At 33.4% G+C, this 72,089-nt stretch overlaps 1 protein-coding gene and 1 long non-coding RNA gene across 2 annotated transcripts; one reads left to right on the top strand and one right to left on the bottom strand.

Annotated features, from left to right (window-relative positions):
• Window positions 1-23,224: 23,224 nt before the first annotated feature.
• Window positions 23,225-29,845, bottom strand: LOC133203971 (FMRFamide receptor-like). The gene is made up of 2 exons (XM_061339790.1): window positions 29,687-29,845; window positions 23,225-24,788 (listed from the first exon to the last, which is right to left on the bottom strand). Exons 1-2 carry the CDS (start codon window positions 29,778-29,780, stop codon window positions 23,695-23,697), a joined length of 1,188 nt encoding a protein of 395 aa, XP_061195774.1. The 5' UTR covers window positions 29,781-29,845; the 3' UTR covers window positions 23,225-23,694.
• Window positions 29,846-58,831: 28,986 nt separating this feature from the next.
• On the top strand, window positions 58,832-60,112 carry LOC133203902 (uncharacterized). The gene is made up of 3 exons (XR_009723505.1): window positions 58,832-59,083; window positions 59,363-59,425; window positions 59,831-60,112. It is a non-coding gene; the product is annotated as an uncharacterized LOC133203902 (long non-coding RNA).
• The last annotated feature ends 11,977 nt before the right edge of the window (window positions 60,113-72,089 follow it).

Raw genomic sequence — 72,089 nt, 5'->3', positions numbered from 1 at the left:
GTGTTTTCTTCTTTTCACGTATAAGATTTTGGACAAATTCTGCTTCATATGAATGCAAAAAAGGTCTGCTAATAACGGGGCGCAATTGGTACCCATGGGAATTCCAATAGATTGTTGGAAGACCTGGTCTCCAAAAACCACATAGATACTGTCAATCAGAAACTCAAGCATCTTTTTAATGTCAATAAAGGCTGCGAAAGATGCGCGATGGAAGCATAGGAGATTTTGATTTTCACTTTGGAGGGGGGGGGGGGGTACCGTAATATGAAATTTAATAACTCATGAATTATCACTAAAATTATCAAATGAGATTTTGGTTAATGTTGACTAAAGATGAGTCTAAATGTTAGATAACAATACTGGAAAATACGTTTGAAAAAATAACATTAAATCACTTAAAAAAAAAAGTTTACCCTGCGTTTCTTTTTCCTTTCAGTATAAATTGATGTTTTATTCCGACTTATAATTTTATTTTTATTCTATAATTACAGTGTACTTGTATCATGCACTGTTGGGAAAATGTCCAAATTTGTTACTGTATAATCATGCTGACATTACAGTAATAGATTTGATGAAAAGTAAGTTGTTCTGCAGGTTTGGGGAGATTGTAACTGCAATTGAAAGCAAGATATTGATTACTGTAGTATTTAAAAAAGTGAAGCATTTTGTATTGTATAGAATTACGTGCATAGAAATAGTTATAGAACGATTAATCTAGTCCTGCTTTCTGGATTTTCAAATAACCATTAACAGCGAAATGGAAAACAGATAATATAATCAATTCAGGAGAAATATTCAATTGTTACATTTCCTGGTTAAAGCTACTTTTTCCCGATTTCTTTTTTAATTTGTGTATTAACATGCCCAAGCTTTATTGTTTAATGACCAAAAATCAATTATTAATATATAAGTAGCAATAGAATGCTGTTAAAGAGTTACCAAACAAATGATGCGATCCACATAGAGATCATAAGCTTGGTTGATTTGAGTGACCCATGAAGGGCAAATTAATACCCTTGTAATATAATGAAAAATTTCATATTATTTGTTTAACGTCCCTTCGAAATTGTTCACTCATATTGAAAAGGCCACTTCCTACCTCTGGAGGGCTGCAAATTTAGACCAGTACTCGCCACTTGCGGCCTTTGAGCAGTGAGGGATCTTTTGTGCCAGCACCTACTGCGACAAGGAACCTCGGTTTATATGGTCTCTTCCGAAAGACCGGTCTTCGCGTCACACGGTGGATTTGAACCCGCGACGTAAGGACCAACTCCTTCCTCCGCGACTCTAAAGCAAACTCTCTAACCACTTCGCCACGTGGGCGAATCAAAATAGCAAATTAGTTTGCAAAACATATATAAACGATGTCCAATATTAGACAAAGGTGACCGGAAAAAAATTCTTTTAGATACATACACAAATCAAAGAAAACGGCAAAAAAAGTATATAGTCTATAGGATTGGTTAAAATGATGGCGATGAAGATACAGCCTGTGACCTCATTACAGTGATCTTGATGAAAAAGAAAATAGATAGGAAATGTCCCTGACCTAATTACATTGATGTTGATGAAGAAAATAGATAGGTACAGGTCCCTGACCTAATTGAAGCGTATTGATGAAGAAGATAATAAATGGGTAATGTCCATGACCTAGTTACAGTGATGTTTATAGCCTCTCAGGTGATTACAATGATGATGATAAAAAGAAATATAGCCATGACGTACAGCCCCTGACAGTTTACAGTGATGGTAATGAGAAGGAAAATAGCTTTGGTTGTACAGCCCCTGACCTAATTACAATGATGGTGACCCCCGGGCAGTTATCTCCCTTAGATCTTAAAAGTGTATACAGTGTCAGACCAGGATCAGTGGTCATGATTTTCCCTCGAAAAAAAAAATAGAAAAATGAAAATAGGAAAGAAATCATTTATATTACTTATTTTGTATTTACTATTCTTAAGATTTTGAACTAGTTTTTGTCTGACAGGCTTTTAGAACGCCAAGTTAGGGCGCTCGCTTAGTGATCGGAAGGTCGTGTGTTCAAACCTCGGACGCAACTGACCTAAGATCGATAGAAAATAGGTAGCAATTGATCCTTCGCCAAGCGTTCGGCACTTTGAAATGAAAGTTGCGGGTCTTTCGGATGAGAACTTAAAAAGAGAGGCCCCGTTCGCACGATAAAAATCTCTCACTGCTCAATTGCCCTGAGTGCCGAGTAAAGGTCTAGAATGTGAAGCCCTTCATCGATATATAATGATGTATGAGTGAAAAATTATCGAATGGGATGCAAAACAACATACAATCATTCAATCTTACAGGCCTTTAAATCGCTTTTAAACGAGTGACAAAACTGGGGGTATAAAAAAAGTTTAGGTAAGGAACTCCTGACAAAGGGTACCCACCTTCGCCAATGAAAAATTAATAAATCAAACGATTTTAAATTACACATTTTATTCATATCTCTTTACATGAAATATGGAGATAATGAACAGTAATCAAGCTCAAAAGTCCATTGAAACAATACAAGTTGGGAGCAGAGCAAACACGCCCCGCTAAAAACATCATGTGCCATGGATAAGTAATCATCCCCTGTCGACCGGTCACACCTGCTGTGTGTTCTTTGTCGTGATGGGCCAACGGAAAATTCCGTAGACAATTCAGTGTTTAAATAATGGCTTAACAATTTGTATGAAAAACGTCAATCAGCAATCAACTTAATGATAGATAGTATTTGCTGACAAGGTCATTGTATCGACAATAAAATTTGCGAAATGTTGGCTTTAAACGAGATTGTTGATATCCTTGCTTCATCAACTTGTTTGTCAATAGCTTGCCCCTTTTTGATAATTGTTCGTACGTACATGTAGAGCATGCTCCTGCGTATCGAATAAACTGGGAATCATATCAACAAACTATATAACTACCAATGTTCATTCCGAATTCCCATATACTTTGCTTTGAAATGCTAATTTCGAGTAAAGAAAACAGGTCTCTAACCCATGCCAATGGGACATGATTTTAGCAAGCCTGGTTTTACATGTACACTACTCGAAGATGGGAAACATAAATTAATATGATTTATTGTGGCCTTGTTGTCTTGTATTTGCTCTGGTCCTTTTTGAGATGTCACTAAATTTTCACTATTTTTTTTTATCTTCCCTTGAAAGAAAGCGTGATCCTTCATTTAAACCAATATTATAATTTATTACGCACAAAAAGTTGCGCTCGGCTCTGGATTTATTTCTCCCAATTCTTACCTCAACTGCACAAAAGGTTTATTTCAAAAAAATTTCTTAGACCCCTATCAATTTTTTTTTATCTGCACGATGCGCGGTGGACCGAAATGCCACCTAAAATGGCAGTATAAAAAGGCGGAATTTCGATGGTTTCAATTTCGGGCCAAGGAGGGCTATTAACGACGGTTATAAGAAATGTTTAATGTGGAAATAGCAAAAGAGTATGCAAGGAACACATGGTTAGTAAATAATATTTGGAGATAGCAGTTTCAAAAATAGGGAGAAATGAATCGAGAAAAAGCGCATTTTTGTGCGCCATAAATAATATACACACTTTTTTTGAGTGAATGGCACTGCAGCTCTCTGGTCGTTCATCCCGAATTATTCAGACCAGAGAGCTACATACCTGCAGTGAAGTTAAGAGATTTATTATATCTTATTGCAAAACACGAAAACATGTACATATCTGTAAAAGTTTGATGTACCTGTATATATGTCACAGTCTATTAATGACATATATCACAGACTATAAATGACGTACGTGTTGTGTATGTTTAACAATTAACACTTCATATTTAAAAACCTGCGCGTCTGGTACCCTTTGAAAAAATATAATATGATGTAATAGATACCAAACATATCACATGATTCTCTAATTATAATTGTTTGTCATTTTAAGGAGTGGTGATAATAATGATTTTTGAATAAAACCTGTTCAGAGAAAAGACAAAAACAAACTAATTAAGATTAATAAACACAAATACCCAGAGAGTTGCTTATTCCAATGATACGTGTAAATGAGATGTATTTGAAGGGGTTAACAAAAAACAACTATAAGTACATGTAACTGTCAAAACTGATAGGCCTACTGCATAATGTAGCTGGAGGGTTTCCGTTTTACTGTACTCACGTATATGTATAGCAGAAATATGCCACTATCGTAATATATAGTACATTCATTTTTTTAAATATACTTGTACGAATGTACATGTACCTACCTTCTTGTAATGTTGCAGGAATATCCAATGTGAATTTCTCGGTCAATTAAATTCTCTTCGCCCTTTTAATAATTCGACTATTTCTTGATACAGTGAAAGAAAGCATTTTAGATTATTTGACATGTATTTGACCTGTAAAAAAATAAAAGTATGAACTTGTATTTTAAGATCAAAACCATGATGAATGTCAACCACCAATGAATAAGGATACTTATTAGGATTTTAAAGCTAAATTACTTAAAATTGGATTTGGTTAATTTTGTCAGATCAAGATAGAATTAGTGTGATAACCAGTATTTGATTATTAAAGTAAATAATTATTGATACATTTGTTCAGAATTTCCTTGCAAATTTCAAAAGTTCATCTTCATGTAGATGTAATCTATTTAAAGACACTTTACACTGCAATTATTGCTGTGTAAAGTGGCCAGTAATGTTCCTAATAGCATGAAAGGCAATATTATTTGGCAAAACATATTTCTTGCATTTAGTAAAGGCAAATTAGCAAGATAACACTGTCATCACATAATTTAGTTATAGAAAGTGGGCAGCATAAAAATTTCTTACGCAAAACTAAACCTAATATGTGAACTATATAGATCCGAAATTAAGGACGAATTCCATTTTGTTTAGCTGTTTACGATATAAGGATTTATGTGTAATATATATATATATATATATATATATATATATATATATATATATATTTTTATATATATATAATTATTATTATTATAGTTAGAATAATCTGTGTCTCGGGATAAGCCCTCAACACAGGTAGAATACGTCCCATATACTTGCAATGTAGCAAATCGGAGTGGATCTACTTCGGAATGATTTTGAAGAATACAAAAGGAGTTGCACTGAAAATAACTACCAAAATAATCATAACAAACCTTTTTGAGATTGTATATGCCTTTTAACCTAAAAAAAAATCTATATAATTCCGAAAATTCAACTCATTTTCTCAACGTTTTTTCCTCGCTTCAAATTTAACGCCATGTTGACATTCGGAACTCTCTGGATTGTTCATAGAAAATGCACAGAGTTCGATTTATCGCCCGTGTTTATTTTGCAACATTGCCAATACACGGAATGAATTCTATCGTTAAACCGGGTCCGTAGGACAATATCATTTTAACGATAGAACGTTCTATCAATTATTATTATTGCAAACAATGTCAAAGATCTAAATAAATGAAGTGTGTGGATATTTTTTTTTTCATTTGTGAACTACAATTTACGTGTACTCGGGGAATCAATTTACATTATATAATGATTCATAAGAGTTGCATGAATTTTTTTGAAACTTATAACCGATCGACTTGATACGAAAAATAAATTCAATATTTTGTTTTCAATTTATCTGTATACATTATTGAAAACATATTCGTGTACATAACATTTTTGAAAGTAATTGGCAGAAATGCATTACCAACTGCAACTGTGTCTTTCAATAACCTCTCTCTCTCTCTCTGTGTGTGTGTAGACATTATATTTCACATGCTATGTAAATGCCACTTTATCGCCAAAGGTTTATACATATAATTATTTAGCACAAATTGTATACATACGATCTTGCAGTTCCGCAAGATAGCAGGGCAGCAATTTTTGTTTTATTTTGTATGCATTGGCATTTCATAAAAACAATTTATAATACGTTTTCTCATTTCATACCGTAGACAGAAATTCTATTAAAAGAGATGTTTATGATTTATACCCAGTCATTGTCTTTGTTTTATTGTCAATTAATTCCTTTCTCATTTTATGCTACGTCTCTCTCTCTCTCTCTCTCTCTCTCTCAAAAAGATGATGCATTTATTGCTTTCCCGAGTTTCATAGATTTATTACAAGACTTTTCAATGAATTTTTTTGACTGAAGTTTTCAATTGAAGAATTAATAAATTTACAAGGTAAAAATATTTTTTTTTCAAATTTAAAATTTATCGACACTTCTTTTGATAGGGTAGATGTTTGAGGGCTAATTATGGTTTTCACTTGCACACTTTTGTCCAAAGAATTTACTGTATACACATGTATTTGTTATCATTTTTATTTTGTTGATATAATTATTGAACGTGTTTCAATGAAAGCATGCACTTCACAATGTTGGATTATTTTGCTGATAAAGCACATTGTCAATTATATACATTTACTCCAGTAATCAATTCAGAATTTAACATGCATATCAAGTTCAAATGAAATTTATCGAGTTGTTGCATCGGATACCAGCCCAATGTTAAAATTGTGTTTCTAGGCAAATTCAACATTTGTTTTTATTCTTTAGTGCAGCTGATTACGTATCGTATTGCTGTCAGTTGAAATTATTTTTATACCCCACGCAACAAGTTGCGTGAGGTATAATGTTTTTGACCCGTCCGTCAGTCAGTCAGTGTGTCAGTCAGTCAGTCAGTCCCTCAGTCCTGTTTTTTTTTTTATCAGCGCAACTCCTCATAAACCGCTGCACAGAATTTCGTCAAACTTTGCAGAGATTTAAGACACAATGTGTAGATGTGCATATTACCAGGAAAGTCCAATTCCTTTATTTTTTTCTGGGAATTTCGGCACTTTTCAACATAGATTTTTGGCCATATCTTGAATATAGAGATGAACAGTTTGTCAGCGCAGCTCCTCGTAAACCGCTGCACAGAATTTAGTCAAACTTTGCAGAGATTTAGGACACAATGTGTAAATGTGCATATTACCAGGAAATTCCGATTCCATTATTCTTCTGGGAATTTCGGCACTTTTCAACTTAGATTTTTGGCCATATCTTGAATATAGAGATGAACAGTTTGTCAGCGCAACTCCTCTTAAACCGCTGCACAGAATTTAGTCAAACTTTGCAGATATTTAGGACACAATGTGTAGATGTGCATATTACCAGGAAATTCCGATTCCATTATTCTTCTGGGAATTTCGGCACTTTTCAACTTAGATTTTTGGCCATATCTTGAATATAGAGATGAACAGTTTGTCAGCACAACTCCTCTTAAACCGCTGCACAGAATTTAGTCAAACTTTGCAGATATTTAGGACACAATGTGTAGATGTGCATATTACCAGGAAATTCCAATTCCATTATTTTTCTGGGAATTTCGGCACTTTTCAACATAGATTTTTGGCCATATCTTGAATATAGAGATGAACAGTTTGTCAGCGCAACTCCTCTTAAACTGCTGCACAGAATTTAGTCAAACTTTGCAGATATTTAGGACACAATGTGTAGATGTGCATATTACCAGGAAATTCCGATTCCGTTATTTTTCTGGGAATTTCGGCACTTTTCAACTTAGATTTTTGGCCATATCTTGAATATAGAGATGAACAGTTTGTCAGCGCAACTCCTCGTAAACCGCTGCACAGAATTTAGTCAAACTTTGCAGATATTTAGTACACAATGTGTAGATGTGCATATTACCAGGAAATTCCGATTCCATTATTTTTCTGGGAATTTCGGCACTTTTCAACTTAGATTTTTGGCCATATCTTGAATATAGAGATGAACAGTTTGTCAGCGCAACTCCCCTTAAACCGCTGCACAGAATTTGGTTAAACTTTGCAGATATTTAGTACACAGTGTGTAGATGTGCATATTACCAGGAAATTCCGATTCCATTATTTTTGCCTTAAGAGTTTTGCCTATTATTGAAGAAACTTTCCAGCTAGGTTATAAGGAAATCCACTGGAATCAGCTTTTGTAATGAAACTTTGTGTGAAATATTTTATGACCTTAAAAGACCCCTATTGATTTTGAGATCAAAATATTAATGATTTAACACACACACACACACCCTCACACACACAAAATCTTGGATAGGTCTCACCCCCCCCACCCCCCTTTTCAAATTGGTGCTTTGCCTTAAATAATTTCATAAGTACAGAATATAAACAAATTCATATGACTACATCATAATTTTGTTTCCATCAGTTATTCAAATGTGTAAATTGTCATGTGTTGGACATATACTTACACTCATTAACAAATTGAAATCACTGAGAAATTTAAATAACAGTTTGTCAGCATAACTACTGCACTGAATTTCCTGAAACTTTGTAGGTATTTCAGACATAATGTATAGATTTGTATATTACCAAAAAATTTTGATTCCATTATTTATCTAGAAATTTCAGCCCAATTAAATTTGTAACATACAAAGATTTGAATGTCTTTATTTGCAAGAAGTTTTGATGTGATGATTTTTTGCAAGTAATGCCCCTTTCTGAATTATACTGTGTTTTTAAAATGAACTGTGCCATTCCTTACGTGTTGCATTGTTGAGTTTTGGGGGAGCGTGGGGTATGTGAGCTTGCTCACTTTTTCTTTCATTTGCTTTGTCTTACGTATGAGTTACTTAGTCGTACGTATGAGATACTTAGTCGTAGGAGCGGGATACTGATACGTTCTTAAGAGATAATTCGTATGTTATATGACAAGTACTGAATGCCATTGGGCAATTTAGCGAATACTGTGAAATGTTTTATTTTCGTGGGCTTTAATTTTCATGATATGACGAGACCCTCGATTTCATGTCCTTCACTAAATGCTAGAATTTCAACTAAACAATCATAGTACTTCTTAACTTCGAAATGAAATCCCCTTGAACCAATATTATTTCCCAAAACCACTAAAAGTTTTACCCGAGTAAAATAAATGATTCACTTACCTTGGGGGAAAATCATTTTTGGAACCATCGCTTGGAAAACCATATGACTTGGAAGATCAAAAATTACTTTTCCCCTCAAACCCATTCAATGACCTAAGAAAGCTGGATTTGGATGTAGATGAACAAAGTTTGTATGCAAAATACCTCTCCTCGAACGGCAATGACATGACTGTGTATAGAGATATTCTTTTAAAATTATTCAACTCTGTTTTTTTTTTTCATTTCAATGAGCAGTGAAGTAGGGTAAATAAAAATTACAAATTTCTGTGAAATTCTTAAAACATAATCAGATTTAATATAACACAACTGGACTATGAAATGATACATGTTCCATATACCGATTTTCGTTTTCGAAGAATGGTGTTGCCTTGATCAATAAAAATGTTATTTCTGCGAAATTCTTACAAAACGCTAGCCCTTATAGTTTTGGTCTAATTTTTGGTAAACTTGATAGGTACACGTGGTAATTACAAGTATCATAACCCTAACAACAATGTACTGTAGTTAATATAACTATAGTAATAATTTGATTAAGTAAAAACTATACTTTAGAACATTTTTGGAGATTTTAAAGCTTTAAATCTCTATAAGGTTTGATAACAGTGATGCAAAATTTCCAAATAATATGTAAACATAGAAGTAATAGTTGTATTTACTATGAAAAATGTGCATGTATGAACTGGAATACATAACATATAACAAATCTGAAATCCAATCCATAAAAAATACTTTAATTTACTATAGTAAAAACTTTGATACTACAGTATATTATTATTAACTATAGAATTTTTTCGTCAGGGAATTCTCTGTACCATCTCTTTGGTTCTTGATTCAATAGATGGCTTGCCATGTTTAAAGAAAAAAATATATGTGAAATCCCATTTCCTACAATTGTGGACCGATTTAAAGTTTTGTATCTTGGAGGACAAGTGACTACTCCACAAAATTTTGTATACCTTAGGGCACTAGTTAACTTTCATTTTAATTGATGTCGGTGTCTATTTTCATCTAAACATCTCTCCTCGTTTTCTACTTTGTGGATTTTGAGTTTCTTCAATTTCCTAGGCCTATTGTTCTCTTTCTCTAAAGATCAAATTCATGCATCTTTTCCTCCTGGTTCGCTATGCATTCGTTCTCTTTTTATCCATAATTCTATAGATTTTGATAAACAAGGCACCATAAGTAAAAATTTCTGTTAAATTCTTCCAAAACGATACTATTAGTACAGTTATTGCCTGACGCCATGAGCCTCAGCTAGGTTAAAGAAGGATCGATTAATTATGTATTTTTTCATGGTGCGAAACTAATGGTTGACAGCTATCCATCTAACTTGTGTGAAAGCTGATTTACATGTACATCAGAATTTATTACCTGCGTTTTATATAACGCCAACAGTAAGAAGAAGAAACAACCATATCACCGACGCAAAATACAATTGTGTTTACTTTCTTTGGTTTTGTTTTGTTTTTTTTCTACACTCATGTAGTAGTATGTGTACGAGGGGTGATCAAAAAGTTTTCGAACTATTTCTGTATTTACAAAACCACAATCAGAATGAAATTTGGCACACATATAAGGCCTAGTCATAAACATGTCCTGTAGGGTGCACTTGTTTCATAAGTTTCAAGCCGGTTGATACTTCCGGAAGCGCGCAAATATTTTTAAGCCGCCGGGCGGTCAGAAAGTAGCCCGGATCGCCCGAAAAATTTCGAGCAGGCAGATGAAAAGCAATATGGCGGAAAACGGAGTCAGAAATTTTCTTGATGGTGAAATATTCGTTTTTTATCATTTGCAGTAGTTTCAGTTTCAATAAACATACAGTACTGAGATAATAAGTTTACTAACTTTTACAACATGTTTGTTTATATTTGCACGATCAACACTTCTTTTTTTAATTTTAAAGTTACTTTTCAGTTTTGTTTGTAACGAGGCCCTGTGCTCTAAATTCACAGATTGTACATTGAATGGATCTAGAACATATTAAAATGGAAATATGTCCACAAAATTGTTGTCCTCGTGCGTTCAGAGAAAATTATTTATTACAGCAACAGCACCGATAACAGTATCAGCCATTTTTCCGGCTGAATTTTTACTCGTTTCAGCGACACTGACCGGGTCAATATGTCATGTGATAATTTGATAAGAGTGAACCGGGTCATCGCCCAGATATCTGAAACAAGTGCGCCCACACATAACAGATGTTATGTAATGTTTTGCTCCATGCTTGTGATGTCAATATGTAGATGTGACAAAAATTCTTGACTAAATCGTACTCGAGCAATGACAAGCTTTAAAGTTTAACGTATATCATGGAAATTCCTTTGCAGTAGCATATAATAATCAAAGTTTTTTTTTTATATTTACAGTAAAAACAAGGTTTATGAAGACAAAGGACTTGCCAGAAGTTCAATCATTAATTGGTTTGATTGTTTAAGTGAAGGAATGGAGATGGTTAAAAATGATGTTTGTTAGCCTGGTGCCAAGTGAAAGTAAGCTGGGGAAGAGATCTGTTCTTAGTTGAGGAATTTGTTATGAAAGATCGCCAAGTTACAGTCAGAAAAATAGTTGAATGTCTTAACAATTATAATATAATTATTAAATCCCTAAAATATAGTTTACTTTAGACTTTAACATATCAGATATGATAGAAAGAAGGCGCCCATACTTTATCCACAAGGGATATTGCAAGACAAAGGAGTCGGGTTGTGATAGTCACCATGCTCATTCTGGGAAAAGATATCCTTATCAACCCATCCTATTGCTGAGATTTGGCCAATTGTGACGAATGGACTTGTTATAAAAAAAAAATAACTTGCATGGTAAGATATATAAGACTGGGAAAATTTTTTAACTTCTACGGAGCATATCACGTGAAGGAGGAATATTATATTGTATTTTGAGGTTTAACATTTTGAGCAGGATAATTGACAGGATAATTGAATTTCTGGGTCTCTCCATGTCACGAAAACAACGAAATTAACAACCACGAAAATTAAGCGATTTTTATTTAGGACAATAAATGGAAATTTCATCCTCAGGCAGACAGTACTCATCCACTTCAACAAGGGAAATGTGCTCTTTTTTCTTTGTCATGATAATCTTTTGTCAGCATTTTGTTAACTTCTCTGGTGCATCTAATACACAACATTGTGATAACCTTTCATTTAACTTTACCATGCACATCATATATGTCCTTACTTCTTATTAAGATTTTTAAAACTTTGTTAGTCGTCTTCAAAACTCTGAGAGTAAAATTATTTGTAAAATAATCGTGCATTAGAGCTACAATTCAGACTCCATAAAGACAATCATTTCTTTAAATTACATTTTATTTCAAGTTGTATTTTTATCATATTTTCAGCTGTCTTTCGGCATTTCTGATCTTCTGCGCAGTTGAAACTAAGTCATGTATTCCAAGATGGCGGGATAGAGTGCACGTTCTTCAGGAACGGGAGAATGTTTGTGTTCCTTTTTGTGGTTTAGAGACTCGGTGGAGTACATGCAAGTCATATATTATAGGTCAAAGAAAAAAATACATTGGACAAAAAAAAAAAAAAAAAAAAAAACCAACAAAAAGGAAAATGAAAAAAACAAAATCTGTTAAGTAGTAGTAGGTGACAGTGGAAACCTGAGTAATTCTCTTGCCAAGTGTAATTCAGTGTTTTATGGCGATGTATGGAGATTTCAAAGAAGTTACAAATACTTCTACACCTTTGGCAGCCATAAACGAAAATATAATTTTACACAAGGAAACACAAACCCACCCGAATACAGGCATTTCTGTAGTCCAAGCTACAACACAGTCAACTATGACGCCTCTGCCACCAATGAATCCGACCCCTGGTTCGGAATTACTATGAAAACTATGCGTACAATTGAAACCAAAATGAAACATGTAGATAGCAAACTTTGTAATGTTGACCATCAAGTGAAAAAGATTTTGTTGAAAAAATGACTATATTTGATAAGAAAATAAATGGTTTAACAGTGGACTTAAAAAGGGGTTTAGAGGAGACTGGCAAATTCATCCACAAGAACTGTATATAAAATAAGTCGGATGGCAGTTCGGACAAGGAAAGTTAGAAGAGACTTTAAGAGAACTCAGAGATGAAAAAAACTAAAGGATGAGCTGGTGGATCTGAAGTCTTTCAATGAGGCTTAATTTGTTGTTTTTCCCCCCCGAATATCCCGGAATCCGAAAATGAAAGGACAAAACATAAAATTTGATAGGGTGCAACGAATAGCTGGAAGTCAAAAGATAATCTTTGCTAAATTCAACGAAAACCAACAAAGACAACAGGCAAAGGGAATGTCACAAAACCCCAGAGACAAAAATTATTTCATCAATGAACAATATCCGAAAAAAATTGATACAAATCTGACATGGAGAATAAAACGCGAGGAAAGAACACAGACTTGTTCTACAACAGACTTTACATTGACTAAAAGGCTCTATCGCCTTGCACTAATAACAAAGCTACCAAATTATGAAAACGCCGTGGGTAAATCAAAAAATATTCTTGAAAGGTTAATCGGTAGATTTATAAAAACAAAAGGCCCAAGGCATTTAACGGTCACCTGAGTGTAATATACAACTTAGAGGACCTGTCGAAGTATAAAATAAACTGATACATGAAGATGAAGCTTTGTTGTCCAAAGGGAAAAGAAATATGATGATCAGAATCAACGAAATAATTAGACTACGTCTAGTCCTCTTAGTTTGATTTCAATAAAAAAAAAAGTTTTAAAAACATCAGGATAATTCAGTAAATGAAAACGAAAAAAAGTGTTTTATGTCCAGGCGGAACCTTTTTCTTCCAATATTTAATGCCAACTTGTAGAGCTATATTCTCATCAGAGTCAAGTGCGGACTCGCCTGCCAGGTACATGTACTTTCTTGCTATCGATTATTCATCTGTACGAGTGTACTGACTTCCGAGTTTGTTCACTGTCTCACACCCTTAATAGACACAATATATATAGGAAATTTCATTCAGGGGTTAATAGTACAACTCTGTTTGTTTATTGTTTAACGTCCCTCTGGAGAATTTTTCACTCATACGGAGACTTACCGGTGGAGAACTGCAAATTTTGACCTTTACTCGGCACTTAGGGCCATTGAGCAGTGAGGGATCTTTTTCGTGCCAGCGCCTACTGCGACACGGGTCCTCGGTTTATACGGTCTCAACCGAAGAACGGGTCTCTACGTCCCACAGTGGGATTCGAACTCCTTACTTCGCGACTCTAGAGCGAACGCTGTAACCACTGCGCCACGAGGGCGACAGTACAACTTTGTAATGAAATATATGAAGATAACGAACAGTATTCAGGCTCAAAAGTCCATCAAACAATACAAAATAGGAGCAGAGCAAACACGGACCTCCAAACATCAGAGGTGGGATCAGGTGCCATGGAGTAGTGAGCATCCCCTGCCGACCGGTCACACCCGCCGTGTGCTCCTTGTCATGATCGGGAAATAACGGAAAAATCCGTCGACAATTCAGTGTGTAAATAATGGCCTAACAATTGGTATGAAAAACGTCAGTCAGCATTTGACTCAATGATACATTGTATTTGCTGACAAGGTCATTGTATCGACCATAGAAGTCATGTAAAAAATATTTGGAAAGAGTAAATTACAATTGTTTCATTACGATTTGTTTTTTGCAAGTATCTATTTGGCTTGTCCCACATGAGCACTTCCATTTCATTTTATGCCTCTCCCCCTTTAAAGGGGTGCATTTTTCTTTACACTTGTCGGTCAATTTGACCGAGTGATGTCCGCTCAATATCCCGAGAACTCTGCTTGAAAGACATTAAACTTGACACACAGGCACCCCTTTAGGAGTAGATGACCCCTTCTGATTTTTAGTCAAGAGGTCAAAGCTCAAACTAATCTAGACATAGAAAGATATCTTGTTATTCAGTTTTTTAGAACACTTTGCTTGACTTGACAGACATCAAGCTTAATGATATGATATTGTCTGATGAATTAAGATTTTTTTGTCAAGGTCACCCTTTTAGTTCGATCCTAGAATGGGGCGAGTTATTTAAAAAAAAAATCAAGTCATTTGATAGTTTGATCTAATTTACTTACCAATACATGTATAATGAAAATTCAAAATGAAATTAAATCCTGATTCTGTTGCAGTTGCACCGAGCGAAAGGAATTCTACCCATTTATGCATACCCTGAAATTTTAATGCATTTGCAGTTAACTATATTCTATAATCTTACAGCCGTTTAATAAATAATGCGAAAGTTAGAACAGATGAATGAATTGCACATGTTTTAGTTTTTCCTAACACATAAGAAAATAAGATGAACGAAAATAAGTCAAATAAGAAAATGAAGAAAATAGATAAATCAAATAAGAAAATGAAGAAAATACATAAGATAAGACAAATAAGAAAATGATTAAACGCTAAGAAAAAAAAATCTGCATTCTTTAAGGAATTTCAATTTATGATAAAAATTATAAGGATTAAAATATAAGGATTAAGGTTTTAAGCCAAAAGGCAATGCTTTCTTCTTGTGAAGTGACCTTGAATACTTTTTAGCTCAATTGAGCTGTGTACTCAATAGAAATGATAATTTCAAGTGTTGTTTTTTTTTTTTTTTTTTGGGGGGGGGGGGTCATAAAACACCCGAGAAAGAGACTTTCAGTAGAGAAAAATAAAAATGAAAGAATTTCTTCATCTTGAGAGTTTACTTAAATCCAACTTATAAATAAATAAACAAATATAAAAACAATTATAACATCATTTGTACTTTGATTCATTTAACATTTTTAAATCTTGGAGATATGAAACGTATCACTAACACATAAGTCAATCTCAAGTTGTCCTTGACCTGTTTGCACAAGTACACATGTCACTTTGTCAGAGGCTTTATTTCTTATCGAGATTACATACCATCTGATTGACTAGACAGTGGATCAGAGATGTTGTCGTTATTATGCTTTCCAGACAATACATACAAATTGCAGCTAGCATTATTCGAGATCGATAATATTTTGCACTGAAGAGAAAATGTTTTTAATCAGTCATTCTACGATAAATGGACTAATTCAGAGTATAAAACATGAAAAAAAATAATTGTTTCAAATAGCAAAATGAACATCATAATTCTCTAAAGGACATGTCAGTGAACTTGAAAACAGAATTTTCCACAAATCTGGTATCGTTAACTTTTTACAACAATTTCAATATACTATTGATTTTAAGGTAATGTTACGGACGTTAATGCTTGATCAAGCCTTATTATTTTTTAAAAAATAAATTTGACCAATTTTTCGATTCTGATGTTCAGTAAAGAACGCTAAAGTATGATTCACGAAGTCTCGCATGAATCCGAAATTAAATCGGGAAAAATATCGTTACGGAAGTTAATCGTTACGGAAGTTAATTCCCAGCAATAAAAGTTACATTTCTCTTCAAAAGTTAAAATCAAAGTTTGTTTAGGATATTAAACAAAAGTATGAAGCATTTCGCTCCCAAAATAATAAAAATTTATATACCTTTAATGCAATAACCTTCTTGAATTCCCGTACTGAAAGTTATTTTTTTAAGAGACACGACTGTTTTTGTTTACTTCATTTTGTTATGTCGAAAAATGTAATCGTCTAAAATAGCTGACTCGCAACTAAAATCGATGATAGAAAGTTCCGTGACCACTTTTAGATAAAACAGATTGAATCAGCATTGAAATTTCAGATTGAAATTTAAAACAAAATCGTTCCGGAATTTAATCGATTTTAAGCGACATGCATTTCTTTGCGAGAAGTGTTCGATTTCTTTTTATATAGGATAAAAATACTTTTTTTTATTATTCATTGCAATCTATTCGAAACGATTTTTCGGCTGAAAATTTCATCTTGAAATTTGTAAATAAATGCAGCGACATTAAGATTTGCAGTGGAATACGTTTTTCAACATTACATTACATTCATATCAAAACTTTAACTGTATATGTATATATTTACAAAAATATGTAAATATTTACAAAGCCATGTGTCTATGTGAAGTCTTAAAGTTGAAATCAATCTTTAAATTTATATAGATATTACACAGTAAATTTGTAAGCGGCATAAAAAATTCTTGATTGGTCATGTTTTTGTAGAATGACTCTAATACGATGTTCCATTTGATTATGGCTTGATTGAGTGAATAATAGTTTTAATCATTTTTAAGATTTTTTAAGATTCTAAGATTTTCTAAGATTCATTTTTAAGATTCCTTAATAACGATCCCCTACTTAACACTGAAACAGGCTCACAAAAAGATTTCAACTTGAACTGTCCCACTGCTTTTTCTCTACTCATCCAGAGTCAGGAAAAAAAAAAGATTTCAAGAGACATTCAATGTTTATTTCCCATGCTTCCCCCAAGGAATTTAAATTAAGCCGCTTTTTTATGCCAGAATTACGAATTTTCAATTACTTGGTTTAAATGAAACTACCAAGCCAGTCTAGCTTGCTTTTCATGACGTTGTTCATGCTGCATGTTTACAGCTCTAATTGAAGATAATGCTTTTTAATGGGTTATTGAAAAATGAAGAAAAAACTTTATATTTTATTCGTTCATCAGGATCTCCTTTTCTATTTATTTTCAAATTTAGGAATATACAGCTGAATAGGGGAAAATCTTTTTCAACGTTTTCTCGACAACAGCAATGTAATGATTAAGTAATAATAAAATGCATGCATTCCCAGACAGTGCAGATTAATAATTATTCAAACCATTGCTAATTGGTCTAGATGAGTGCCCACAATAAGGAATCAAATATTCACTTAGAATGTATTGGATAGGGAAAAGTCTTTAAATTTCCTTTCCATAGAATTACTATCCACTGAAAAAGGTGGAAATAAAGAACAGTGAATAAACACATTCCTTTTTAAAAAAAATACAAATTGTAAACAAGGCAACCAACACAAGGACTCCTGGAAGCACAAGGGGTGTAAAGAGGTTCCTTACAGGAGTAGTCATCTCCCTGCCATGATCCCTAAACGGAGAAATCCATAGTCAACAATAGTGTAAAAGTCCTGTAACAACAACTTATTTGTCATTATCCTAACTTGGATTAAAATTGATCGTACCCAGAGCATTCTTTTGCGTACCAAATCATTTGGGAATTATAAAAAAAAAACATGATAGTATGCAGGTGATAGTGGAATGTTACAACATGATTAAGCGAAGTTGTCGATAGAATTGTTGAAGATGTTCATCATATAGTTTAGTTTTTATTTAGCCATTTAAGTCTGTAGTCAGAACAAATTTATTGCTTTAAAATAGGTATTCAATATTTCATATTTGCAAATTCTCCGTTTCCTCCCTTTATGAACCTGCACTCACCGGTTGCGCTCATATTACTATGAACGCACTGCCTTCTGCTATGACTGCAATATTTTTCTCACACTTGCACAGAACAAGCTTCTACACAGGTATTATTCGTTAAGAAATACATATATTAAATATATATGAAAGATTGTGTATAAGGAATCAATTGTAGTTCTTTTTTTTTTAAGACAAGCTCCGAAAAACAAAAGAAATTCAAAAATTATTGATTTAGGTGTAGATAATTGTGATCGATGTATTTAACTGTATTATAATACTCCCTCCAATTTAAAGAAAGCAGCAATAACTTTTAAATCAATTTATCTGATCATGTTTACGCGTATAGTTGCACAGGACGATAACTTTACGCGTGGGTGTGCTACACATAAGTACAGACAAAGCAAAGTTTCCCTATCTATTTCAAGACCGATTTCAAATCTAAAAATGACCTTTTTTAAAACAAAAACATGCTTAAGTTAAAATCAATATGAAAACATTCTCTTTTTTCATAATAATGTTAATATGTCTCTCACAGAGGTTCAATACTTTGAACGTTGACATCAAAATTGTATCAAAATAAAAATTGACGAGAATTTAAGATGACGCTGTGTGTAGGCAGATAACAGGGATTAATAAGCAAATACCATGTTTATTGTACGCGATTTATTAGAAATAAGATGGATTAATCAGGATTGTGATTTTTACTGTCATCTTTTACTTTTTCCAATGAAGACAATAGCAAGCAGCCGTGCCCTTATCCAGGTCAGGATTTCTTCGGAAATCTTGACAACATCAAAGAATGCAAATATAAGTAATAAACAATTGTGTCAGTGAACAATTGTTTTGAAGTACATTAGCTTTGAAGACATATTTACTATGACTACTAACTGCAGAAATGTAGCTTTAAGGTTTTATATTTTAGTCTTTGGCTGTAACGTTACACATCTCGTAATGCAAATTTTCTGCGCACGGTTGGGGATGTATTTCTCCATTTTCCAGCATTGGTCAATCAACTACTTTTCATTTCCTAATTCTAGACATATTCTATGACCAACCTGTATATTTATCCTCCTCGTAACCTTTTATGGTAGTCTCTACAGACCAATAAACTCGCTTGTTTTGAATTTTCTGCCATCCGCAAAAAAATTAAACAAGCAAGTTTTTTGGTCTGTAGAGACGACTAAAAAGAGTTCAAAAAATCTCTTTGAAAGGTCCCTACATTATTCATAATCCCATACAAGTCAAAATTATTCGGAAAGATCTATAATGATACATATTATTCAAACTATTTTACGTAAAATAAGATTATATTTATTGCCATGATTACATCCAATACAATATGATAAAGATTAAAGTGATTAACCTAAGAGTAACAATTTAAGTGCAAAAAGGTCAAATTAATTGTACCGTTGCTCAGTAAAATGCACACTGACCCCCGATTTTCTTTGTCATTTTGAATCATGCTATATGAGTACTAATCTAAAATATACTTCTCAAAAAAACCTTGATATAACTAATTTCACGAGTGACATACCTTAAAGCAATTTCTTATGTAAAGAGTTCTCCAGTACGTAGTATAAAACCTTATAAAATAATAACGAAAATCAGAAGGACCTCCCAAAAAAATGAATTTCGTATTTGCGTTGCTTCATCTTAAATACATGTTCGTTGTTTCCAACAGAGGTGTGAAACAGTGTCGCGCTTACAGAGTGCATACTCTTGTAGTGACCTCTTGGGAGGGGGTGCTTATCATTGAATAGTTGAATTGAAAAAAAAAAAAAAAAAAAAAAAACAGTATGAGCAAGGTATTTATAAGTGGAATGAAGGTGAAAATAGAGCACTCAAGAGGATGTCAGCAGAGAAATAAATGGTAAAGAAGTTTCTAAGAGGTTTATTTAAAATTCATTCAATAACATAAATAAAGAGTAACATGTTTTGTTAAACATTTTTAAATAGTCGTTCTATGACCTGTTCAAGTACTCTAAACAAATGTAACATTTCCGGAGGCTTTCTTGGCTATATGACTGATCGACTACACATGCATTGGATTGGTAGGGAGGCCCATTTAGGACCCTTCAAAAAATATTTTTGAATTCGATATAACGAATTGTCTAATTTGTTAAAACGAATTTAATTCGTCATATCAATTTTTAATTCGCTATAACGAATTAAATCTGTTTTAACAAATTTGCTGAATTCGTCTATAAAATTGTTTAAATTTAACAGATAAAATTCGTTAAAACGAAATTTAAAATTTGTTATAACAAATTAAATTCGTTTAAACGAATTCTTGAATTTATTGTAACGAATTAAATTGGTATGAATGAATTCGACAATTCGTTATTATTGTACATGTACCATAGGCATTTATATTAATGTCAACATCGATAAAAAGAATTAAATTCATTATAATAGGTTTTAGAATTCATTATAACGAACTAAACAAATCTGTTACAACAAATTTCATAACGAATTTAAAACATTGTTAATACGAACTAAATTCTGATAATAAATTCGACAATTTTAATTTATAAATGTAAAATATATTTTTGTTGGATCCTAAATGGACTCCTGTAGATTGGAGAAGAATCTTTTCCAAACTATAACAAGAAATCGTGAATCGAGACTGACTTTTGACATATTTTGCAGAACTTAAAAAGAACGTAATACTATACTTTGTTTAGTACGACGTTCCATTTTATTATTACTCAATAATTAATTTTGAAAGAAATATATAGAGGATATTCAATGTTTTGTAGATGAATATGGAATTTATTTCACGAGTGGGACAGGATTTTTTGATATTTTCACGAGTGCGAAGCACGAGTGAAAATATAAAAAAATCCTGTCTCACGAGTGAAATAAATTTCATATTCATCTACAAAACATTGAATTTTCTGTTTATTACATTTTCTTTGATTTTCCCTTTGCCTCTGTCTTTTCTTAACACTGTCATAGGCTTGACGTCATAGTTGAGCGGTTGAGACGTCATAGCTTAGCGATGCAGTTATGTGATTGAAAAAATTAATGATTGAAAACATTACATAGCATGGATTTTAGCAACATATTTGGGAAGAAATTTGCAGTTTTAGCTCTATCAAGATGCTTAGTTAATATCTCTATCTTATGACAGGCCAGAGATTATTTTTTACTTACTTTGATTTCCTTTCACACTGTGAGAGAGTATCACTTTGGTATCCTTTCACACTGTGAGAGAATATCACTTTTATTCAATAAATAAATCACGGTATTTCACTGTTGAGAATGTAATAATAAATATATATATATATAATAATTTCAATCGTATTGAACACTTTGAGTGGAGAAACGTGGAACACAATACGGTATTAGCGAATTCATTAATAGAAAATTACAAAACAATTCGATATAAACAACAAGAATTATTCAAGGGTTTCATTTTTACTTTGCTAAAAATGAGCTTTACTGTATTTCAAAACATCTCATTGTCGTTCCTATTCAAAGGAGAAAGGCCGAAAACTGTCCATTCTGTGAGAGAAAGAACTAATCGAGGGCCGTAGGCCCGAGATTAGTTCTTTCTCTCACAGAATGGACAGTTTGAGGCCTTTCTCCTACTTAAAACATAATTTCCTTTGTTCTGAAAATTAAATAAAAAATGTACAAAATGACAGGTAGCACACATACATTGACAAGTTTATTGTTTACGGAATGGACAGCCACAGGTAAGCTAGGGATGCAGAGCAATTTGTTGAATAGCCATTGTGTTTCCAGATGCAAATAACAAAAGGTCTTTGTCTTAAGAATGGACAGTTACAGGTGGATTTTGTTCGATACTAGTATTTATACAAGTATGCGATGCTTCAATATCAGTTTACAGTTTGCGTTGCAAAGGCATTCATGTTTTCCTGTGATGGAGAGAGTATATGACAGAATCAAAATCTAATAAACCAAAATATGCACAAAATTAGTGATATTTGGATCTGGAAACAGAAAAGTAAGAGTAAAAGAAATATTAGCTAAATTTTGACCCAATAATGAACTTCGACGACAGATACAGATGATCAAATTTAAAACAAACCTGGAAATGTTTTATTTGAATTCTATTTTTGAGGATATATTAACTGCAGCAGTGAAATGGCGAGATGCAAATTGTGTTCTGGGTGTTGGATTAACAATGGGCCAATGTTCGATCTGAAATGTTTTTCAAATCAAATCTGGAAATGTTTTAGTTTTATGTATTTTCTACCGGAATATTAACTGCAGCGGTGTAGTGTTCATGGTGCAAACTGTTTTCTGGTGGAGGATTTAAGAGGGCTGGGTGGTCGTGGCCATTTTTAGACTATATTGATCTCCTTTAGAAGAAGAGCTCCATATAAAGATATACAAAAATGATCAAATTTTTAAACTAAAATGTATGATTTTTTTCTTTGCCAAATGATAGTTGACAGCTTAAGATATCATATCTAAAAAAAATAAGTTATATCTAATGGTTAATTTGTTGACCCCCAGCCTCCTTAATATTAGACGTACTTCTATCTGAAAATTAATTCTCCTCGAGGGAATGATTTTTCCGAAATTTAAATCAAATGTGAAATTGTGTCATTTGAATTCAAGTTTTGTGAAAATTAAGTTTTGGGTATTGAAATAATATGCATCATTCATGGATTTAAAAGAGTAAAATCGAGTGGATGCTGTGCAGACATTGTGTTCTGGATTAACTTCGATCTCTGCGTTCTTTTTGTTATTTACATGTAAATTAAAAAGTATTTAATGTATTTCTTTTTGTTTCCCTCTTGAACACCTGTAACTCTCCATTCTGTTAGTTTCAACTGTCCATTCTTTTTGAAAAAAAAAACTGTCCATTCTTAAAAGAATGGACAGTTTTCCAAAAAGAATGGACACTTACAGGTAACTTAATGGATTGTTAAAGGAGTTAGCTCAACATTAAGCTATAGAATGGACAACACAAACAAAAGGTTTCCGTCACAATCATGTTTTAATTGTTGTTAATATTGGATTTTTCCTCACGAGTCTTGTTAACTAATTAAAATCATTCAGTGTGTGATGCAATGTTTCATCTTTCAGAATAGAAAATAATTGTTTTAATTCCGCAAAAAATAGATATAATTATATAAACATTCTATACTTGTACATTGAAAGAGTCTTGGCCCCGGGATCATGACAAACTTTGACTTAGGTCGAAATTTCAGTCAGAGGTGTAAGACGTACTGAAATTTTTTATTTGCAGACAACAGGAGTTTGATGGTGCGATTATGAACAGCACTTTTTGTCTGACTTCTAAACCATTTCGGAGGAATTGAATTAAGCTCATGCGTCATTACCCCGGGGCCTGATCATGATTAACGAGCTACACAGAATACAAGGGGACGGAAAATCATATAAAAGAATAATAACGATAAGAAAAATGTTATGGCACCTCATTTGTTAGAATTTCAAAGGGCTATGTGTTTCCCACAAACTCAAAGGCTACTGTTGTTTTTCTTGTTTTGTTTCCAAAATATCGATTTATCTGACAAGAGCTTATACACGGACTTTTTGTCCCTTGAAGCACCATTTGGAATTTCCTTATGACAGAACAGTTTCCTGCAGTTCATTCGAAATGTCACACTTAACACGCAGTAAACAACGAAATTGGTGCCGGCATTTAAGGCAAGTAGCATGTCTGTAAATTCACGGATCCCGCGGACTCGATAATTGTCTTCCGTGTATCCATACCCGTAAAATGTCGACAAAATGGCATCTGGCGTTGTACATAATAAAAACTTCATGATAATGATAATAAGCATGAACGTCACCCTCTGTCGATGTATATATCGTGATCTATTCTTAGCACGAAGTTTTAAAAGCGCTTTGATGATGCAGGCATTAAGGATGATCAAAATGACAAGAGGTATGTTGCACCTGAGAAAATTTATACACCAGGAGTAGTAAACTGAAAACTGCTCATCCTGCCACAAGTCGGTTAAATTGAGCTGTAGCAAAGTCGTATTACTTGAGCCGTCGAAGACGGGGACTGCTTTGTATCGGAGAGCGTATGGCAATGAAACGCTCAGCATCACAGCATTGATAACCACAGTTCCTGCAATAGCACGTGGTCGTGTACACATAGTTCGAGATTTTGCGGGAAAACAAACGAGCAAAAATCGTTCTATTGCAACTGACACCGTTAGCCATGACGAGACTGAGTTAGCAATGTTGAAAACAAAATGAGCAAACGGGTACACATGAACGTAAATGTGATACGCCACTTCCGGGTTTGATTTCGATAAGACCATTACGGAGAAATATATTATGTCGTTTATCAGGCTAACCATGTCTGACACCGCAAGAGCACTCAGGAATGCGTTGGTAGAAGAAAGCATATTCGTCTGTGATAAAACCACTAGTGTGAGAATGTTTCCAAGTAAGCCTGGAATGCATATACACGGATAAAGAATCACCCCATTGATGAAGACGGCAAGTTCATAGAATTTTTTATCGGACTCGAGCTCCGACGAACTACCATTAGTATTGTTCAGTGGTTCCATCTCGTTACAGCGAGGGTTTCCTGTTCCTGAAAAAAGAAAAAATTTCATTAGATGAACAGATAATTCACCTTCTATGGATCAATTTATTACTTAGTGCTTCCTTTTTATATCCAATCAAACTACTCAGTTCGAAAGTTCTTTTTCTGGAGAAAATGATCTGATACTTTCTAGCTATGCATGTTTCTGGAATAGCGGTACTCCATGATAAAACGGCAAGGGTGGAAGCATCGGGCAACTTTAAAAACTTACATACCTGTATATTTGCATATCCCAAATATATATGTTTATTTTACGATTGAAATCGTAGACTCCTAGGCCTAATAGTTCACACCCACTGGGGGATCGTACCTTCCCACCCCAATAATTCTGTTAACATATACTATATAATTATATATACACACGTAACACACTCTCAAAACGTATATTTCAATGAAATGTTGCATTGTACTCATACAGATCTTAATAAAAATAGTTTTACCATATTACGGAAACTGTAGGGAATACAGGTACGTAGTTTCTTGAAAAATCTTATTACATTTCAAATCCTTGGGTGTACAGTTTTGAACTTCCAATGTATACATATTTACAAACTATCGATTTTGCAGAAATAAATGAACTTTAATTTTAGGTCACCTGAGTCACTAGGTTACCTATTGCTATCCGTTTTTGTCTCTTGTCGTCCGTCGTGCGTTAACAATTAACATTTGATCATTTTCAGCTTCTTCTCTGAAATCGCTAAACCAATTTTGTTATATAGCAGATATGGGTGAAGGGGGAAAAATTATGAATTTTATGGTCCCTGACCCCCGGGGCCCGAGGGATGGGGCTAAAACCACCAAAATTAATGCAATCTTTATAAATTTTCTTCTTTACTCTTGGACATCAAGCAGTGAAACTGATGGCATGTTTGTGATTATCATTGAGCCCTCTACCAAAATTGTGAAATTCGTGGCCTCAGGATCAGGGGTTCTGCTGCTAGGGTGGGGCTATATAGATCATACAGTGAAAGTGCATTATTTCTTTGAAAATCTTCTCTTCTCTTGGGTATTAAACAAACTAATTAAGTACATAGTTATGATAAGCAAGGTTGCTCTTCCAAAATGGTGAATTTCATGGCCACTGGGTAAAGGGTTCTGGTGTTACGGTGGGGCTCTAGTGATTACATAGTGAAAATGCTTTAATTCTATGAAAATCTCCTCCGCTGCTCCTGGGTTTTAAACCGATAAAATAAGTGCTTGGTTATGATAAAGAAGGGTTTATCTTTCAAAATTGTGAATTTCATGACCCCTGGGTCAGGGGTAAGGGTGGTGTTCTAATGTTTTATAGTGAAAATGCATTAATTCTTTAAAAAAAATTCTCTTCTTCTCCTGGGTATTAAGCCGATGAACTAAGTACATAGTTATGATGCGCATGGGTGCCTCTTCCAAAATTGTGAATTTCATGGCTCCTGGCTTTAATTATTATATAGTGAAAATGCATTAATTCTTTTTTTTTTATCTCTGCTCTTAGGTATTAAACCGAGGAACTAAGAACATAGTTATGATGCGTAAGGGTGCCTCTCTCAAAATTTGTTGATTGATTGATTGTATGTTGTTTTACGTCCCGTTCGAGAATTTTTCACTCATATAGAGAGGTCACCATATACCGGTGAAGGGCTTCAAATTTAGACCTATACTCGGCACTCAGGGCCATGGAGCAGTGAGGGTTTTTTAACGTGCCAACGCCTACCGTGACACAGGGCCTCGGTTTTTAAGGTCTCATCCGAAGGACCCGCAACTTTCACTTCAAGGTACCCAGAGCTTGGCGAAGGAACAGTTGCTACCTATTTTTTATCGACTTAGATAAGTCGCGGCGTGATTCGTACACACGACTTTCCCATCACGGAGCTCATAAAATTTTGAATTTCATGGCTCCTGGTCAGGGCTTCTCGTGTTAGGGCGGGGCTTTAAATTTTATATAGTGAAAATGCATTAATTCTTTGAAAATCTTATCCTCTGTCCCTGAGTAATAAGCAAACAAACTAAATCCAATAATATAAATGTAAATATAATTGTATGTAAAAGTGCCTTTTCTCTGCTCCTTGGTATCTATGAGGCAAACAGAGTACAAAATTGTAATAAGTGAAGCAAATGAGATTTATTCCCCTTTGCTAAATTATTAATCAATAAATTCTTGTGTATAATTTAATCAACAGGTTATTTGATTGAATGAGAATACAATAAAGAATGGTAAACGAGTATATATAGAAACAAAATAAAAATATTTGGTTTAAATGAGCAAGGCATGCTTGAAGTCAGATTCTTGCCTGTAAAGCAGTATTATTGATTGACATAAATATTATTGATGTAGCAAAAAGGCAAATGTACTGTGATGTCCTGTTTGACAATTGACGAATTATTGACAGGTAAAGTGATGGTTGGCAAGAGACAGTTCGCAATGTATAATTTTCGATTTGTATTATATAATGTTTATTTGTATTCTATAATTTTCCATTTGTATTCTATAATTTCTCATTTGTATTGTATAATTTTTCATTTGTATTGTAAAATTTTTATTTTATTGTATAATTTTTCATTTGTATTGTATAATTTTTATTTGTATTCTATAATATTTCATTTGTATTGTATAATTTTCCATTTGTATTCTATAATTTTCGATAAATTTTGTATTCTATAAATTTCCATTTGTATTGTATAACTTTACAATTCAAATGGAAAAGCATACAATACAAATTGAAAATTATATAATACAAATGAAAAATTATACAATGCAAGTGAAAAATTATATGATACAAATAAAAATTTTACAATGCAAATAAAAAAATTATAGAACACAAATGGAAAAATTTTACAATACAAATGGAAAATTATATATTAATACAAATGGAAAATATACAATGCAAATGGAAAAGATCGAATATTGCAACGTTTGACATGCCTTAGAAGTCAAATAACTTTAGTTAGTAAGCAAATATCTTTGTCAGTTTTGATAAGGTTTAAATTTATCGATTAATTTGATAACAGTAGTTAACACCGAATTTGGCGTCAGGTGTTGTTTACGGGATCGTAGGCTAGAAGTTTGGCTTAATACGGAACATCCAACCCACTACATTTTGGAAATCTACATTGAATTATAAAAAAAGTTTGAAGTTATAAGTTTTTAAGGACAATGATCTTCCCATTATTTTTTTTACTCGTCAATCGACAATCAGATAATTTAGTGACTTCTCATACATGTGTAATCGATGATTATTCTAATTGTTTGTCGGTTAAATTCGATTTTTACAGAAATACACTACCTATGCCCACTAGGTAAAATACCGTAATCAAATGAAATTCTGGAAAATTGAGGATACCATACTGGACAACATACTTGAAACAAACCGATAAAAAATGAAATCATTATTCATTTGATTTATCGATTTTAGAAAAACATGCATGTCCAAGAAAAGGGAAACGTACAAGTATATATAATATTTAGTTGCCTTTACTGTAGTGCATTGTATAAAACAATATACACTGTACATTATATTTTTTCCTCGCACTTTTTGTTCCATTCTTTAAGTGTTCCACCGTGTTTCCTTGATGATTTTCATTTCCTGACGATATGAATTACTTGACGCATTGAAACGCTACCCCTTAAGAAAGATACTTAAACCTTGATAGTAATTTCTGGTGATCATGTTGGAATCACGACAAATTGAAGATGCGTTTTACTTTTTAAAGGAATTTTACTTCTCTCGAAATGAACATTGATTTTTATCAGTAACGTATCTTTTCTACTTGATTCTTGAAAATACGTACATGTAATCATAGATATTATGTCAATAAAATTTTGTACCTTCAAAGTCTTTTATTATAATACTGGTTATATAATTGTTATCAAAAATTTACAGTAGGCTAGCACATGTGTCCGTTGTAGATGGCTGAAAGAAATTTACTTTGTTTATACCCCCACTTGAAAATCGGGGGGGGGGGGGGACATAGTGATGGAGCGTACATGTATGTCCGTATGTTACACTTCCGTATGTCCGTCCCTTACACTTTGTCATTATACTCAGAGAAGAGTATTGCTAGTATTTTGTGAGGTCAGTGCTCACTATTTTAAAGCTGCCATTCATTGGAGAGGAAAATATCTTTGGTTAGTCGATATATCGACGATTGATCTATTATTCGTTGACATCCTTACTTGCATTTAACTAAGAATTTTCCAAACTTCCATTTAAAATGCAACAAATCTATTGATTGTACGGAAATCAATGTTAGGAAGTTAAATGGACGTACATCTGTTCCACATTTCAAATGTGGATTTAAGTAAACATAGCTGTCTGCATTATATTTTTTGCAAGAAAAAAAAACCTCTCACTATATTTTCTATTCAACTAATCGTATACATGTATTTGATTTGCTTTGTTTAGTTCTAGCAGTGCTTGCGAATTTTATTTTAAAAACATCTATGAAAGAAGTATCGTAGTATAATGGTGATATGAAATTAACAACCCATTTAATATTATACCATACACATGAAAATGTAGTTCGCCAGACAATTATATATTATTTGATACAGACATTGCATATGACATAAATGTGATATAATCGAAACTAGTTTAAGCGGGCGAAACCATAATCAATTTTGCTACACTTAACACTTAAACAGCGACATTGTATTTTTTTGCAATCAAACTTTACATGAATAGGGTCTACTACATAAACAATGTTAATATATCTATACATAAACACGTAAAATGAATTTTTGGATCGTACTTGAATTGTAAATCATTTTTAGCTCAACTTTTCAATGAGGCAAAATATATTAGCAGCGCAAGATGAGAAACTCTTAATGAAAGTTCCAAACATTGGGTGGACGAATTGCGCCTATTGGGATATTAAAAGATGGATATATCAAGTACTAGTATCAACTTTACCTGGAAATTTCCATGTTAAAGATCCTTGTACACATGATATCAAGCACCAAGCTGATAGAGCAAAGTGCGATATTTTGATAGTAATTTGCATCATCCAGAAAATCTTGATAAATTCCAATAATTATTCTGACGTTTAATCCATTTTAAATGAGTAAGCACATCAATATTTCAGAGCTTTAAGATCACTCCCCTGTTAAGCATATTTAAGAATATTCAAGTTTTTCGTCGTTATTCTGCGAATGAGCAGATCGGCATTGTTGTCATTATCGCCCTGTTGAGGAGTTATATAGTATGTTTAACTATAATGATCGTTATCGATCGACTCATTTTAATCCTAATGCTAACAAATACCAAGGTTCCGTTGTGTGCAATTGAACCAATACAAAAAATATACAGGACATAGAAGAAAAAAAAATTGATAATGTACTCGTTTACTTTCTTCGCATTTAAATATCTGTGTATTTTCTTTCATGTAAGTGTATGTGTCTTATCAGCAAAATTTGAATATGAATTTTTATCTTGAAAGTATTTCATAGAAATAGTATCCAAAATTTTTCCCCATTCTCATAAATAACTTACTAATAAATGCATCTCTCATCTATAGTGATTATTTTATCTCCGAAAACATGTTAGAGATGCCCCAGAGAGCATTTGATGGCTTGAAGAGACGTCATAATGGTTATCTCACACCTCTTCATCATTGACGCCATTCTATAGAATCGTTTTACAAAAATAAGCATGCAACAGATACCTATATTTACTTAATAGTGGATATTATCGTTTGGATGCAGCTGCAACAATGTAGCCCTCCTCCTTTAAATAAATATTTATCAATTTGTGTGTATGTGTGTGTGGTTTGGTTTTTGTTTATTGGGAGAAAGTTACAACTTCTTATGATCTCTGTAATGGTGCAGACGCGGGCGTGTTTTACTCCCGCAAAAGATTTTGACTTAAATCATAAATACCTAAGGCCATTCCAAGATTTTTCTCTGTTTAGCGTCCACCCATCTTTCAAAAACCTACCTACCTATTCGCACCCCCCCCCCCCCACAAGTCAAAAAATAAAACACAGACTTTATAGTCATAAAAATGATGTCATTCAAAGGAATCAATTTCATTTATATATTTTTCTCGTAGAAAGATCTATTCTTTAGCAAAATCAAGGTATTAAATGCTTAAAATATACCTAATCTGAAATATTGTAGACAGATCGCTAGAGAAAATGACAGAATTCAAAGATTTCGACCAGAATAATCACTTTCATATGGAAGCCCATTTACGACCTATCAAAAATATTTTCGAATTCGATTTAACGAATTGTAGAATTTGTTATAACGAATTTAATCTGTTATAACAAATTTGTTGAAATCGTTATAACGAATTCCAAAATCTGTTATAACGAATTAAATCCGTTTAAACGAATTCTAAAATTTGTTATAACAAATATATTCGTTATAACGAATTAAAGAATTTGTTGTAACGAATTAAATTCGTTATATCAAATTTATCAATCAGGGCCTATAGAAAAATATATACATTCGATATAACGATTTGTCGAATTCGTTTTAACGAATTTAAATCGTTATGACAAGTTACAGAATTCCTTATAACGAATTCAACAAATTTGTTATAACAGATTAAATCCATTATAACAAATTCAAAGAAACTGTTATAACGAATTAAGGGGACGAAGGACACATGGTCACATGACTGTTTAACTACGTCATAGTCTCCGTTTATATAAGCGCAAAACGTGTAAAGCATCAGTTCTTGTATAATATTTTGACAATTCTTTAACTTTAATTACCATCTTATATAAAAAAAAATAAAAAAGTTTTAACATTCTTGTAAACATTAACAAATTATGAAAAAGATTGATCCACTCCTCTGTTTCCCTAAACTGCGCGTCCAACAAGTCGGTGACGTCATCATGATATGTTAGTACAGCAAGATCATACTCGGTGAACAGAGGGGCGGTATTATTATGTAAAAACAGGTCATAATCAGTATATGATGAAATATTTTGAGAAACGGGGAACACAAAAATTATTTTTGCATGGCTGATAACGGAAATCTACGGAAGCCCATTTAGGACCTATCAAAAATATTTTTTAATTCGATATAACGAATTGTCGAATTTGATATTACGAATTTAATTCGTTATAACAATTTCTTTGAATTCGTTATGACGAATTTAATCTGTTATAACAAATTTAGTGAATTCGTGATAACAAATTCAAAAATTTGTCATAACAAATTCTAAAACTTGTTATAACGAACTAAATTCGTTAAAACGAATTCCTTAATTTGTTATAGCAAATTAAATTCGTTAAAACGAATTCGACAAATCGTTATATCGAATTCATATTTATTATTTCATAGGCCCCGATTGTTGAATTTGATTAAACGAATTTAATTCGTTATAACAAATTTTAGAATTTGTTTAAACGAATTTAATTTGTTATAACAAATTATAGAATTCGTTTAAATGAATTAAATTCGTTATAACAAATTTTAGAATTCGTTATAACAAATTCAATAAAGAGCCATAGCGCATTTGATAGGCATTTTCGCCTACTCTACTAGTGATTTCTTAAATACATTTTTTAACCAAAATTTTGTCATACAGTCTTAGTTTATACATGCGTAAAACCAAATCACACAAAAATGATATTTAAATGTTAATAGTTCCCTCATATGATAAATTTGAAAATTATCCAGTTTGTATAGAATATATAGTAAATATTAAGGTATCCACCTAACGATGACAAACTGTTGCCAAAGACCACCCTTAACCAGAAAAACAACTTTTGAATAATTTTATTTGGATATGTCTGCACTTCATTCCCTTTAGATAATTTTGGTTAAAGGTGGTCTTCATATTGAAAATGATGGAAATATATATTAAATTTTTCTTCTCATATAATCGTAAGATTTAGTAATCTGTCTTAAATTTATCAACTTGACATCATTGACTTCGTTGGCGCAGCGGTATGATTGCTGGAATGTAAATATGGTGATTGCGAGTTCGAGCCCCACATTTTTCCATTTATGTTTTTTTGTATTTTTTTTTCATTTGTGTATCTTTTCTACGTTTTTCTTTATTATGTTTTATAACATACACAATTTCAGAAAGATATAATATACGCATTACACTTTGAAAGTATCTCGGGAAAAGACAGTCCTTGACTATTTTATTAAAGTTTGCAAATTCATAACAACTTGTTTTATTTTTAGATTTTCTGCGTAAATCTTTTGTCTCAGAATTAGAGTATTGAACAAGTAAAATGATTGTCATTTGATATACTTGCAACACTCGTCCTCAAATCATATTAGATAGTTTGCTCATGAATTGAAAAGGTACAGTATATCTATAAATAGAAACAGGTGATTTCCTTTTAAATTCTTGAGTCGGCCGTGTCGTCGGTAAGGCAGCTATGGCTCTTTGTTATAACAGATTAAATTCGTTATAACGAATTCAAAGAGATTGTTATAACGAATTAAATTCGTTATAACAAATTTGACAATTCGTTATATCGAATTCAAAAATATTTTTCGATAGGTCCTAAATGGGCTTCCGTAGAAATCTTATGTAGGTAACTATATCTTATTTCGCTTATTTAGCTTACGTGTGACGTCATAGTTGGTTTTCCCGTACTCGAGAAATGTAACATGACACATTTTTGTCATGCTTATGTCCTCTTTAACGATGTCCTGTGAAATAATGAGGTTAGCTTCATCATTCGAAACTTTTACACTTAATCAATAATTTGAAGGATTTGCATTTCAACGTAAATTAAAAAATATTGAATGATAGAATTTTTTGTAAATTACGTTTTTTATTGTTTAAGTTGTCTTAAAAAGTGCGTTATTTTCCCTGTCCAGATGCAGTGTGATAGACAAAACTTGCTTTTTCGAATTTTAAATCCTAGTTATACTCTGAAATATTTTAAAAGATACAAGTCCACTTTGATATTTTTTATGTATGCTTAAAAAATCCCATTATGGACAGAGTAATGCGCCCGGAAACATGGAGAATTAAAACTCTACTTAGATACTGTAAGGCATAGTATTTGTCAATCAAAATCTCCAAAATAAGGTAAGAAACCTAATGATTTAACTGCTTTAAGATATGTGGGACATACTTAATTAGAAATATACAAAATATGAAAAAAATTGAATGACAAGTATTTTTTCAGCTCAAGGTCCTTCTCCTTAAATTCGTTATAACAAATTCGACAATTCGTTATATCGAATTCAAAAATATTTCTTGATAGGTCCTAAATAGGCTTCCGTACCTTCAAGACTCCTGATTCTGTTTGTTTTTTCTGATGTTGGATGTCAAAAGCCAAGGCGGACGCTAAACATAAAAATAAACTTGGAATGGCCTTACTATTATATTTACATATCTTACCTGAACTCATGAAAACGATGCATGCAAGACGTAACTTTATTCAAAAATATATTGAATATCGGTAATTTTACGTCACAACTTCAATTGATCCGCCATGTTCACTGTCATATCGAATTTTTGTGAACAGCCAATGAGAATTCGAGAGTGGATCTTATATATAGAATTTTTTTTTATATATATATCTGCAAAGAATTTCTTTGTCGATGTCATAGTGACAACATACAGTAACATTTATCTAAAACCGTCATTTTGTGAAGCAAATTCCTAGAATAAATCTCTGGAAATCACGCGAGGCCTGTCATGGCTGTTGAAGAAGACGGCTTGTAAATATCCTGTCGTATTCTACCTTGTGTTAGTGTATAAAGGTCCCTGTGCTGTTGATAATGATTTTTTTTAAATATTTTATCAGAAGGAAGTCTAACTCAAAAAAGATTTATTTCGCACGAAGTCGCTAATAGTAAAATATTTTTGCACCAATACGAAGATCTTTTGGAATTGTAGCCCTCTCAGATAAGACTTAACGTCATCAGAAAACGTTAGATAAAAAAATGCAGAAGGCTAAATTACTGCAGGTACGTTAGATGAAGTAAAACTTTTCAAGACTTGCGAACTTATTCGGAGATAATCCCCCGCCTCAATACTTAATTTTTGTTATAGTTTTAAAGGCTTCTGTAATTGATTTTTTTCCCCGAGTTATTTAAAAATTGAAGGGGAGGAATGTACGTTAACTAGAACCTGACAGAGTCAGCGAGGGTCCCGCTGAGGGCTGACGCAGGAAAATGACAACTTTATTTGATACAGTAATATTTAGACAGAAGTAGACCACAAATTAAAGGTCGCTCGTATATGTGTTAGAATTACACTGTACCAGTACGGGAATATTGGACATGCTAGAGATAAACATACAAATAGACTGAAACAAATGATATGACCACAAAATTGATAAGGTCTTAAGGAAGATGGACGTATTTGGCGTGTGACCTGCAGGAATCAAGCGTTTTAACCATTTAAAGTTTAAATAATTATCCAGATTTAGTTGGCTGACCACAGCTTGACAGACTTTACAAAGTTACACACAAACGAAAATGTAACATTTACTTTACAATTACGACAAGGAGCACAGGGCGGATGTGACCGGTCCACAGGGGATGCTTACTCATTCATGGCACCTGATCCCATCTCTGATGCTTTCAGAGGTCGATCCGTGTTTTCTCTGCTCCCGATTTGAATTGTTTTAATGGACTTTTGAGCTTCATTACTGTTCGTTTGTTTGTTGTTTAACGTCCCTCTCGAGAATTTTTCACTTATATGAAAGGATATCGATGATTTTCTATAAGGTCATTTTCGCCTGGTACGGTAAAATCATTTATAATGTGATTTTTGTAACTTCAATCCATCTTTTTTATGATTTTGGTGTACAATGTATATTTTTCGACATCGATCACTTTAACCACGTGATTAAGAGATAAAAAAAAATGGCGGTCAAATAAAGAAAATTTTAGGGTAGGTCTGCAAAAATAAGGTCTACTAGTATATGCATGTCTCTAGATGCAACAGTTAACAATTGTTTATGAAGAAATAGATCATACTAAAATATCATAAATATGAAACGTTTCAGTGAAGGATTAAATCAACTTTTAATGCATGATTTGAATTTTGATTTTTTACAAAATGCACACCATATAATGTTAATAAATGTCCAATTATTATTTATTTTGAACCAAATTTTCACATTACTTTAAATCGTATTTGTGTATTGTTTTACAGATATGTTACCTATTGTTTGAAAAATATGCCGATATGTGATAACGAAATTTCTATTGAACTCGAAGGATGTCACAGTGTATTAAATGTTTAACACATTATTTAAGGGAATTTGTTTGTGATTGAATAAACAAAAAAAATTATGATGTTGTTTATTTTACATACATACACCAGCATATTTTAACACAACCGTTCTGAGTTTTAAATATGACTGCTCATATGACCTGACGTCCCCCTCCCCAATAATTGCCTATATATAGATTACTATAGAAAACATAGCTACTACATGTACATGCTTGTGGCCCCTCAATAAAAAACGTCTGTTGACCTTTTTTTCTTTGCTTATCAAGGAATTTTTGGTAGTTGATGGTGCACGCCCAACTGAAAATGTATGCCTGTGTCCCTCCCCCCAACTGATATTGCTTCCTACGAGCAGGTCATATGCATGAGCAGTCATACATAAAACTCAGATCGGTTGTGTTAAAGTATACTAGTGTATATATGTAAAATAAAGAACATCGTAAATATTGCGTTACAAAATATATTCAATTAAAAGAAAAAGCTGTCTAAACTATTATAATTATACACAAATACTACATGTATATAAATGCCAAGTCTCTGCCCCTCCCTTCTTCAACGGCATTCCAAAAAAATCAACAGCTCCTTTCACTACTGTTAAAGGGATTTAGTATATCCAAAGTAAAACAGGTGTCTGCAACATTCAAAGTACATGTACACTGTACACATGGCTCTTATTGCTAGCCTCAAGATTGGGCGCTCGCTTCGTAATCTGGAGGCCCGAGGGTTTAATTCCTTTCTCGGCTCAGTGTCAAAACATAGGTGTTTATCGTGGGTGGTAATTGTTTCTTTGCGAAACGCTCAGCATTAAAAATCATTGGTCTTTTGGAAACTTCCTTTAAAAATGGAACTCCTCTTGCAACGGTAGGCGATGGTCAATGAACACCACGCATAAATCATGATCTCTCTACCTGGGTGAAAAATTCTAAAATAGCATGAAACAACATACAATTATTAATCTGATCTGAAGGGCCCCTTCCCCCTTGGCATTTGCTTTTCTTAGACAAGAGCTGGTTCTATCAAAGCTAGCATTGCTACGAAAGATTTGCGTTGCATCCTGAAATCCAAATAGATCCTGTCGCCTCAACACCCAGGAAGCAAAAAAAAAAAAAATCTCCACCCTTATATCACTCATACTGAGAAAATATGAGCATCCCTCTGCAAGGCCAAGACTAGAAATACCGGTATTTATTTCATGACGGTAATTCTATATCAATCGAGTAAACATTTTGAAATTCAAGATTCCCTATGGGAAATGCTATACAAAATTCCTTTTCAGTGTACAAAAAGTTCTAAATTACAATGGCTACGATTCAGAATAAATCAACATATCTTAGTTACAAATAAGATTTTATATAAAATGGGTTTGAAAGATACTAAATTGTGTAGCTTCTGTCAGACATGTGAGGAAACAATTTTTCATATTATGTGGGAATGCCAGAAGGTTCAAGAACTTTAAATAGTTTTACCATTCTTTGTGAAGCTCATAATATAGAATTTCCAACGGATAGTTGTACATTCATACTTGGAAACCCAATACCCAACAGTAAGGAATTAAATACAATACTGTTATGTATTAAATCATTTATATACAGAACTAAATGTCGTAATGAGGTTTTGAGATTACAAGGATTACGTGGAGATGTTCAAACATTACTATCTACCATGAAATATAGTGCAACAAAAAGTAATCAAATTAAAGAGTTTAATAACAAATGGAAAAATTGGCTTTCACTTATGCAAGACCCTGCGAATAGGCACTTAAAGACATTTTGCACAAGGCTTGGACATACTCTTACCAGTACTTTAATGAACAGATATTTGTCTTTGATCATGCTCTTTTTTTTTTTACCTTTCTTAACCCCTCCCCTCTCTCTCCTTCTTTCTCTCTCCTCTCTCAGTTGTCACAATTATAATTTTTTTGTATTTGTTTATTATATTCATTAATGATATAATGTTGTAATCCATATTATAAACATGTATGTGATAACTGGTATTAATAAAAAAAATTTCTATATCAATCGCAGTTACTTATAATAAACAAGTCTAATACATTGTAGCACAAACGCATTTTTTTTCAACTACAGTTTACAATCATTGCTGTTTTGAGGTCATTACGATGATTTAGTCACCTGAGGAGTACAATATTCTCTGAGGCTGAAGGGCGAGGTGAAGTTTGTATTTCGAAGGTTGATTAATCATAGTATTAATTGAAAGTTAGCAATAAGTTGTTTTATTAAATGTTTCAAGGATTAAATGATATAAATTCATAAAGCAATCCATGTCATCTTTTTTACATAAGCTGAAGTCCTAGCCGAACGCAATATGAGAAACAGGGTTAAAAATAAACATAACCAGTTGTATTCTTTGTTTGTTTGTTTAACTTCCTTTTGAGAAATTTCCACTCATATTGAGACGCCATCACTTTTTGGTGGAGGGCTGCAAATTTAGACCTGTACTCAGCACTCTACGGCCAATGAGCAAAGAGGGATCTTTTTTTGTGCCAGCACTTACATATACTATGACACACGACCTCGATTTATAAGGTCTCATTCGAAGGACCAGTCTCCGCGCGCGTCACACAGTGGTTTCGAAACCGCGACATAAGGATCAACTCCTTACCCCGCGACTCCAGAACAAACGCTCTAAGCACTGCGCCACGTGGGCGACACCAGTTGTATTAATATGAAATTTCAAAATTCATTTGGTGCGATGTAGAAAAATTAATGTGAGGCACGTATAAAGATCGATTTTAAAAAAGAGGAGAGACATTAAAAGGAAAAGTAAATTACAACCAAAAGGTCAAACTTCAAGGTCAAGGTCAAAGTGTATCCGAAGGAAGGTCTTGTCACAAGATATACACATGTGAAGTTTGATAGCCCTAGCACCAATTATTAAAAAGTTATGGCCAATTTAGCAAAGGTTGGGCAAACTCCAAGGTCAAGGTCAAATATGATGGGACCCAAAGAAAGTCTTGTCACAAGGAATACACATGTGAAATATGAAAGCCATAGCTCCAACCAATCAAAAGTTATGGGCAAGGTTTGAGTTTTTGCGGACAGACAGGGCAAAAACTATATGCCCCCGAATCTTCGATTACCGGGGCATAAAAAAAACCTGTGTCACATGCAGATTTTGGTGTTGCTTCAAGCTATTAAGGTGGTTATGTGTGTAGGATTTGCTGTAATAACATACCCACCCTCTAAGTTTTCCAATTTCCCTAATGCTAACAAGGACGAATAAGTACATTACTTTTTGACGCTATTTCTTGACATCATTAACCAAAGAACATTTATCACTAAGCTGGATCATTAATTCATTAGCCTGAGAATTCATGCAATTTCTAGAGGGAAAATATTACGTGGCATTTTAAAGTCATTGTAGGCCGCAACATGGCCTTATAGAGAAAGAACCTCTCTGATAAGCTTGTATAGTGTCAAATTTTGGAGAATCCTACATGCATATGGATGTGTCAAATAAGGACTAGTTAAAGCGTATGATCCATCATCAGCGTCCATAAACAAATAATATCTTAAACAAAGGTGTGATACATGTATATACATGGCACTTGCACAAAGATTTCCTGTAAAAGGAATCGTAGGTGTACGGCGCTAAGCAGTCAGCTACCGTCGGGTTAAGTAGTAGAAATACCCTTCCTTAAGTTTGATACATGTATTAAGTAATATAATTTCTGTAGTAAATAATTATTTATTGCATGTACATATTATACAATTATTATGAAATGTATTCGATACAATGATGAATCATCTTCCGGTTTTCTCTTGCAAACATTATTAATCATAGACCTTGTTTTCCAACGCAAAACATTAACGACAAACACAATTCAACTGATTCCGCTTCCTTCCGAAACTTTCAATGCCGTAGATGTGTTGTTTGGTTGGACCTCTGCTCTGCGTTCTTACGGGAATTTTTTTTACTTATGTCGGGATGCCACCACCCATTGCCAGTGGGAGACTGCAAATTAGACCTTACCTCTCCTCTTATGGTTTAATGCAATGAAGGATCTTGACGTTTTATCCTGGAAGTCAAGTATTTACGAAACCTTGGTTTACGTCTTTATACCTTATCCGAATGCCCGGTCTCCACGTCCCGCAGTAGGAGGCGAACCCACAGCGTAAAGATCAACTCCTTACTCTGCTTCTCTTGAATGAAGCGAGACCCTGTTAGAAAAATCTAAAATTCCAAATGACTTTTATTCATTTTCCGATTTTCCGAGGAGAGTAGAGAGGAAAAAAAACAGATATACAGACAAGGGAACGCTTTATCTGCCCTTTAAGGCGAGGAAACGAGACCTTCAGGGCAATGCTAACATCCCTAAACTGCATTTTTGGTTTTTAGAGCCTTTGCGTTGTTTAAAATATGTTGTTTTTTTTTTTCGTTGCTCCTTTTATCAAAGTACTTGGACATTTCCTTTGCCCAGTCCAAATTATTAAATTTGGCCAAATTATGAGTTGTTACAAAATTTAGAAACAGTTTTTCTAAACAGGAAACGTCAGTCTGTAATTATCTGTCTTTAGTCATCTTTTCACCTTCCGTCTAATAGATAAAGGAAAAGGAGTTTCTTTAACAAACAAACACATTGTATACACCACGCAAGAAAACACTGAGCGTTGATTAAAAAGGTACATATTTTCGATGAAGGGTGTGGGCTTTACTTAAAGTAGAATAATCAGTGAGATTCTTCCCAAGTTTTGGTCTGATTTTAGAAGCAGAAGTCTCTCGCGAGAAACTCTTTGGTTACTTATGATAAGGGAAATTTGCACACTAGTGTTAGAATTTGAGGAAGAGTATAATTGCATTTGTTATTAATAAATACAAGTTCCTGTGAACGTTTGAGAAACATTGAAATTTCATACATGTGCTTTATGAGGGTGTGCTGATGACCTTGACCCAGGGCCAAATGGGCAAGTTCAGGGTGAATTTCAGAAAACAATTATTTGTGTTCACTCCTTGACTTTGATACGGAGTACCATTTAATAAATACAAAGATTATTTGTAATCTGGGTGTATGTCTTGATTAATATTAATACAAGATCATTTGGGAATTTAAGGTCAATTTTAAAAGGACAGTTATTCGTGCCAGGTCTATAAATGTCTAATTAAAAAGCATTGGACGCACATACTTAACAAATCATGATCTTAAATCGAGTTCACCTTAGGAAGTTCTAAGTCACTTAACAAAAATACGAATACCTTTCCTGGTAAAATCATGCAATGATGTTACATTGGATCGGAATTCATAATTAACAAAAAAAAATTGCTTATAAATTGAAGGTGTTTCTTAAGGGCTGTGTATCATGAGGGAAAAAATGTATCATGCACGATGCATCACAATATTTCAAAAAAAAAAAAAAAATATCCGATTGGCAATATATCATGAAATATCAAGTTTTCAAATTTACAGGTTTCTCCATCATTAGTTCTTTGGTTTAAAGAAAGGAAAATGTAGATTTCAACATTCCTTCTTCAAAAAATCTCATTTTAAATCTTAACTGTTTTCTGAAACTAAGATTAAAGTGTTTTAGTTTTTTTTCTTTTAAGTTTTACACTTTAGTTTTTATTTTTTTCCCTTCATTTTTTTTTCAGGTGCAGCGGTAATTTATTTATTTATTTCAGGTGTAGCATTAATTTATTGGTATCATAAATTTAATCGGATTTAAATTTAAAAAAAAAAGATTACGCTTATCGGACAATGATCTTAGCGGATAACTGAAAAACCCGCGTTCATACATTTTACCCAAAAAGAAGTGAAGAAAAAAATTTATAACAACAGAATTCATCGTTTCACACATTTAAGAATTAATTGGAAGTACATATTGGTTATGAAGACTCGGTCCCAGGAAAAAAGTAAATTCCGACACACCCAAAGAAAAATTACAGGCACAGAAGAAAAGGTGAACGATTTAAAAATGCGCGTTCTTTATTTCGGAGGCGCCTTTATTCTAATATGTTGGTATGTCATGGTACATGTTGGTACATGTAGTTATTGTCCGAATAAGTAAACCTTGTTAGCCACAGAGTTCATTTTGATCAAAGTATCAAAACCAAAAGATCAAGTAAATTGTTCCAAATGCTTTGCCAACAATTCCAGATATACATGAAGAGAAGCCCCGGGACTTGAGTGGAAAAAATGGCAAAAATAGATTTCGAATCGGGATACTTTTGTAAATAGACTCTATAAAATCAGGCATTTATGAAATCTTTGTAGTTTTTAAAGGATCTTAACATGTTAGACTGTAGCTGTGATTGTTTCCGGTATACAGTTTGTTTTCTTTTATTCTCGTCAAATTTACAACTGTGTTATGAACTCTTGCAGTTTAGAGATAAACACACATCACGTCATGAACACCTATTAACTACATCATGATTGTCTTTTGTGTTTCTGTGAGAAAAACGGAATAATACGAAACGATCGAAGTATGATGTCAAAGCGTTTTGATTTCACATCAACACCAGTCTACTTTTTTTAAACGCCATGCAAAAACACGAGAGTTCCATACTATGGCTTTTTTAAATTAAAACTTTGATCATTACGTAGATAAGGTGTAATGTAAACAATTCCAACGTCAGCATCCATTTTGTTATAATAAATGTTAAGCGTCCGGCTCAAGCAACATGATGTTCCAGCAATAGAAAAATAACCCTGTCGATGAGATATTGAACCGCTTACGTCACATTGTCGGTCAGCCAAATCTTATTTGCATTCGCTGGTGTTCGACAGTGACAGAATTGACCGAGTTTAACCACAGTTTGGGTAAAAGTATTTTACACATCATGGGATTCGACACAAGGTACATGTATATAAAAAAAGTATAACAAAACATATAATTTATCGACTGTGCATGTTCTCGGGCAAAATGCGTTTTGTCGACCGCGCGAACCAAACTGTTTGCTTTCTGCCTAACGGCCTCAGACAAACGGTTCGGTTCTTGGGTAAGACAAAACGCATGTTGCCCTTGAACCCAGTCAATAAATGTTCATTAACGAACTTTTAGCTCACCTAAGCCGAAGGCTCAAGTGAGCTTTTCTGATCGAAATTTGTCATTAATTTTATCACATTTTCAACTTCTCAAGAACCACTGAGCTAATTTTAACCAAACTTGCCACAAAGTGTCCTTGGGTAAAGGGGATTCAAGTTTGTTCAAATGAAACGCCTTCTTCCAAGGGGAGATAACTGATAATTCGTGAAAAATTAATAGCATCATTTAATAATCTTCTTCTCAAGACTAACAGTGCTAGAAAAATATGAAACTTGTGTGGAATCATTGTGAGGTAGTGTGGATTCAAATTTCTTCAAATCACAACCCTCGGGGGTAGGATGGGGTCACAGTGGGTGATACATAGGAATAAATTGGAAAAATCTTTTTCTCAAGAACAGCAAAGCCATGGTTGATCATATTTGTATGGAAGCAACCTCGGTTAGCTTAGATTCAATTTTATTCAAATCTTGACCCATGGGGGTATGGTGGGGCCACAGTGGGCGATCAAAGTTTTACATAGGAATACATAGAAAAGTCTTTAAAAATCTTTTTCTCAGGAACAGCAAAGCCATTTTTGGTCATATTTATCTGGAAGCATCCTCAGGTAGTGTAGAATCAAGTTTGCTCAAATCATGACCTCCGGGGGTAGGGTGGAGCAACTATGAGCGATCAAAGTTTTACATAGGAATAAATAGGAAAAATCTTTAAAAAGGGATCATAGTTATACAAAGAAAAATAAAGGATATATCAATAAAAAAATTACTTCTTAAGAACAGCAAAGCAATTATTAGACATATTAATTCAAATATGACTAAAAATGGCTTTGCTGTTGTTGAGAAGAATTTTTTATCGATATTCTTTATATTCTTTTGTATAACTTTGATTCCCTGTTATGACACCCTCTATACTACGGGGGTGGGGGTGGGGGTGATGATTTGAACAAATTTGAATCTACATTATCTGAGGATCCTTGTATATTATTATGACCAATCATGGCTTTGTTGTTCTTGAGAAGAAGATTTTTAAAGATTTTTCCTATGTATTCCAATATAAAACTTTGATCCCCCTCGTGGCCCAGCCCTTCAAGCGAGGGTCATGATTTGAACAAATCTGAATCTACACTACCAGAGGATGCTTCCAAAAAATGACTAATTATGGCTTTGTTGTTCCCGAGAAGAAGATTAAAAATCGCCTATGTATTCCTATGTAAAACTTTGATCGCCCATCGTGGCCCATCTTACCCTTGGGGGTCATGATTTGAACAAACTTGATTCTACAATACCTGAGGAGGCGTCTGTATAAATATGACCAAACATGGCCTTGCTGTTCTTGAAAAGAAGATTTTTAAATATTTTTCCTCTGTGTGTTCCTATGTAAAACTTTGATCGCCCACTGTGGTCCCACCCCACCCCCGGGGGTCATGATTTGAACAAAGTTGATTTTACACTATCTGAGAATTATTCCACTTAAGTTTTATATTTTCTTGCACAGTGGTTCTTGAGAAGATTTTTTTTTAAATGCTATTAATTTTTCACAATTCTTAATTATCTCCCCTTGGAAGAAGGCATAGCCCTTCATTGGAACAAACTTGAATCCCTTTTCCCAAGGATACTTTGTGGAAGGTTTGGTCGAAACTGGCCCAGTGGGTCTTGATAAGAAGTCAAAAATGTGAAAAGTTTACAGACAACGCCGGACAAATTGTGATCAGAAAAGCTAACTTGGGCTTTCGGCTCAGGTGAGCTAAAAAAGGGACGTTCAGAGGATAACTAGCTCATTTCAACTGATTATTATTGAGTAAAACTAAATACGGTCTACATGTACACGACTTAGCACCCCGCAGACAAAAGCAAAGTTTCATTATACAATTTATTTCAATACACTTGCACTCCATATTTGATAAAAGCTTGTATCTAATGTCGAATGTCAATAATTACATTATCGTATTAAATATAATGTCGCATTTTACCTAACATCTTTCTATAAGACAAAGCTGCACCTCAATGAACTATATTGCTTTAAATGACTGCAGAGAAAATATATTTACTATAATTGTGCTGTCATGTTTAATTTCTCGTGAATCATTTCCTTTGATAGTGTTGAGTGATCGTCGGAAAATCTTCCTTTTCCAAATTATTTATTTCCTCTAACTAAAGTATTAAAAGGTATTGAACCTCATTTTATGAATCATGGAATACACCTGGCTTACACTTGTGGATTACTTTGCTTCTAAAAGTTTTGCAACTCACGATAGATAAAAAAAAAAAAGCTAATAAAAAGTGAAGTTGAAAATGTATATTTGCATATACTGAGAAATCTTTGTTGATGTTTCAATGTTAATTCACAACCTGAAAATGTAAAGCAAAATTACGCAACCCATCCAATTAAGTTCGAGGCATTATACACACACTTTAATCTGCGATTAGTATACATTATATTAAGTGTACATTATAGTAAGGAGATTAATTACATTAAGGATATTGATCACAATACCAGAAAGCTGTTCATGTCCTGGTTTTATATTAATTTCTATTATTGAAATGTCGCAACGTTCGACAAACCTTTATTTAAAAACCAAAGATATAACAAAATACTTCCAGTAGCTCGCAATTCTTTCAAAGAAAATTAAAAAATCCCCACGAAAAATTCTAGTGCAAATTCATGTAGACGAAAAAAAATTATTATAACACAAGTAAACAAGCAAATACAAAGAATTGTGGTCCGCCCCTTACGGTTTCTTCGTAATTGGGATGCAATTATTTACAGCCTATTGAATATGTCTTAATTGTCAACGTGTCTTGTCTTGTCTGTCTATCATACAAAATAAAAAATAATTTGTGAAGTAATAAAAGTTACGACCAAGATTGAAGTTTCTTAAAACTGCATCAAACTTCAAGAGTAAGTTACTTTAAAGAAGAGTCAACCTTACATTCTAGATTAAACAATAATATTTTTTCATTCTTTATTGATATACTTAATTCTTTGATAAGTTTGCAACAAAACAGTGTATGGCAAAAAACCAAATTTTGATCTAAAGGCAGGTCTTTACTTAGAAAACATTTGATGGTGACCTCAAAGCCAGTTTTCATTAGCACAGCTGTGCTGTAGCGTCGGTTTCTGCTTATTTTGATTTAATTTAGATAACCCCTTCATGATCGTAATATTAGTGTTCACATTTAAAAAAAAACAATTTCTCAATTGATTAATTATTGTACTTTTTATTATAAGTTATAAATTCGAATTAAATATACCCCTTATTTTTATATACCCCGGAGACAAAGTTGGGGTGGATCAGGACATACCTTCGAGTCACGTCTTTCTCTTAAGCATATGTTTCTGAAGTTTCTGTTTGAAAATTGTGGCTAGAACACTAATACGTTTGTACGTTATGACTTTATCCTTGTCCAAAATAAGCTCAATCAAGAGAAACCTGATCATTAGCTACCTATTCTACCTATCAAGTATATGTGTATGAACCTCTGAATTTACAAGGATTCAACATTATTTCACTCCTCTTGCTTATCCCTGTCAAACAAGTTGTGTACAATTGAACAACTGTTGTTTTCTTTTTAATTTTGACAAATCAATCTGTGTGCAAAAGTTAAACTGGTAATGTCTATAAACAGACAGACGGATATAATTTGACAAGTTCAAGGTATTGGATTTTAAGATAAACAGTACTGGACATTTTTTTGAAGTGAAAAGCTGATGATTAAACTGCTCACAAATGTTCCATGTAATCTCGGAATTATAACAACCATATGCCATGGTCGTTTGAACAAGGTTACTGTGCGTAAATTATAATTACACAAAGATTGCATGTAATCGTCGGAATTAATTGTAACAACCATGTATCTTGGACATTTTGACAAGGTTATTGGGCGTTAAGTGTAAAATTCTTGTCTGTAATGTAATTTTAAAATGATAAAACTTATGAAGATAAACATATTCCTCAGGGTTGATAGTTATAGTATATGTCATAACACTTTAAAAAAGGGGTTATTTAGGCAAGATCATGGTCACCGAGTTCAGAACTGCCCAACAAACATTTAGAAAATTTGAAATCAAATTTTACCACAAGCAAGAGCATCAAAACTCACAATTTATACAATAAAATATGGAGATAACGAACATTATTCAAGCTCAAAGTTCATTAATACAATACAAATCGGGAGCAGAACAAACACGGGCCTCCAAAAACATCAGAGGAAGGATCAGGTGTCATGGATGAGTGAGCATCCCCGCCGACCGGTCACACCCGCCCTGTGCTCCTGTCATAATTTGTCGCCCGCGTGGTGCAGTGGTTAGAGCGTCTGCTCTAGAGTCGCGGAGTAAGGAGTGGATCCTTACGTCGCAGGTTCGAATCCCATCGTGGGACGTGGAGACCGGTCCTTCGGATGAGACCGTATAAACCGAGGTCCCGTGTCGCAGTAGGTGCTGGCACGAAAGAGATCCCTCACTGCTCAATGGCCGTAAGTGCTGAGTATAGGTCAAAATTTGTAGCCCTCCATCGGAAAATGGTGGCGTCTCCATATGAGTGAAAAATTCTCGAGAGGGACGTTAAACAACAAACAATCAAATCCTGTCATAATCGGTAAATAACGGGAAAATCCGTAGACAATTCAGTGTGTAATTAATTGCCTAACAATTAGTATGAAAAACGTCAGCCAACATATGACTTAATGATCATAGATTGTATTTGCTGACAAGGGCATTGTATCGACCATTGAACTTACGAAATGATGACTTAAAACGAGATGTTGTTATTCTTGTTTCATCAACTTGTTTGTCAATAACTTGCCTCGTTTTAGAAATTGTTCATACGTAGAGCATGCGCTTGCGTATCGAATCAGAGATATACACCCCATATGCAAGTGGTAAAGGTATATTGCTGCATAAGAGAAGTTGACTACTGAAAAGTTAAAGTCATCGTGCTTTGTTGTTAGATTACCAATAACGACTTTAAATATCCAAATATGAAACAGATGTGTCAGACTCTGTGGTATCTTTTGTTTCAAGCTCACTGGGTTATATCGTGTCGACATATGAATGGAAATAACTATTGTTGATTGATAATACGTCGTCGATTTATCTAAATGTCGAGTTGAAGGCCACAGCAAGAGATTTTTTTCCTCATGTATAAGTTTTTGAATAAATTCTGCTTCATGTGAATACAAAAATAGGTCTGCTAACAACGGGGCGCAATTGGTACCCATAGAAATTCCAACAGATTGTTGAAAGACCTGGTCTCCAAAAACCACATAGATATTGTCGATCAGAAACTCAAGCATCTTTTTACTATAAACTTCAGACTACTTGTGTGTTCAATCAGAATGTTTTTTAACAAAATAATTTTGCAAATGACCAATGACAAGGTAAGTAAATTTACGAGTTCCATTTTTATTGAAAAAGCAGCTGGACTTTAATTTATCGTGGGGAGTGGTTGTATACAGAGTTGAAAAGTCGTAAGTTTTTATGTTATTGATTTTGGTAAAATTTTGTGATTTCAAATTTTCCAAAAGTTCCTTGGAGTTTTTAAGTATCCACATCTGATTTACACTACTTCTCGAATATATTGTTGCACAGTTTTCATGAAGTTTCTCCTTCACTGCTGTTCATATTTAAGTGAGGAGTAAAGAAGGAGGCTTGGTAGAACATTTACTGGAACCCGCTATGTATCTTTGTTTGTAAGGATTTTGGAATCCAATATAAATATGGTAATTCAAATTCATTTTGGTTGTTGGGAATATTATAAATATTCAAAACTTACATACATGTATGATTTTGAAGAATTTCCTCCTTAGAAAGGGAGGTAAGGGTATAAGTATATAAGTAAGAATTAAATCCCAGTTCTTCTAAAATACAATTAAAATAATAAGCCTTACAAAGACAATGTTGTTACCTACTTTTAGTTGCCCGTGTGGCGCAGTGGTTAGAGCGTTCGCTATACAGTCGCGGAGTAAGGAGCTGATCCTTAATATAGAAATAAAAATAAATAAATCAGTGTCGTCTAATTATGTTGTTAATCTTTTCATAAAAAGGTATTAATTGTTCCCGCTATCTAATCGGTAGGCAATCTGTCTGGTCTTTTACCGTTATACCAGGATTCAACACTTTGAAATTTCCCTCCTACTAGTGTTAAATTTTGAATGAGTTTCTGTTTGTATGGTTGCTTTATGTCCCTTCGAGAAATTTTCATGTTGGCACGCCATCGATTGCTGGCGGAGGGATGTATATATTCTCGTCTATTCACACCACTGAGAAATTATAATTTTTTATAGGCCAGTCTGAGAAGGTAGAATTTTTTGAAAGCCACTGAGAAGTTAGTATTAAAAAATAAAACTGCCATTTGAAACCTCTGTAAACACGGTCGCTTTCAAGGTCTGGTTTCCACGTCCCGCAGCGGGATCGATTCGAATTCGCAACTTAAAGGATTAAATGTGTACTCTAGAACGAAGCAATATCTTCCATTAACCACTGTGCCACGAAAACAAACGCTTTTATATAAAATTATTGCCAAACCTCAGGCACGAGACAAAAGTTTATTCAAATAAAGATAATTAAAAATAACAAGATAATAACAGGGTATTTAATTATGATCAAGATGGGGATTACATCAGGGTTCCTAAACGAGAATGGATGGGAAAATTTCTAAGATTTTTGCCAGAATGAAATATGAAGAAAACGAACAGTAGTCAAGCACAGAAGTCCATAGAAACAATACAAATTTGGAGCAGAGCAAACACGGACCTCTAAAAACATCATAGGTGGGATCAGGTGCCATGGAGGACTAAGCAACCCTTGTCGACTCACACCTGTCGTATTCTCCTTGTCATGGTCGGGGGAACGGAAAATCCGTAGACAATTCAGTGTGAAAATAATAGCCTAATAACTTGCAAGAAAAACGACTAACCGATTAGGTTTATTTGCTAACAGGGTCATTGTATCGACCTTGCATAGAATTTGCGAAATGTTGACCTTAAGGATGTACAACACCCCCACCCCCAAACAATTCCTGTCGTTTAATTTTCGCTATTGTTGAATATTTTATACATGACTATATCTACTACATGTATGTGTAAGCACATTTTGGACAAAATCGTACGAGTCGTATTTGGACAGGAAGTTCCAAAAGTTACTCCCTTTGGCTGTTCACGAGGAAAAGAAATTTTCAACCAACTAACTATAAAATCCTTGATTTTCAAAAAAAGTCTGGCTAGTCAGCTATCAAATTCAGTGACTCATTCCTTTATTAACTATGAAACACACGAAGTATTTTTGTGGAGGTTAACAACGACAAAAACAATTTTGAAGAATTTAAACTGAACTATGGTTCATCTTAGAATTGAAATATGCATGTTTTTCAAAATAAATAATTTTTATGAAAAAACCTATCGTTTAATTTCGGAAAAAATACTTTCTTCGTGTAACTGGTTGTCAAAATAATCTTGACAATTTTTATAATTTTTTTTAAACGACACTTTTTGAATTTATAGCGGAAATTCAGATTTAAAAAAAATGCTGTGCATGGTTTAGTCATGTACTACTTAAAGAATGAATTAAATAAATTTGAATTAAAGAAATTTAAGGGATAACCTTTCTTTTCTTCCTTTTTATGGAAAGGGGGGGGGGTTGCCAATGATCAAGGATAGGATTTGGTATTCATAAAGAAACCACAATCAAAGCCTCTAATCCCATTTTTTCCTTTAAATACATCGGGATCGTATCGCTTGTCATTGTGACGCTTAATAATTAGCGTCAAATTTTAATGTCAAGTTAAACGTTTAATTGAAATCTCCCCCACTGTGTTGTAGTCTTTAAACGGGACTGTTGATGTCTTTGAATCATCAACATATTTATCAATAGCCTTACTTGTTGTAGAAATTCTTCTTAGGTAGAGCAAGATCTTGCGTATCGAATCAATTTCTTAAGTAGGTGATAATGGTATATTGCTACATTAATAAAAGAAGTTGATGATAGGTAGTTGAATTTATCACATCAAGTTTTGTTGTTAAATTGCCATTTATTAAAGTTTTTTTCTAGTTAAATATCTCAATATGAAACATTTGTGTCGGGTTCTGTGGTTTCTTTATTTCGAGTTCTAAGGGATATATTCTAAGGGATATATTGAATCAAGGTAAGAATGAAAATGAATATTTTAATTGATAAAACGTTGTCAATTTTCTAACTGTCGAATTAAAAGCCACGACAATAGACGTTTTCTTTTCATGTAGAAGTTTTTATATAGATTCTGCTTCCTAAGAATACAAAAATAGGTCTGCTAATAACGGGGCACAATTCTCATATGAATTCCAACAACAACAAAAAAACTACATAAATACTGTCAATCAGAAACTCATGTACCTTTGAAGTACTATGTGTACAATCAGAATGTTTTTTAACAAAATAGTTTTGCAAATGATCAGTGACAAGATATGAAAATTTACGAGTCCCATTTTTATTGAAAAAGCGGCTGTCTTTGATGTGAAGAAGCCTGGGGCCCGTTTTTCAAAAGATCTTACGACTAGGACCGAAAAATTAAAATGACTGTAAAATTTTGCAATATTAATGATTTTGTTTAAAATTGCTAGCGTAAAAATATCTTACTCCATTCCTTTCAAAAAGATTAAAATCATTTTTATTATAATGTAAGTTAAAAAGTTACAAGCAGAATTAAAGTTTGGTCTTAGTCATAAGTTCTTTTGTAAAACGGGCCCCAGGACTTTAATTTTTCGCGGGGAATGGTTGTATAAGGTGTTGAAAAGTCGTACGTTTTGATAATTGTTATTAATATTGGTAAAACTTTGTTATTTCAAATTTCCTAGAGTTCTTTGAAGTTTTTAAGTATCCACATCTGATTCACACCACTTCTCGAATATGTTGTTGCACAGTACTCCTGAAGTTTCTCCTTCACTGCTGTTAATATTTTGGTGAGGAGTAAAAAATGCTTAGTAGAACCTTTTCTGGAACCCGCGATGCATCTTTGCAAGGATTTTTATGTACACTGTAGTGTAGGAATTTTGTATATATACATGTAGATATGGTAATTATTCTCCCTTCGAGAATTTTTCCCTCATATTAAGACGCCACCCTTGACGGTGAAGGGCTGCAAATTTAGACCCGTACTCGGCATCTACGGCATTTGAACAGTGTGATTTTTTTTTGTGCCAGCATCTACTTCGACTCTGGCCCTCGGCTTATACGGTCGTGTAATTGATCGTGTCATATAATTCTATTTTTCACTTCAGAATTATTGAAGACAGATCGGGTAGATGGTTTTCATAATGCCCCTCAACCATTTAATACGAAATTTCAACATCCATCTGATACTTTCAAACCATTCAGAAAAAGTGTTAAGGTCTTTTTTCATGTTTGGCTCATCGCCTGGCGTAATCTTCAACAGAATTCCTAATATATACGGAATTATGAAGCCAGTTGAAAGACATGATTCCCTAAATTCTGGCGGTCTTGAAATAACTGATTAAATCTAAGGTCCTCATTGTTAACTATATTTATGTCACCAACAAGGAGTGTCCAACAGGACTATTGTTGCAGGGTGAAGAAGAACATAAACACGGAGGAAGATTTTGTTTCAGATGTTCGATATATATCTATGCACTGCATAGGTTTTTTAATTAAAATGTTTGGAAGCAATAGTCGGTGAAAATTTGTAAGAAATACAAGGTGACGACTTCAATTTGATATATAGTGGATGGAATAATATATAAGACTGTGTTATCAAGAATATTACTAATATTTACTGCATCAATTCCTTTGTTGGCATATTTAAGTTTAAAGAAACATAGAGGCTACTTGAACAGTTTCTCTTAGTTAAACGTGGAAATTTAAAGGATAAAAGCCATGCAGTGCTTTGCAATATCCATAATCACAGATCGGAGCCTATTTAACGACACAATTTCGTAGGCATTTTCCAGATAATTATAAATGTATGTACTTTTTAGTGATAAAGAAATTAAAGCCAATAGCCAAAGATTATTGAAAACCAAACCTTCTATTACATTATCAATGTTCAACAAAACTTAATATTATCCAGAAAATTCTCGAGAGTGACGTTAAAAAATAAACAAACATACATGTAAAACTTGTTATAACAAATTCAATCGTTTAAACAAATTCAACAATCAGGGCCTATAGAAAAATATATATGAATTCGATAATATTGATTTGTTGAATTCGTTTTAACGAACTGAATTCGTTATAACAAATTTAAGAATTCGTTTTAATGAATTTAATTCGTTATAATAACAATTTCTCTGATTTCGTTATAAAGTTATTTAATTTGTTATAACAAATTTTTAGAATTCGTTATGACGAATTCAACAAATTTTTATTAACAGATTAAATTCATTATAACGAATGATAAAAATTTGGTATAACGAATTAAATTCGTTATAACAAATACGACAATTCGTTATTAATATCGAATTCAAAAAATATTTTTGTTAGGTCCTAAATGGGCTTCCGTAATATCGAGATCAACTACACCAGTCCACTTATTAGCATGGTAGGTGACGTATAGGATTTCCGTAAAGATAAAGCACTGACTTACAAAGAGGGTAGTGCAGATGGAAAATGTGTATTAACATGTGAGTTGTACATGGAAAGACTAAGGTATTTTACATTTTGCTTTTACTGCACACAGAGCTGAGGAAATGAGGGTCAACCTAATTAACAAACAAAAAACAAAAAAACAAAACAAAACAACAACCAAAAAACAAACAAAACAACACAAAACAAAAAAAAAACCGGTTAAATGGAAGAGGTAGATGGTCTAGGAAATTATTTAGCTACTGCTGACGTTTATTTGTACATGTACGATCAAATCGATCAGCTCTGCCTAAAAATGCTGGTCATGCTTAAGAAGCTTATCGAGATTATTAATATACACCTGAACATGTTTTCTATCAATTGACCAAATTTCAATTCAATAACGATTCAGTCAGAAATTATAATATTTTAAACATAAAACACATTGATTTTTACCTTTGGTCAATCGGTCTAATTTTCGCTGTATAGTTTGGTGAATTGACCAGAAATGCGCAACTCCTAAGAGTACATTAGCATCCGAGGCCTTTTCCTGAACTGTGTCAGAACAGGCAATAATTGCTGGATACATAGACCTAAAGATATGTTATTAAACAAGAAAATTGCATCAACATTTACAAAGTTTACAAATAAATGGCAGTTTGAATGTACTCTATGATACCTTTACGCACAGCAAGCAATCGGTGAAATCAAAACGCATGCACAGAGAATGTAGTCAGAAAAATTGCACCCATTAGCACTGCGATATGAATAACTTGCAGAGATATAAGAATTCAATATCCGATAAGCAACTCAGCATCTCTGTGTTTAATTTCTCTACAAGCTTTGAATTGTTGTAAAAGTTCTCTGGGAATAGCATTATACTCGTGGTGAGAAATCCGATTGATTTGTTTCGCAAAGTTATCGTAGCACAGATAGTTCAAATATCGTGCGCATTTTTTCCATACAGAATGCTCTTGCAGATTTAGCACACTACTGAAAATCTGAAAAACTTGCAACAGAATAATGCAAATGTCTTTGAAAAATTAAAAAGTGCATGTAAAAAGTGTTTAAAGTTTAAGAATCACTGCTAGAATTTAACACTTAACTGACAACATTGAGCTTGTGGAGGAGAGAGATGTATATGTTTAATCATCAGTGGGAAAGAAACATTTTTTTACAAATATAAACTGAAATTGTGGCTTTACATTTATTTGTATTACAGTTGCTGACCTTCTTGTTGCTTGAATCATTTCCGCCGCTTTTTATACCAATCGCTGACAATGTGAGCAAGCTCTTGGTCTTATTAGGAACGATTTTAAAAAAATTTCAAGTTTATCTAGAAGAGAAAAGTTCAATATGTTGTTTAAAGACAACCTACTAGCCGTCAAATTTATTTTTGTTAACGTACATAAAGGCTGTTGTAGTTTTTGGGGATGTACTTTTTTTAGGGCACCTGAGCCAAGGATAAAAAGAGCTTTTCTGATCAGAATTTGTCCGCTGTCTATCGTCGTTGTTCCAAACGTTTCACCTTTTCATTTTCTTCTCAAAAACCACTGTGTCAATTTCAACCAAACTTGATACAAAGTATCTTTGGGTAGTGGGGATTCAAGTTTGCTAAAATGAAGACACTCTCTACCATGGGCTCATACATTCATCTCTGTCGTTGGCTCGCGTGTATCACAGTGATAAGCACGAGAAATAGTGCGTCTCTTTTAATTTATTATGATTAAATGTCTGAGCTAATGATAGTCCTTAAGGATAGATATTTACGAAATAGATCTAATACTATTAGTTTACTTTGAAATAATCCTTGAAATGTTATGTTTTTTACGTTATGTCAAAAATCTTGACGCGAGCCCATTGCAGAGGTGTCTGAGAGAGGAACGAACGACAACTCTGCATAGGAGGTTGAAATGAAGGGCCACGCCTTCTTCCAAGGGGAGATAATTATGAATTCGTGAAAAATCAATGGCATCATTTAAAAATCTTCTTCTCAAGAACTGTGCCTGAAATATAAAACTTATGTTATGTGAAATCATTATGAGGTAGTGTAGATTCAAATTAATTTTTGTTCAAATCATGACCCTCGGGGATAGGGTAGGGCCTTATAATGGGTGATCAAAGTTTTACATAGGAAAAATCTTTAAAAATCTTCTTCTCAAGCACAGCCATGATTGGTCATAATTTTATGGAAGCATCCTCAGGTAGTGTAGATTCAAGTTTGTTCCAATCATGACCCCCGGAGGTAGCGTGGGGCCACAGTGGGCGATCAAATTTTACAAAGGAATACATAGGAAAAATGTTTAAAAATCTTCTCAAGAACAGCAAAGTAATGATTAGTCATATTTATATGGAAGCATCCTCAGGTAGTGTAGAATCAAGTTTGTTTAAATCATGACTCTCTGGGGGTAGGATGGGGTCACAATAGGTAATCAAAGTTTTACATAGTAATACATAGGAAATCTTTAAAATTCTTCTCAAGAACAGCAGAGTTATGATTGGTCATACTAATATTAAAGCATCCTCAGGTAATGTAGATTCATATTTGTTCAAATCATGACCCCCAGGAGAATATAGAGGGGCTATAACAGGGGATCATATTTATACAGAGGATAAAGGATATATCAATAAAAAATTTCTTCATAAGAACAACATAGCCAGTACATGTACGTGTCACATTAATTCAAAAGCATTCTTAGGAAGTGTAGATTCAAGTTTGTTCAAATCATACCCCTCCCTCCCCGAATCACTTTTATATTTAAACTTTTCAATGCTGAACCGATTTCTGATTTTCATAGCCAAATTAATCAGGTGAGCGATGAGGCCCCTGGGCCTCTTGTCTTATTTTTGTGCTAAAGGATGACGTTTACTCAGAGGGGAAACATCCATGGATAAGAATGAATAACCACCAATACGTTCTATTCCCACTATTGAAGAGTTATACTTCTTAGTGCGCTCTTTTGTGAAAAAGTCGGAAAATGTACAGATCTCGCGGGATTTCTGGGACAAACGTACATGTAACATAAACATGTAAACAATATGTTGAATGTCTATGAACAAATCCTAGCATAATGCAGATGAAATATTTTATTGTTGTGGAATTTATATACATGTAGAAATGACAACGATATCAATTTATATCTATTGTTGATCGTATGTTTCTATTTATCGTATGGTACATTTAAATACAATACACATGCTCGCGATCGGAAATGTCGTATCTTTCATCAATGGATGATAAATTTAGGGTTCTCGCTCTCTTACATATGTCTTTTAGTTCGTCTATTCTTTAACTGGGATGACAAATACATTTAACATTTAAAATTGGATTGAAGTTGGCATGTTTTGTATTATCCGCAACGCCATGCTGTCCAGTCCGACAACCAAACGCGCCTCTAATTTTGAAGAGTTCACTAATGGAAATCAAACGTATTGTACATTGTGGACCTATGATTGTAGTGATATTAACTAGGACAATTTCCTCTTTTTTTATGCTTGTGACCATTGCAGCTGAGTATTCATCAAGAAACAACTCTTTTCTACACTTTGATCAATATTTTCCTTATTTACTATTTATATATATAATATACATGTATATAACAATAATATATAAGATGTGTTTGTGAAACACTGATGCCCCGGTATGGCAACTTATAGCAAAGGTTAAACTTTCTCAAATGTAAATCAAATGTGTTGGTACCCAAAGTAAGGTCTTGTCTCGAGGAATTTACCTGTGAAATTTGAAAGTTCTAGCAGCAACCATTGAATAGATATGGCAAAAACCGGTTTAAGTTTTTTCAAAAGTATGTCAAACATCAAGGTCAAAATTCCTGGTGCCCAAGGAAAAGGCCTTCTCCCAAGAAATACACAGATGAAATATTAAAGCACAAATCGTTCAAAAGTTATGGCCAAGGTTAAAGTTTTCCAAAAGTAGGTCAAACGTCAAGGTCAAAGTTGTTGGTATCCAAAAGAAGGTCGTGTCACAAGAATTACACATGTGAAATATAAAAACCCTAGCACCAATCGTTCAAAAGTTATGGCCAAGGTTAAAGGTTTTCAAAAGTAGGTCAAACTCCAAGGTCAAAGTTGTTGGTATCCAAAGGAAGGTGTTGTCAAAAGGATTACATATGTGAAGTATGAACCGTTCAAAGGTTATGGCCAAGGTTAAAGTTTTTCAAAAGTAGGTCAAACTCCAATGTCAAGGTAAAAGGGTCAAAGTTGTTGGTATCCAAAGGAAGGTCTTGTCACAAGGATTACATATGTGAAGTATGAACCGTTCAAAGGTTATGGCCAAGGTTAAAGTTTTTCAAAAGTAGATCAAACTCCTAGGTCAAGGTCAAAAGGTCAAAGTTGTTGGTATCCAAAGAAAGGTCTTGTCACAAGGATTAAACATGTGAAGTATAAAAGCCCTAGCACCAACTGTTCAAAAGTTATGGCCAAGGTTAAAGTTTTTCAAAAGTAGGTCAAACTCCTAAGTCAACGTCAAAGTTGTTGGTATCCCAAGGGAGGTCTTGTCACAAAGATTCATATGTGAAGTATGAAAGCCCTAGCACCAATCGTTCAAAAGTTATGGCCAAGCTAGGTTCAAGTTTGGTAAAATTTTGAAAAAGTGGGTCAAACTTCAAGGTCAAATATGACGGTACCCAAAGAAAGGTCTTGTCACAAGGAATACACGTGAAATATGAAAGCCATAGCTCCAACCAATCAAAAGTTCTGGGCAGTGTTAAAGTTTTTGCGGACAAACAGACAGACAGACGGACGGACAGGGCAAAAACTAAATGCCCCCGAATCTTCGATTACGGGGGCATAATAAAATAAAATATTACAAATAAGAAAACCCATTTAATTCATATAATGACTTAAAAGTGAAATATGTTTCTAAGCATAAATAAACAATTATAGTTTTAGCTATAAATTTCTAAAATATTACATTTCGAATTTCCACTGTTAATTTTTTCTAATTTCCTCCCATTTTTAATTGTTTCAAAAATCTTAATGATAGGAACTCTAAACTATTTATAACCTCAATTAACTTAAAATGCCCTTATTCTGCTGGTATTAAACTTATATAAGGTCAATGATCAATAACGTTCAGATATGTTATCTGGAATGGGTTTTGTTAGCATTTATAATATTCTTTATGGCATGTCATCTAATTATTTTAAACAACCTACGAGCTAAAACACACATAATATTTGCTAAGTAACACACAGAATCTTAACTTTCAGAATTACGTGTATGTTGTAAAAAAAATGTGGAAACGATTAACAAACAAAAGAAGGTAAACCCCAATTTTCAATAATTTGATCTTTGCAGATGAAAAAGTGCTCCTCCCTCCCAGGTCTGACACCTATGTTCTAAGAAATTGAACTCTTCATAAAATATGTTTAATTGATCAATATCAAATGTTTATTCTTCATCTTAACAAGGTAGAAGATGTAAGGGGTAATTAAATTATGTTATTTATAAACTGCTTAAATTAAATATGAAATATTTATTGTTCAATTTTATTTCAGGCTGTTGGAGAGAAGCTGAAGGCACAGTGGGAGGATGGATTCTTTTACAGAGGCAAAGTCCAAAGTGTTGACGGAAGAGGTAATTTTTGTAAAGTGTAATAATATGTTGTATTTGTGTGTATCTCAAAATTAATTTATATCATTATGCTGTTTATATAAATTAGCAAAGTTTAATTAATAAAAACATTGGTTAAAAGAATTGATATCCATGCATGCCATAGTAATGCTGGCATCATTAGTTGCATTACAGAGTGCAAAAACTACATTATTTGGCTTTGATTGTAAACCATATATTCTTGAAACTTGTTTTGTTCAAAACAATGAATACAGATATTATATTACATTTATCTGTTTTTAGAGGTAACCGTGCTGTTTGATGATGGTGATGTGGGGAAAGCAACATGTCTGAAGTTCTGCTGAGGTAAGAAAAATTATAGAGGGAAAAGTGATTTAAAAGAAACTTCTTTTCAAAATAAAGGAGGTTTTGAAATTTGAACATTTTTGTGTATTTTTATATGGAGCTCTAGCTCTAAAGGAGATCAAAATAGTCTGAAAATGGTTGCAACCCCCAGCCCCTTTAGCCATGTATCAGATGAAAAAAATCAATGTTTTTCATATTTTCATTGTGCTTATTTGAATTTGAAAAATGGTATTTTATCTTTTATCTAAGCTATAAAATTTGCATTTGCAACTGAATTCAAAATACATTTTTTTCCGGGGCTATTGTGACGTGACTGAAGTGAACATCATGGTTTATAAACCTTAGCTTTTTAGGTGTTGAAAGATTATCATTCTATCAGTATTAATTTCTTTTCTTTTTTTTTAGCCTCATAGCTGTTTTTCCCAGTCATCCCATGGCCATATCATCATTTCATGTATAAAGCAGATAATAAATACTTATATTTGTCTTTATTTTGTTATGTATAAATGATATCTGTTACTGTACAATAAATATTTATGCTTCTTTATTTTGTTGTTGTTTTCATTTTAGAGCTTAGTCTTTGGTGAAAAGAGCACTGAGATACTCTGGTTATGCAATTGTAATTTTATTGACATTCGAAAAAATTAAAACAGCTTACGTACACGTCTTATCCATTAGTGTCATCGTAGCCTGTGAGGCTGTGTGTGTTTTTTTTTGGGGGGGGGGGGTATAAACTTCGTATATTTAGTGATTGAGCTGGTGATAACAGAAGACTATATTTGGTTTTAATGAAAATTCAGAGTAGAGTAAGCATACTTAATCACAAAGGGCACATCCATTTGGCAAGACACTGCTCTCCATAAATCATATTGATCGGGATCGTAATTCCTTTAAGTGTAACACCAAGATGGACGTACGAAAAGCAAAACACTGGTGCAAAGTGAGAAATCAGCTTGAGAAGTATGGGTTATTTTAGGTCAAATCAGTGTTATAAGACGAGAGACTTAAACTTGTTCAATACACTTATACATATGTATAGAAGTACTGGCCGCATAACTTATAAAGGAATATTTGAACAATTGACAGGAAGGCTCACGGGCACTGGAAGTTAATGTAAATATAAAGTATTTGCAATTATAAAAAAAGAAGACTTTATACATGCGCATACTATATATTTACATTAAGTTTTAGTTGTTGACAGGGTAAACACATCATTCAGTTGCCATTTTGCTAGAAGTGAAATGCATTTTGGTATTTAACATGATTCTGTAAAATAGCAAGAGAAAATATATTATAGAACACTTTAAAGAACTAAATATGTTTGTAAAACATTTTTTGCCCTGCTCCACCAAATAATTGGAATATTTATAAGTCAACAGGACAAAAATTGGTCTATTAAGTCTCGACCATTACCAGGACAAAACTTGACCTAGATATTCATATGATAGATATAACAAATTTCATTTCAATGTGTACAACCACTGCAAAGAAAATGAATGGCAACTGATGGTGGACAAACGGATCAACGGTAGCAAGGCAATATGCCTTCCCTTCTTCAGAGGAAGGTGGGGGGTAAATAACAAAAAATAATAATGAAAAAAATTATACTTTGAGTATACTACATGTATAGTACATGTTACATTCTTGGGCACTAGAAATAAAACACCACTCTTAACAGTGCTTAAGGTTACTTATTGTGTTAATTTCAGATTTATTATATATCTAATAGGTTGGTGGGATAATTTCTCCCATCACATGCCAAAAACATGGGATAAATCCTATATCAACATCAATTAGTGGGATATTTTGTCCTGTGGGAGAAATAATCCCATTTTAGCAACAACCATGGGATTTTTTTTCCCATGCGGGAGAAATTATCCCACAGTACTTTTTCTCCCATGGGATTTTGGTGGGATTTTTGGTGGGATGAAAAATCCCCCCATTCTCCCATGGGATTTTAGGTTTTGACAGAGGTTAATAAGAAAACTACTACAATGTGGAAGTTGATATTGACATGATGAGGTCAGAATAAAAAATCCCACCAAAATATAGAAGAAATTCTAATGTAGGTCTTTTCGAAAGGGTACCTAAAAGTCCGGACTCTGTCGTGTCCGGACTTAAATGTCGCAGTGTTTTAAATAATAAAATTTTGTCAGAATTTCCTATGCATCATTATAAATCTACCCATGATGTTGCATATCTTTATATGTATTTATAAAATTTGAGCATTAATATTTATTTTATTACATTGTTATTCTTTCCATTTACAGCAATTTTTGATTTGATATCATCATTACGTAAGATACTGCACTTTATAGCAGTCCATTTTTGTCAACCCTGAGTAAGCGTTATCTTTAAAGCAATATGAGCTGCATTTTTGAGAATTTTATTTTGCTGTTAAAATGTGCTGTTATTATAAATCTGTATGTAATTTAATCCTTTATGATCAATTAGACTAAAATAAAGTATTAATTTTCTTCAGAAGAAAGATTTCTGTACAATGGAATGTATAGTATTATATAAGAAATCAATATTGTACAGGTCGACAATAATGTAATTTTGCTTTAATCAAAGTGTGCTTCGCAAATATGAACAGAAGTTTATAAACGTTCTTTTATTCTGCCATTGAAATAGTTAATTACAATATTGCAACAAATATTTCCGACATCAAAGTTGCAGCTCATATTGCTTTAAAGTGATTAATTTGTAAGCTTATGAAATTATTTACCTCAATCGCACGACTTATTTAGTTCCGACAATGTAATATCTCATTTTCATACTTATTTTCACATTAGTTCATTATTCTCGTTCATACAATACGATCATTTTCCTATGGAAGACATTTTATATTACTTTGATTTTTGTGAACAGTTGAAATTGAACTCTTAATAGTGATGCTTAAGGACTCATCCGAAGGACCCGCAACTTTCACTTCAAAGAGCGCTTGGCGAAGGGACAGTTGCTACCAATTTTTATCGACTTAGATCAGTCGCGGTCGAGATTCGAACTCACATCTTCCGATCACGGAGCAAACGCTCTACCGACTGAGCTACTGTAACGGTCCTTACTGAATGAAAGATAATTAATGAGAGTGCAACTCAGTCTTAACTTGAATACCAGTATTATTTCCAAAGGAACTTTCGAGTTCATGCAACATTGTACAGCACTTAATTGATGTATATAAGGAGACCACTTCTATAAGGATGCCACTTCTATCGCAATGCAATGATTTAGTTCTTACTCATGTAAGAAATTGCTTTAAACAGAGTAAATGGTCCTTCACTCAAGCAGAAATTAATTTTCAATACCTGAATTTCTGTCGTTTTAGTATAACATTAAATATTTAACAATTAAAATATAGTTCGTGAAATCACTTCGGGCGAGACCCACAATGGAGCGAAAAAAAAATCTTGTCAACCTTCTATGGACAAACATAATATTTCCCAGCAGGAAAATGTATAGCTTGTCCTCAAAATACCATCAGAGCTGTGTTAATAAACTACGTTGTTTTCATCTTGACTGCTACCAAAACACCACGTTACAATCCAAGTATCCAAATCACCAAATTTACAATGAAAAATTTCACTTGAAAACACGCATGTTTAAATTCAAAATGAAACGTTCTTCCAGCAAATGAATTGAAATGAGTTTCTGAACATTTTGAAGCAAAACTGAGAAAAAAATGTATATACTAGTAATTTACAAACCTGTGCGTACATTGTATGAAATAACTGCGAAAAAAAAAAATGAAATCATATTTCAAAGGATATTTGTTGAATCGAAAGTCATGTGTTTTCAGAAACCGGATTATTGGATATTCTTTCATCTCAGAAAGTGTTATCATTGGGTCGAAATAAGAGGCTCCTTTTGATTTCTAGGCACATTTTCATTGCAATCCTTCGAGAATCGGAAATACGGCCTGGATCATACAAACTGCCCACCAAAAAACCCAACTTCAAACATTTGCAATATGTCGCCAGTTACATTGCATAACTCATTACCCAATGTAAACGTGTCTTATCTTTCATCTCTGACGAAGAATGAGATGAAAAGGTCTTTTGCGATCAAGCCTGCATTAGCGATATTGAAAATGTTTGCATATACCCATGTTAATTTTGTTTGCGGCCTTTTGGGAGTTGTAGTTTTGGAATCTCGATTGGATTGAATGGGGTGTATATCGGTTTTCTGTGGGAAAAGAAGAGGGTCAAGGATACAATGACAATTTTTGGATCGATGTTATAAGTCGTCAATTTCCACTTTTGGAATGTCAGATGGCAATGGCATAATTATTTTTGTCTCCAGATTCCAAAATTATCATGCTTCTGTTATATAATTTATTTGAACGGTGACCGGGTTCAAACCAGAGATTTAACAATCTCTTATCTGGAAATTTTACTGGTTAAAGCACCTATCACCGTTGAAAATAAGTGTAAAACTTTCCGGAAACAATGAAACATTACCAGAAGTCTCTGATGAGACTGTAGCTTTACTGTTCTCTACTTAGAACAAAGGAAGAGAAAAGTAGCACTTGGACTTGTATAAAATAATGACCCTTGGTTTAGTCTCTTTTTGTGGCAAGATTTATTGCAATCAGACTAAAACTGTATCAGAAGCCTTCTGCAAGTATTTCACAGAACTTTCTATTTTTAGTAACCATGGCAACACCGTTCATGGAAATCAAAACCGATAAACAGAAGTATGTATCTATGTATATTTTACTCGTGTGACAAGTTATATTGAAATTAGTTTAAATCTGTAGGAGCAGTAGCGTGTTAAAAGTATTTCACAGAAATTTCTATTTTTAGAAATTTCTTGTGTGGGAACACTGTTCAATGAAATTAAAAACTGATGAAGAGAATTATGCATCCAAGTGTAGTCTACTTGTGTGCTAAGTTACTGTACGTAAAAATAAATTGGCGTATTCAAAATTTAGCGCTATCACTGGGTATTGAGTTGTTGGCGTATTCATGAATAAGCGCTACACACAAACGTGCCATATATAGTATTTATAAATGTTTTATTGGCGGTATTCATAAATTATCGCATCGTTGTCCGCGCCAAAGCTGCTAAAATATGAAGCCCATTATTTTAAGTACACATACAGTATATTGAAATCAGACCAAAGCTGTAGAAGAAGTAGCATTTTGAAAGTATTTCACAGAAATTTCTATTTTTAGTAACCATGGCAACATCGTTCCTGGAAATCAAAAACCGATGCAAAGAGTTATGTTTCTCAGTGTAGATTACTTGTGTGCCAAGTTATATTGAAATCAGACCAAAACTGTAGGAGCAGTAACATTTTGAAAAATTGTTTACAGACGGAGGGACGACGGACACCTTTCATTTGTACAAGCTCCTCTGGTTTCTGACCAGTAGAGCTAAAAATGCTAATAATGGAATGTAGGTCGGTAGGGTTAATTCTGGAAATTCAAAAGTTTTATGCTTGTCAATTGCAAGGAACAAAAGCATCAACAATAGGTAATGCCCAAATCTTTAGAATAAAAATGATTGACATTATTCATCAATCGGATCGTGTTCAAAAGCTACTCGCACTCTTCAAATCTTTCCAATTCAATGTTTGAGGATATATCAACGATTAAAGTTAGATCCATCATTTTCCTAATTTCTGTAATGCTTCGAGAATTTAAGATACGGATTTAATAGCTTATCCTGGATTTATCAATTAGTTGTTAGACTTCCAAATTCTAAGGTCATGAGTTAATAATCAACAAGAGCATCAACTATATCAGTAGTTTTATCGTAACATCCCCCTAAAAATGTATTGTCTATTGTTTTCACTTTTACAATCGTCTTCTCTCCACCTCCGTATTTAGAAGATATATTAGGTGCCTGGTTATGATAAGCAAGGTTGCCTCTTCCAAAATTATGAAATTAGTGGCCCCAGGGGCAGGGGTTCTGGCGTTAGGGCGGAACTCTAATGAGAATGCATAAATACTTTGAAAGTCTTCTTCTCTGCTCCTTGGTATTACGTAAATTATCAAACTAAGTGCATAGTTATGATAAGCAAATGTTCCAAAATTGAGAAGGAATGCAACTGTTTTCTAATAGTGCTGTAACACTTTTGTTTTCTTTAGTCAGAATGGTGATAGTGACAAATAGGGGCAGGTACAGACAAGTAAATAGATCCGCTTTAACATTTGTTACCGAGTAATAAACTAACTATTTTCTTGATCCTAGCTTCAGAACTGTAGTTCTCTGGCTGAGAAAAATCGGACAGGAAAACCAGAGCTACAGATCCTGGCATTGTAGAAAGTCGTTTTGATTTTTTTATTATATTTGTATTATATGCATTTCCTCGCTTAAAGCATATCCTTTAATTAACTATGTTGATCCCTGATCATCTGATTTCTCTTGCTTTCGGGCAACATAGCTTCGATTATCTATTAATTTATTTTTGTTTTATTCTTCTGTGGATCCTTACAATGTATACTCAAGTGATCTTTAAGGCCTAAGGCCTCTTTTTTCCATTTGTGTTGTATAATTCAAAGGAAGATGGAGTGGCAAGGTATGAGTTTGTACCTCGGCACGTTGTTTCTTCGCTGATGACAGGTGTTTATTTTACAGTCCTTTTCAATGCGCCCTCATCCTCTCTGTGTATATAAACAAATGATGTTTACAAACACAATTTTGACGTCTTCCATGTAAACACAGAGTGCATTCTGTGTAAAAATATTTTTAATCCAATTATTTATGAAAGATATATCTCTATAACAACTACAAAAAAAAATAATTTCAAGTTATGGAAAAATAATTAATTTAATACACCCGATTGCCTATAGAGCAGAGAAGGAAATGGCATGTATACCAAGTATACACAATCTTTCGTTTATCAGCCAATGGTAAGCTTTTGTGCTTAATTGACGTGTCATCTACAGGTATAACGTATGGCAAGCTATTTCACATCCAGAAGAACACTATATATATATATATATATATATATATATATATATATATATATATATATATATCTATATATATATCTATATATATATATATAATGGCTATCTCTCCATCGAGTAAGCAACTACTTGTCAAAACACCATAACACGGACCGGGGGGGGGGGGGTCAAAAGGTTAAGGTATGCGCGTTACTCAATTTATTTGCACACACCGTTGCAATCTTTCAAAAATAATGATTGAAAGCTTGAATAAATGCATAAACCCTACATATCCAAACATACTGTGTCGACATCTCTTTGTCACTCAAAATGGCTCTGAACGAATTTACATGTAATGCTGGCATCCCTTTCCTTAAGCCAAACATTTATATATCCGACCGTTGTCAAATATACTGTAGATACATAATAGCCTGTATATGATTGTGAACATATAGCTCTCTCCTACCAGAATGGGAGAGGATCGTACATTTTGGCTGTGGTTTGCGACGATGTTGATTTTATACTGAAGTCAGCACTTCATTATTTTAGAAAGGATAATTAATAGCGTGTTACGGAAAGGATATGTAATCGAATTTAAAAACACTTTCCTTGGAAGAATACAGGGTTTCCTGTTCTTTGACAGATAATCTCGAAACCCAATTTGTTCTAACTGGACAGAAACATGTAATGAGGGTTTTCAGTAAAAGACCATCATCAATACTAAAGGGCCAATTCTTGGAAATACAGGAGAGTAATCAGAAAAAATTACTTACGAATACGATAACGTTAGAAGAGAGAGGAAAACAAACCCATACCGATGATCCTGTTCCCTAAAATAACTCAATACTCTGTAAAAGGTCGTAATCACTTTGTTTGATGAATTCGATTCACAAACGAGCAATTAAATTACTTCCGGTGGCGGTAACCTAGTGGAAGGTGTTCGCTTCGTTATTCGGGTTGTTCCCGGCGCCACGTCAAACCTTAGACGTTAACTTTGATAGAGACTGTTCCATCGTCAAGCGCCCGGCACTAGAAGTGAAAGTCTCAGGTCTTTCGGATTAGACCTTAATAACCAAGTTCCCTTGTCACGGTTAAGAACCCTCACTGCAAAATTTCCTGAGTGCCGAGTAAAGATCTAAATTTGGAGCTCTTCAACGGTATATGGTGACGTCTCTCTAGGAGTGAAAAATTCTCGTAAGGGACTTAAAAGAACAATCAAATAAGTTACTGCTCATGAAGACATAAACTGTCGAGTATTTGGTGAATCGACTTAATATCAACAAACGCTGTAGGCCAGATTTAAATTCTCATTAGTGAAACCCTGAATGACATTGGTAGCACTACTTTTTCTTGGAAAGCTAAGCACATAATGTTCAAAACGAAAAAAAAAATTGGTTACCCCTCCTCTGAAACGACACTATGAATCAAGTTTTTTTTGTTCGATCCATTGTATCCGTAACTTGTTACATTCGTTTCCATGACAGTGATCACAAATAAACGGAAATATTCTAAAAGATTTTTAATACCCTCTAATACAAAAACAGCAATAAAAACCACAGTTATGTTAAGGAAATAAAAAAAAAGGAGATGTGGATGGTTTTGATTTTGCTCTATTTTATGAGGTGTTAATTGAATAGCTTGCCATCAATGAAAGGTCAATTCAGCACCAAATCTATGCCTGTTATGAAGTATTTTGTGTTTTCTAAGAGATGACGTTTAGGAGCATTTTCAATTTTCAGCTTAGATGAGACTAGAATATAAAACTAACCATAGTTATATGTCGCGGATATGTTCAGAATTATATGCAAACTAACTATTAAAAGTAAATGATTTTCCATAATGTATTCTTTCTTAAAAATATGTGTAGAAAAGTAAGTAATTATGATGTGTTAATAAATATATAATCCAGTTTGAATGCACAAGCAACATCAAATATCATAGAATTGATGCCCCCACTTAATGCGAGAAATTTATGGAGATAATTTTACGAAACAATTTAAGTTTGTTGCCTTGCCCTTCGACCTCTAGCGTTTAAATCAATAGGGGTTCTAATAACCAAAAAAAAAAAAAAAAAAAAGAAAAAGAAAAGAAAAGAAATCTGGAAACCATACCGCATATCATACCATATGTGAATCTGAGACTTTCACCTTTTGACCTAAACCATTTTTTTTAGTAACGAAGAGTCCACAACCAAAATTTAAGGATGATATTTATTTTACTCAGATTGCAATTATATAAATCACTGATGAGAATGGAAAAAAAAAACCACATATCATACATTTTAGACCTATGATTGGCGTGCTGTTTTCAGTTTCAAAAATATAGGTCATTTTTCAGCCTTATGGCCGACGAGAATTTCTCGAGAAAAAAAAAACTAAATATTTTGCACTATTACCCAGATTTCCTTCCGTGACAAAATAAAGGTCTTCGGATAATGAAAATATTGTGGATGATGACAATGTTGCTGACTAAAACAAGCAACTAAAGTTTGAATAATAAATTTGTTCAATATGCTTGTCTGAATTTTCTCTATCAACTTCCTGAATTTCACCCATTTTAAATCCAATATTATATGAAAAAAACTGAATAATGGGAACTATAAATTATCTATAGATTCTTATTTTTAAATATCGCTCATATTCTGCTGGTATCAAAATTACAAAAGATCAATGATTTTTTTAAATGCTACCCGGAATAGCTTTTGTTCAGATTTCTGATTTTTTTTATTGCTCGCCTTCCAATTATCTGAATTAATACACGAGCTTTAACAAAAATATTTACAGAATGATATTTAAAAGAAACCCATAGAGACAATTTTTTTCTGATTACAATCGATACAAGAACCAGAAGTCTCTGATGAGACTGTAGCTCTACTGGTCTGTACGTATAACAAAGGAATAGTAGCACTTGGATTTGAAACTTTGCAACATGCAACAAGAAATAGAATTATGTATCTTAATGTAGTCTACTTCTGTGTCAAGTTATATTGAAATCAACCGAAAACTGCAGGAAGAGATGCGTTTTAAAAGTACTAGATGAAATCCCGCGCAAGCGCGGGGAATTGAATTTATACCACTACCGACAGAAAAATTCCAATAATATATATTGTACATATTTTCTACTGACAGCCTACAGACTTATAGCAAGAAGAAATACTTTGTTCAAAATCCCATATTTAGCTTTGGAGCAGAAGTAGATCTACGTCAGCCCCCCCCCCTTTTGTAAAAACTTGAAAATAACAAATTCATTAATTGGCGTTTATTGTGGTGTTAATTTATTATGTTATGGATATTGTACTAAGGTGCTCTTATTTCATTTCCGTCAAGGATAAGAGCACTGAATATGCACATTTTAATGATAAATTGAGTTTTTTCCTTTTTTTTCTTTTGTAAACATTAGCTTTTAACGCCCTATGAATAGGCCGAGTATTTGATACAAAAGACTGTATTCAGAAAAAAAAACCTGAAATGTATTGATAAAGCACAAAATTTTAACAGCTTTTATTGTATTTGAACAATAAATTTTCTCTTTTCATGTAAGCAAATTTATTATGAAGCATGGCCGTAGGAACTGGGGGGGGGCAGGGGGGCGTGCCCCCCCCCCCAATTATTTTGCCGATATATAGATTACTACAGAAAACATAGCTACTATATGCTTGTGCCCCCTCAATAAAAACGTCGACCTCTTTTTTTGGTTGTCAAAAAATTTTTGGTAGTTGATAGTGCCTCTCCAAGTGAAAATGTATGGCTGTGCCCTTCCCCAAATGAAATGACCCGCGAAGTACAAATTGTACTTCGGGTTCGTTGTCACCATGCTCTAGTGGGGAATATACAAATTTTCCGATAAATTTATTAGGAAAACCTACTAATAGTCTTTCGCTATATAAATATATTCTTAACTTATAGTGTTATCAATGATTTATCATTATTCCAATGACCATTCACACAAAAGTTTTTTTAATGTTCATGCAACTATAATCGCCTCGTTTTTCTTTTTAACATCGGGCTCGATGCTATATGATGTTCTAGAAGTTTCCGTCAATATCAAGATTGGTGAATGACGAAAATAATTTGCACATTTCCCTTTTTAATGGGTTATCACAACTTATTTGTTTTATATCATTTAAATCATACCTTGATTGAATAATTCAGTGATGATGTTTTATGAAATAAATATTAAACGATTGCTTATTGTCAGTTTCATTAAAAATTGCCAGTAACTTAGATCCGCCAACCGGAACCGCCACCGTACTCACGTTTTTGCTATTTCATGGCTGTTTATAGAAAGTGAAAGTAGACTTTCAATTTCATGTACGATACTTACTATGCAAGTGTAATCTGAACATAGTTTACAGACATCCTCTTGTATCTAGTGTACCTCACAGAGGAGTTAGTAAGAACTCTGGTGCAACCCTTTCGGAGTTTATTTGCAAAATTTATTAATTTATAAGTATAGATTTCACAGAAATTTCTATTTTTAGTAACCATGACACCATTCACTGAAATCAAAAACCGAAATACATATTATGTATCGTAGTGTATTCTAATTGTGTGCCAGATTAGATTGAAATCAGACCAAAACTGTGGGAGAAGTAACGTCATATGGAGAAATGATGTACAGTTTATTCATGAGGTTGCTCCCACATGATTTACTTCTCATTAATATTCATAAGATCCTGCATAAACTCGAAATATTCCATTTCTTTAAATTTTTTGTATAAAAACCTGCAAGCACAGTTTGTTTTATTTTTTTTAAGCCTCTGTCATAGTTATTTGGGCAGAATTTTGGGTTATTAACAGTTGAAAACTCATGAAACCATCTTTTTCGGTAATAAGTAGGTCAAACTGATGCAAGAAATTGCCGTTTTCAAATTAAAAAGGCGGTCGTAACTCTTCATGAAATGATAAATCATCTGTATTTTATAAAAATAGGCATTCGTCTGCACCTATTAATCGGCGGAAGAACTCTGTCAACTTGCAATAAACACTTACATTTAATCACCAAAAATGATAAAGAGACCAAACCTGTGCTCTTTCCTTCATTAAAACATTATACTCTCGCTTCGGAATTTCAAATCAAAAAGGCGGTCGCAACTTTCACTTTGGCATCAACAATATTGTCATTTCCGGTAGAAGATATTAAGAAAAATCTAAACATCGGCGGAAGAACTTTATCCGAAATAGTTAGTATATAGAAATCTGCTGGTTTTTGTTCGTAACAACGTGGCAACACCGTTTATCGAAATCAAAAACCGATGCACTAAATTATGTATCTTCGTGAAGTCTACTTGTATGCAAAGTTATATTAAAATCAGACCAAAACTGTAAGAGGAGTAGTGTTTTTAAGGAATTTCACAGATATTTCTATTTTTAGTAACCATGGCAACATTGTTCATCGAAATCATAAACCGATGCATTCAATTATGTATCTTAGTATAGTCTTCTTCTATGCCAATTATATTAAATGCAGACTTAAACTGTAGCAGGAGTAGCATTTAAAGTAATTTCACAGAAATTTCTATTTTTAGTAACCATGGCAACACCGTTCATCGAAATCAAAAACCGATGCACTAAAGTATGTATCATTGTACAGTCTACTTGTATGCCAAGTCATACTGAAGTCAGACCAAAACTGTAGGAGAAGTAGTATTTTTAAGGAATTTCACAGAAATTTCTATTTTTAGTAACCATGGCAAAACCGTTCATCGAAATAAAAAAAACCGATGCACTAAATTATGTATGATAGTGCAGTCTACTTGTGTGCCA

The sequence above is a fragment of the Saccostrea echinata genome, unplaced genomic scaffold (genome assembly GCF_033153115.1).
Source record: "Saccostrea echinata isolate AGI-Se365-2 ecotype Australia unplaced genomic scaffold, CSIRO_AGI_Sech_v1 ptg000001l, whole genome shotgun sequence".
Taxonomy (NCBI): Eukaryota; Metazoa; Mollusca; class Bivalvia; order Ostreida; family Ostreidae; genus Saccostrea; species Saccostrea echinata.
This window is presented reverse-complemented; position numbering and strand designations above follow the sequence as displayed.

What these genes read in the sequence shown, in the direction of transcription:
- LOC133203971 (XM_061339790.1), bottom strand. Translation starts at nt 29,780, where the DNA reads ATGATGCAAATTACTATCAAAATATCGCACTTTGCTCTATCAGCTTGG. An exon ending in TTTAACATGGAAATTTCCAG is followed by an intron (nt 24,789 to 29,686) that starts GTAAAGTTGATA and finishes TTCTTTTTTCAG; the next exon opens with GAACAGGAAACCCTCGCTGT.